At 40.8% G+C, this 61,287-nt stretch overlaps 8 protein-coding genes and 1 long non-coding RNA gene across 11 annotated transcripts; 7 read left to right on the plus strand and 2 right to left on the minus strand.

Annotated features, from left to right (window-relative positions):
- Positions 1-8,094: 8,094 nt before the first annotated feature.
- On the plus strand, positions 8,095-10,337 carry LOC117639635. Its single transcript, XM_034375490.1, has 4 exons — positions 8,095-8,552; positions 8,643-8,840; positions 8,941-9,277; positions 9,368-10,337. Exons 1-4 carry the CDS (start codon positions 8,238-8,240, stop codon positions 9,640-9,642), a joined length of 1,125 nt encoding a protein of 374 aa, XP_034231381.1. The 5' UTR covers positions 8,095-8,237; the 3' UTR covers positions 9,643-10,337.
- A 498-nt stretch (positions 10,338-10,835) lies between these two features.
- Positions 10,836-16,557, plus strand: LOC117639627 (serine/arginine repetitive matrix protein 1-like). Of its 2 annotated transcripts, XM_034375480.1 has the most exons (5): positions 10,836-11,149; positions 11,841-11,929; positions 13,252-13,536; positions 14,311-14,385; positions 14,627-16,557. In XM_034375480.1, the coding sequence occupies exons 2-5, from the start codon at positions 11,842-11,844 to the stop codon at positions 16,492-16,494; spliced, it is 2,316 nt and encodes a 771-aa protein (XP_034231371.1). In that variant the 5' UTR covers positions 10,836-11,149; position 11,841; the 3' UTR covers positions 16,495-16,557. The 2 variants fall into 2 exon arrangements, with proteins under 2 accessions (XP_034231371.1, XP_034231370.1); XM_034375479.1 differs by lacking the exon at positions 10,836-11,149 and having other exon boundaries at positions 11,330-11,929.
- Positions 16,558-23,089: 6,532 nt separating this feature from the next.
- LOC117639734 lies at positions 23,090-26,458 on the plus strand. The gene is made up of 12 exons (XM_034375610.1): positions 23,090-23,225; positions 24,038-24,556; positions 24,755-24,841; positions 24,917-24,976; positions 25,053-25,175; positions 25,251-25,355; positions 25,457-25,549; positions 25,628-25,816; positions 25,892-26,038; positions 26,119-26,169; positions 26,262-26,327; positions 26,427-26,458. Exons 2-12 carry the CDS (start codon positions 24,238-24,240, stop codon positions 26,456-26,458), a joined length of 1,272 nt encoding a protein of 423 aa, XP_034231501.1. The 5' UTR covers positions 23,090-23,225; positions 24,038-24,237.
- Positions 26,459-26,560: 102 nt separating this feature from the next.
- Positions 26,561-28,679, plus strand: LOC117639644. Its single transcript, XM_034375513.1, has 2 exons — positions 26,561-26,658; positions 26,736-28,679. Exon 2 carries the CDS (start codon positions 27,102-27,104, stop codon positions 27,594-27,596), a length of 495 nt encoding a protein of 164 aa, XP_034231404.1. The 5' UTR covers positions 26,561-26,658; positions 26,736-27,101; the 3' UTR covers positions 27,597-28,679.
- A 3,189-nt stretch (positions 28,680-31,868) lies between these two features.
- On the minus strand, positions 31,869-33,786 carry LOC117639641. 2 transcript variants are annotated; one of them, XM_034375510.1, is made up of 3 exons: positions 33,523-33,786; positions 33,252-33,407; positions 31,869-33,163 (listed from the first exon to the last, which is right to left on the minus strand). In XM_034375510.1, exons 1-3 carry the CDS (start codon positions 33,631-33,633, stop codon positions 32,765-32,767), a joined length of 666 nt encoding a protein of 221 aa, XP_034231401.1. In that variant the 5' UTR covers positions 33,634-33,786; the 3' UTR covers positions 31,869-32,764. The 2 variants fall into 2 exon arrangements, with proteins under 2 accessions (XP_034231401.1, XP_034231400.1); XM_034375509.1 differs by having other exon boundaries at positions 33,496-33,786.
- A 133-nt stretch (positions 33,787-33,919) lies between these two features.
- LOC117639630 lies at positions 33,920-37,661 on the plus strand. The gene is made up of 6 exons (XM_034375483.1): positions 33,920-34,641; positions 34,743-34,966; positions 35,062-35,655; positions 36,539-36,695; positions 36,792-36,946; positions 37,113-37,661. Exons 1-6 carry the CDS (start codon positions 34,480-34,482, stop codon positions 37,513-37,515), a joined length of 1,695 nt encoding a protein of 564 aa, XP_034231374.1. The 5' UTR covers positions 33,920-34,479; the 3' UTR covers positions 37,516-37,661.
- Positions 37,662-39,259: 1,598 nt separating this feature from the next.
- On the minus strand, positions 39,260-41,930 carry LOC117639736. Its single transcript, XM_034375611.1, has 5 exons — positions 41,775-41,930; positions 41,437-41,585; positions 40,109-40,578; positions 39,705-40,039; positions 39,260-39,608 (listed from the first exon to the last, which is right to left on the minus strand). The coding sequence occupies exons 1-5, from the start codon at positions 41,846-41,848 to the stop codon at positions 39,296-39,298; spliced, it is 1,341 nt and encodes a 446-aa protein (XP_034231502.1). The 5' UTR covers positions 41,849-41,930; the 3' UTR covers positions 39,260-39,295.
- Positions 41,931-43,933: 2,003 nt separating this feature from the next.
- LOC117639651 lies at positions 43,934-44,850 on the plus strand. The gene is made up of 3 exons (XR_004587380.1): positions 43,934-44,014; positions 44,574-44,676; positions 44,786-44,850. It is a non-coding gene; the product is annotated as an uncharacterized LOC117639651 (long non-coding RNA).
- A 7,354-nt stretch (positions 44,851-52,204) lies between these two features.
- LOC117639737 (protein ANTAGONIST OF LIKE HETEROCHROMATIN PROTEIN 1-like) lies at positions 52,205-53,724 on the plus strand. The gene is made up of 5 exons (XM_034375612.1): positions 52,205-52,325; positions 52,418-52,530; positions 52,606-53,157; positions 53,231-53,455; positions 53,542-53,724. The coding sequence occupies exons 1-5, from the start codon at positions 52,205-52,207 to the stop codon at positions 53,722-53,724; spliced, it is 1,194 nt and encodes a 397-aa protein (XP_034231503.1).
- Positions 53,725-61,287: the final 7,563 nt, after the last annotated feature.

Raw genomic sequence — 61,287 nt, forward strand, 5'->3', positions numbered from 1 at the left:
TTTTGGTTTGTCTAACTTTCAGGGGCAAAAAATGACTAAATTTTGGCCCAAATTGGCAATAGTTTATGTTTGTAGGCCGCTACAGCCACTCCAAGTCCACCCTGTCAGCATGGCGGGGTGCTTCCACCACAAGGCAAGCCCCATGAACAGAATTGGGACGCCGAGTGCAATTTGCCTACCTCCCAGGGGCATCAAATTGTGGATTTTTTCGAAAATCTATTAATAGTGATGTCTCTTGGGGCCTCTGGGCACTCAGATGGGCACACTTTCACACGGGTTGATACCCACAATACGTGATATGAGCGTAATGGACGTTGCTGACGCGAGGGACCGCAAACCACGCAAGGCCACAAGAAAAGCCATCAAAATGAAGGAATTTTCTGAATGTTTACGTTTTTTTGGTCCTGAGAGGTAGGCATGAGGTCCTCAACAGTCCTTTCCCTTTTTTTTGTACTTTTTACGTAGTGCGGGTACCGAACCGTGTGAAAGGGTGCCCATCTGAGTGTCCAGAGGCCCAAGAGACATCACTATTGATAGATTTTCGAAAAAATCCACAATTTGATGCCCCTAGAAGACAGGCAAAGTGCACCCGGCATACCAATTCTGTTCATGGGGCTTGCCTTGTGGTGGAGGCACCCCGCCATGCTGACAGGGTGGACTTAGAGTGGCTGAAGCGGCCTACAAACCGAAACTATTGCCAATTTGGGCCGAAATTTAGTCATTTTTCCCCCTGAAAGTTGGACAAACTAAAAAGGGGGGTTGGCCATATTTTTTTTCGTAATAAGCATTCAAAAACGAACAAATCTCCGTTTCGTTTTTGAAAATCGGTCAAAAAATGACCAAGTTATGATTTTTTAATAATAGCACTGTTAAAAATTTGAGGGCTCTGCGGAGGTCCTGAAATTCATTTTTTTCAAAAAACGGAAAAAAACACCTATTACATGTTTTCGATGTAGATTCAAATCCGGGCGGCTTTGGACGATCCGAGCAACTTCAATTTTTTTTGGACCACCCTAGGGCATGTGTCGGGCCCGAAATGGCATACGATCATATGTGGTCTAGCCCTTAATGGTAATGGAAGGTAGGCAACGCAACGCACGCACATGCGCACTCTGGCCTGCGGGTTGCCTATCCGAGCTTCACAGGCGCTCCTGGCGGGGGGTTTTTCCTTCGCACCCCAGGCGGGGAAGTCGATGTTGACCAGAACAGACGGCTGCGCAGCGCAGGCAAGAACCCACACCACCACCACCATTACCTCAAATACACGATTTTGGTGATTTTTAAAAATTTTGTTTTGCGTTTTCTCAGATCTTATGGGCGGGCCGACCAAACCCTTTTAGTGTTTTGTTCCTCTATGTTAGGAGATTATTTGGTAAAAGTTGGGTCGAAATCGAAGATGAGCTATTTTGGAAATAGCAATTTTTCGAAAAAAAGGTGACGAAAAATGAAAATTTTGGCATCAAAACTTCACCCAATCGTCTCGAAACCGTTTTCATCGTGTTCCCCAGCTCTTTTTACGTATAAAAAAACTATGGAAAAAAAAACCAAAACAAATCAGCCAGAAAAGAGGAAATTTAAAAAAAATATCATGATTTTGACTAAACCTAAAAAATTTTTTCCTGCCACAGCCAAATGGGGGGAGATTTTGCAAAACCCTTTTGGGAGGGGGTCTTTTATGATGACCCCCACCCCCAAAAAAAGGTTTCATCAAAATCGGAGAGATGAAATTCCAAGCGTTCGTTAGTTTGGCATGGAATCGCCCTTATGTCACCAAATCAATATGCACATGGACTTCGTAGTTTAGAACTGGTAGCTGGTGCCAGTCATGTAAGTCGTCTGTTTGTGGTGCTAGAAGCATACGTTGGTGAAATCCCTAACATGATTTGGTGTCCTTACAAGTAATGTTGCTGGGAAATAAAATTCATTTACAGACCCCTGGTGCACTATTCTTTCACAAGATTGTGGGTATTATTGGCTGAGCGATAGCGAAGCCAGTTACTCCAGTGGGGTTGGAAAACTTTTTCTGTCTGTCTGCCTGTCTGTCTGTCTGTGTGTGTACACTACTCCTCCTGAACGGCTCGGCCGATCTGGCTGAGATTTTGCAGGCTTATTAGGTATGTTCTTGTCTCGGCACACGCAAAATTTCACTTTCCTAGCTCAACTGGTTCAGTTTTTATAGCCCAAAAAAACCTTAAAAAAGGCGAAAAATCGGTTTTTTGCAGGTAGATCTTCCTGTCTTGATGAAAGGGGGGTCTGGGGGTGGAGCCCCCCTTCATGCAACAAGTAAGGAGTAACCGACGATGGACAAGCCAACACCTGCCGAAGGCAGGCTAGCGTCGCAGGCCAAGGTAGGTACGCCAGACGCGGATGGGAGGAACAGGCCGCAAGACATCGCGAAGCCTGTTACGACAAGACGCGGTCTGGCGTAAACCTACCTTGTTATTCTGTATTTTTATAGGTGCAGCAGAAAGGATGGCCGGGAAAAAATGGAGAATTTTCTAAATTTTTACGTTTTTCTGGTCCCGAGAGGTAAGCAAGAGGTGCTCAACAGTCCATCTTATTGTTTGTTCTTTTTACGTAGTGCGGGTACCGAACCGTGTGAAAGGGTGTCCATCTGAGTCTCCAGGGGCCCCAAGAGACATCACTATTGATAGATTTTCGAAAAAATCCACAATTTAATGCCCCTGGGAGGTAGGCAAATTGCACCCGGCATCCCAATTCTGTTTCATGGGGCTTGCCTGTGGTGGTGGGGGCACCCCGCCATGCTGACAGGGTGGACTTGGAGTGGCTGAAGCGGCCTACAATCCGAAAACATTGCCAATTTGGGCTGAAATTTAGTCATTTTTTGCCCCTGAAAGTTAGGCAAACAAAAAGAGGGTTGGGCATATTTGTTTTCGTATATAAGCATTCAAAAACGAACAAATCCCCGTTTCGTTTTTGAAATCGGTCAAAAAATGAACAAGTTACGATTTTTTCCTATTAATAGCACTGTTAAAAACTTTGAGGGCTCTGCGGAGGTCCTAAAAATCATTTTTTCGAAAAAGGAAAAAACACGTATTTCATATTTTTTTATGTAGAATCCAAATCCAGGCGGCGTTGGACGATCCGAGCAACTTCACTTTTTTTGGACCACCCTAGCCCTGCTAGCACCATAATGGCGGAAATCCCCCTCCCGCTCACGTAAACCATGATGCACCTGCAGCAGCCCTTGTGCGACCCGGACGGGATTGCACCACCGGATTATTTGTTTGGACGGTACTCCTGAAGTACCCTCCAAATCTGGTTACTCTAGCTCAACTCCTTCCTTGTACACAGAAGCCAACAACAACAACAACTACAACAACAACACACACAGACCAAAAGGCAAATGCATAGGCCCTCCCCCTATTTTTGAATAGAAGGGCGGGCCAAAAACACTATGAAAAAAAATCCAAAAAACATCAGCCAGAAAAGACGAAATTTAAGAAAATATCATGATTTTGACTAAAGCTTAAAACTTGATATCCTGCCACAGCCAAACGGGGTGAGATATCGCAAAACCCTTTGGCAGGGGGTCTTTTTATGATGACCTCTACCCCCAAAAAAAGTTTCATCAAAATCGGAGAGATGAAATTCCAAGCGTTCGTTGGTTTGGCATGGAATCGCCCGCGTACCCAAAGGACAATCTGTGGGTGTTAAAATGCAAACGAGTATCAAATCTGTTCAGCGTGACAAGAGGTTTCTTTTAAACCCTGGAGGGCTTTCTACGACGCACGGGTCGACAGCTGCGGACCCGCAAACTTGGTCGATCGCACTGCAGCATTTGCGTTTTTTCACTGTTTCGCGCGTACCTATAGGACAATCCGTGGGTGTTAAAATGCAAACGAGTATTAAATCTTGTTCTGCATGTTGAGCCCTTTTTTGTGCCTTGGATGGGCTTTCTACGACGCCCGGTTCCAGAGGTGCGGACCCGCAAAACTTGGTCGATTCCACTGCACCATTAGCGTTGTTTTAGTACTTCCGCGTACCTATGGGACAATCCGTGGGTGTTTAAAATGCAAACGAGTAATAAATCGTGTTCTGTATGTTGAGCCCTTTTTTTTTGAGCACTGGATGGGCTTTCTACGACGCACGGTTCGAGAGCTGCGGACCCGCAAACTTGGTCGATCGCACTGCAGCATTTGCGTTTTTTCACTGTTTCACGCGTACCTTTGGGACAATCCGTGGGTGTTAAAATGCAAACGAGTATCATGTCTTGATCTGCGTGTTGAGCCCTTTCTTTTAAGCCCTAGATGGGCTTTCTACGACTCACGGTTCTAGAGGTGCAGACCCGCAAAGTTGGTCGATCGCACTGCGGCACCATTTTTTTAGTGTTTTGGGCGTACCTTTGGAACAATCCGTGGGTGTTAAAATGCATACGAGTATAAAATATTGTTCTGCTTGACGAGCCCTTTGTTTGAGACTTGTCTGGGCTTCCTACGACGAACGGTTCAAAAGTTGTCTTTGGCGGGCACCTTCACACTTTGGTGGCTATGGTGGCCACCAATTTGGTGGCCACCTTCACGCACGTCGTTTCGAAGGTGTTTGAGTCGTCCGATCGGATTGCTTGGGGCACCATTCGACGCGTCTGATCAAAAACTTTCGAAACAGTCGCAGGCGCACAGTGGGCCACGAAGCCGGTTTAGGCGGACATAATTCTCCTAGGCCGTACCAATCGTTATTTTGGCGTGTAACTTCGTAGTCGGGGGGTTTTGAGGGACGAGGAATCCGTTTTAGACAATATCAGACCCCCAGTGTGAAATTTGACATCATCTGATAGAAAGGGACCTGTTACGCCAAGACATGGTCTGACACCTTTTCTACGTTTCATGAATTAAACAACGCAAAAACCTAAACAAGCATACTCGCGTTGAAGACAAACTCTGACATGCACAACTCTAATCATTACAAGCAACTACTATGCAGCGGCGCCTCCGTTGCGCCGGGAAGCGGTGCGCTGCGCGGGGCTGTTTTTCGCATTTTCGTCGATGTTTAGGAGACCCTACAACTCAAAGGTGCAAGTAGGTGCAGCTAAATCTTTTGGGTTGTTCCTGGCATGTTGGCTTCCGCAAGGACTGAAGGAGGCCGTTAAACAACGTAAACAAAAAAGTGCCGCCTCTGCAAAGATTTATTTTGACAATTTTGTCAAAGCGTAGTAAAAATAAAGCTGGACACCACAAAAATCGTCCAAAGTCAAATGTAAATGTATGTAAATTTTCGTAAAGAAACGCCCTTTTACGTGGTGTCAATAAAAAGTATGCTGGACAAAAATTAATAAGTGTTTTTTGCGTTTGAAATCATGCATATTTACTGCACCAAAGTAGCGCAAATCGTTTGGTGCGTGTTTGACCACCTGTATGTTGGCTAAAACGTGTCCTGTGTTGAAATTCCGTCCAATCCTGGTTCCTTGGAGTATTGGGAAGAGTATCACGAAAAAAAACTTGAAGATTCGAGAGTTGAAAAAATGGAATTATGTCCGCCTAAACAGGCTTCCTGGCCCACTGTGAGGCGTCGAAATCGGTTGGGTTGCCTTCTGTACAGGATCAAAAAAACAACTGAATTCGCCGGAAAAGTGCACTTTTGTGATACAATTTATCTTGTGTGGCATCGGGTCGGGTTTTTTGTCGTGCTAATTCACGCACCTGGTCGAAAACTTTTGATAACCCTCGCAGATGTCCGCATCCGGTGGGTTGCCGACCCTACAAGCAAAAAATGTCGAATGTCGTAAAACTCGTCTGTAAGATGGGCAACCCACCGGAAAAGAACGCCTGAATGGAAGTCGAAAGTAAGTGTCCAGGCCTGTCAAAGGCACCACAAGAAATCCGACCCGATGCCAAACAAGATGTTTTGTATCACAAAAGTGCACTTTTCCGGGCAATTTCAGTAGTTTTTGCTCCTGTACAGTAGCAAACAAACTGATTTAAACGCTCGAGGCACTTTTTAAGGTTTTGATCAGGCGCGTCGAATAGTGCCCCAAGCAATCCGATCGGACGATTTAAACTAGGCCTGTGCGATTAATCGAATAATTGACTATAATTGTCGATTAATTTAATTGTCAATGAATTCCAAAGACCCGATTCGATTAATGTGAATCGACACAGATTCAATAATTGATCATCGATTAATACCGATTTCTTACCCTTTTCGAGTTTATCAGAAGGATCCTGTTTGTCGCTGAAACATGGATTTTATGCATTTTTGCTATCTGTACAGCTTTTAAGTGCACAATTTTGTAATGTCTTTGTCACTTCCATCAAAAAATCTCTAAGTTTTTCAAATTGACACTAGAAAACAAATCAACTAATCGACTGAATCCAATTAATCGATCGACATTCCAATTTCGATTTTGAATCATCGAATTGAGTAAAATTTCGATTATTTCGGTAATTGATCAATTACGATTATTTTTAGTAATCGCACAGGCCTAATTAAAAACACCTTCGAAACGCAGGAAACACCTAAGATTTAGGGGCTTAAACGGGATTGTACGCCCTGGAAAAAAGGCAATGCGTTGGATCGTCATGTTATGTTCATCATCTAGTAAACCGCACATTCCGAAAAGATCGCCGTTTTGCATTTGGAAATCGGTCAAAGACTCCTGAAACAGCAACGATTTTAGTAAATCAGTCCATTTTCAATTTTCTTTAAGGTGAGGTGTGGGTGAAAAAATGGCCGAAAATCGCCAAAAAGGCGAAACCTGGTTTTTTATTGCATAATGTAGCTTAGACCTTCCTCTTTAAGGGGATGTTTCGTTTTTTCTGAAATTCCAAGCCGTTTGGAAATGACAGCCGTTTTTATGAACCATTGTAATTTTTCGCATCAAGCCAATTTCATGAAGACTAATATTATATACACGCAGCGTTTAAATAATAAAATTGGACTTTATGTACACGCAGCGTGCACATAACAGAAAAAAAATTATTGACACGCAGGATTTTTCCCCTTAGACGTCCACCGACGGTGGCCATGTGGGACAAAATGTTCCTGCGTGCAAATAATATTTTGGCTTTTATTTAAACGCTGCGTGTCTCCAAGGCACCAAAAAATTATCAGGAAGTACCTGACCTTACCCCTCCCGGACCTTACCCCCCTTATTTTCTAATTTCTTTTATGAAAAAGAAAATAATTTCTTTTATATTAAATATATTTTGAGGAAAACAGGAAAGTCCGGGACCTTACCCCTCCTGGACCTTACCCCCTTATTAATTATTGAAAAAGAAATTATTTATTTGGTAATTTAATTATTAAAGAATAAATAATCTGATAAATAAATAAATAAATAAATAAATAAATAAATAAATAATTTGTCCACATTAATAGATGTAACATTTATTTATTTTAATTATTGTTTTACACTTTTAAATTGAAGAGGCTAAGAAATCAAATGAGTACTTCCTGCTTTCACCTTTCACCTATCTTAATGGCTCGGGTGAACGAATCAAGGGCGGTTCACGCTATTACTTCGTTCGATCTCGTTCAAAGCCAAGAAGAAGGTAAAATTCACCTCCCGTTAACGTTTGAACTGGTAAGCTTTACTGCGTGCCGTATATTTTTCATACCGATGGCGGTAGATAGCCTCGCGGCGCCGTGCGCTGGTTGTTGCCTCGGAATCCGGACTTCTCCCATGAGCTTGTTGGCCCTCTCGGCTGGCGAAAACCCTGGCCAATGCAGACGAATCCTAACGCCAGTAAAGAAGAAGAAAGTCTCTCTCGTCACTTTGTTTGAGGTTGAGGTTAGGTCTGTGTCATTGTGTCTCCCATTATGGAGGGTGGACATGTGCAATCATTTCCTGGACGGATTCCGAATTCCCATGTGTTTCACTGTGGAGACGGTTTTTACTACAATGTTCGAGAACGGCGCCGCACCCGTGTTAGGCTTCAATGTAGGCATAAGGACGCTGGCTGCCCAGGAACAGCTTCTGTCTCGTTGGTAACCGGGTGGCTGCATCCTCTGCGACGGCACGCTCATCAGCCGGACCACTTGCTGGCCGAAGACGCAGAAGCGAGGCAGGCTCTGATACGCGAGGCAAGAGACAATCTCTTTGGAAAGAAAGTGCAATCAATTCTCAACGACTTTAAAGTTGGGTTAGTGAGCTTTACACTAGATTTGTTTTTCTCTTTCCGACCAAATGATTGACCTGTACCTTGTGGGACTCATTCATATGTGTTTATTTCAGGTGTCAGAACGTGCAATTGGCGTCTCGTTTTACGACTGTACGGATGAAGTCGGCCTTGTATCGTGCCAGAGCAGAGAACTACCCTAGGATCCCTCCAACCTTACTGTACCTGGGTGTTCTGTTGGGCACACCTAACATGCGCCCACTGTGCAGAACAGTCGATGGTACTGATTATATATTTAAAGGGGTTGTTGGTTGCCTCGCATCAAGAACAGTTGCTCTGATCTTTGCCTCGGGACGAATGTTACAATTTCTTCAGTCGAGGAGGAATCTTCACAGTGATGGCACGTTCAAGAAGCGTTCCAAGAAACCACAAATGGCACAGATTTTTAACATTGTGACAAAGTATGGTGAAAATGTAAGTTTACTCTCAGTGACATGTGAGGGTGTTTTTATTTGAAGGCATTATTAGAGAATTAACACATTTCTTTCTGTCACAAATCTACAGGTTGTTGCAATTGTCAGAGTTCTGATGCTTTCCAGGACCACAGAGGCATACCTTGAGGTCCTAGAGCATCTGAAGACTTTGGCTCCTAACATGGACCCTGATAGAATCCACTCTGATTTTGAGCGGGCAGAAATGAATGCTTGGAAGAGAGCATTTCCAAGGGCAAGGGTTGTCGGATGTATCTGGCACTATGCAGTGGTATGATCACATCTTTCACGTTTATATTTGGTGTTCACGTTAATACTTTTACTCATCAAATTTGATTAAGGCACTTAACATTGTTTTGTATGCTCCACAGGCTTGCAGCTGTTTTGCACATTCATTGGGCTTAAGGCACCTTGCTGATGAATTTGAAGCTGTGTTTGTCTTTATAAGGTGTCTGTGTGGTGCGCCTTTGCTCCCAGCAGACTTGATCTGGCATGGAGTAATTGAAATCTGGCGTGAGGTAGAGCAGACAGAATGGCGCGACGAATTGTTGCCTCTATTCCAATACTTTGAGAGGGAATGGAAGCCTCGTGTCAATGAGCTCTCAGTTTGGGACTGCCCGGAACGAACAAACAATTGTTCTGAATCAGATAACCACACTCTGGCTAATGTTATACCACAAAACCGGCCTAATGTGTTTCATCTCATTGGTGAGCTGCACTGGAGGTTCTTGAGGGTTTTCGTAGAACAGTCATGCTGTTGAATTCATTGTTAACTCTTGTTGTGTTTCTTCTTCTCAGGAGGTTTTGTGAAATTGGAGCATCTTGCCTGGAGCGACAAAGTAGCCATTGATTCTTGTCGTCAAGTGACTGGCTCAAGAAAGTGGAAAACAATCCACAATGACAGAGTGGTGATGCGGGCGTCTGAACTCCTGGAAAATCGCGAGATAACACCAGGACATTTTCTCCATGTGGCCTCTTATGCCATACATGCAGCTGTTCTACATGGATTGAAGATGAAACGACGGAATGATGAATCCGATTCAGATTCTGATGGAAACTCTGACTCAGACTGACTGAACTCTCCCCCTTTTCGAGCCGGTTCCAAGTGATCTCATCGATATAGCTGTGATATAGCATCCAAAACATTGAGTGGCACCTCAATCTTAGTCCAGCGCCTAGAACTGACTGCAGCTCTCTGGGACGGTGAGCTATGGAATGTTGTAGCTCTGTACTAATACGTTGTAGCCATGTACTAATACGAACAATTCAATATTGACATTACCACTTGGTTCTGGCGAAGAAAATGAACATTCCATAGCTCACTGTCAGTTAAGTGTTTGCTTTTGAATGTTTGTTTTCATTCGGAACCTAATTTGAGGTGCTTTTGAGTGTTTCTAGTTTTTATTCTAGTACTTGTATTAGCAGGAGCTTTAACATTGAAAGTGAATGACGAACTGCAAAGTGTCTGCTGTTACTTTTATTCCTGTAGCGATTCTAGTTCTGTTATCTTATTACCAGTTCTTAGAGGAGCTGTCTTTTTATTCCTGTAGTTTGAAGTTTCACCCGAATTGCTGTCAATCTTATTGTACTCTGTGCCCTACCTGTAGGTGCACTTTTCTTATACCTTGTTTTAATGGCAAGTGTTTCATTTGACGTTATAATTGAAAGTAATTTTGCTTGTTCATTAAAAGCATTTTTCACACAGCTGGTCGTGTTTTTTCTCTTTTCTGCCGAAAGTCACTTCTTTTAATGCAAAGAGAATTTGTAACTTCCAACAGATAAGTTCTCCCTTAACACCAAGTTCAACCACTTGCCAGCATTTTACACAATCGCTGAACTGAGAAAACTGTCATGAGTGTTTGAAATTACAATGATATTGTGAGCTGCAGTGTTGGAGACAGTAACTCGTATGAAATATGAACTATCACTACGCAACAATTTTGTCACTTAAATGTAGACTCCTATTACTTTAATTCTCTTCATACTATTTTTTTTCTCACTGAACAAACTCCAGCCAGATGTTTTCTATCGGACCAACCTCCACTGTAGTTGCATCTTTGCAACCTGGCCTTCTTGCTTTCTAGTTGCCAAAGAGCAATCTGGGGTTTATCCTTCGATGGCAGTTATCCAGGCAGAGAGAAATTTGGACCCTAGGCGTTGTCAGCCTCAACTTTATTTCTTTGAAGGGATCAAATAAATAGATAACATATTTTGTTCAGTCACATCTTTTGAACATGGATTGCAAATAGGACATGTTTGAATTTGAATGAGATGTGGAGTGGCGGGATCGAAGCTTCCTCGCATCGCCGCATGGTGGCGCCAGGAAGCCTTTCTGCGTGTGTGACCAAGAATTGTCTTTCACCTGAATGATGCAAAATTACTCTTTTTTTTAACTTATCGGCGTTCCAATACTAATAATTTTCACTTAGGTCTATGCTCCACCAGGAGAAAATGCAACGCGAATACGTGGTCACTGTTGGTCACATAGTGCTTGAACGGGACAGTTGGGAACATCCCCCGCTTCCGGCACGGCACCCACGGCACCGGCATCGGCACCGGTCATTTCCTTCCTTGACTTGAGTGAGTTCACTTCGTATGGAGGTAGGTTGTTGCATTCTTATTCTAAATTTACCCTCAAGTCAATGGCTTTGACGTAGTGTTCGTTTCAAACTCGATTTATCGGATTTTGTTATGATGAACACCAATTCTGTTTATATTGGCGGTCATGGGATATTTTCGCTGGCGAGAACAATTGTCGAGTGCAGCTCTTGCCCCTCTTGCCGTGACATGACGCCATGAATTTAAGGCCGTGCGCTACTTGAGTTGGATTGTGACGTGATCGTGGTAGTTAAGCCCGCAGTTTATCGTTCGTCTCTCGAAGTTTCGTAGCACGTCTTGCAATTAGCGATCTGTATAGTGCCTTTACACCGCACCTCCTCGTTTTACAGTGGTCACACTTTTCGGTACTTTTCTTGATGATCAATGGGAGCTGTCTGCGTGGCCTTTCCGGCGACCCTATCGCTTTTATAGTTTGTGCTTGTGAGATCGGGCTCCATATCTTGTTGCTCAGCGCACTTTCAAAAGCCAGGAGTCTGGGCATCATGACGCCGTTATGACGCCTAACCTCCCCTCAGGCCTTCGGCTGACACGACGGCGTGTTTGGGCGTGCTCTACCACGTGCTAGGAAATAGACTGAAATTGAGATGGTAGTAGTTCTCAAGGCGTTTTTATCCCTCAGGCATTTGTAAGTTAATCGTGTAATTGTTTACAGGATGGACTTAAACGAACTTCGACTGCTCCGTCTGGAGTTTCTTCGGAAGAAGGCTGAGGAGGAGGCCCAGGCAGCTCTGAATGTTCAAGGTATTTATTACAATGCTGTTTCCGAAAGCGGGTTGTGAGGGGAGTTATTGTTACCGGGGAAGCTAAGGGGAGGTTAGATTCCGCTCCGCGTCACACCGCTCTCTTTCTAGCCTTTGAGGATGGCTCTCAATTTTCTGAACTAAGGGTGTGAGGAATGCAAGTGTTGTTAGTTAGGCATTCATTTTGTCTCAGTGATGTTGGTACAAGGAAGAGATATATGATGTTATAGGTCAATTACTACTGAATCTAGAACTGTGTCAAATTTTGGGCTATATTAGGCTTTGCCTCCTAGCTTCCTTCCCTTATATGAACTTACACTGGGTGAGGACAGAGGGCTTGTAGTAAACTGTCAGGCTCTTTGTTTTTCCTTTAGTTTATTTATGGAACACATTATGTTAGAGAAAAGTCATTGACTTTGATATTACCAACTAATTAGGTTCCTTTTAATGACAGGTCATGGTTTTCACATGTTGCTGCCTCTCTAATAATGTTCATTGAGGAAGTGGCCTGGTAGTGGATTTCTCCTTATTAAGGAGAGGTTCTGGTGAAAACGCTATTTTCTCCTAAATAGGTCCCACTGTGAAAATTTGTTAAAAATTTGATGTCTTATCAAGTATTTATTAAAATTTTTCATTGGGGAGGCACATTCTATGCCCTGAACCCAGTCGCAGAGTCTTTTTCTCCCATTTAGGCTATAACTTTAAAAATCTTCTTGCACATACTATTTTGTCGCAAAAGGTTGGCTTAGACATTTTTCACCTCTTCGATTCATTTTTTAAAAATGCCGGCATGCACATCTCAAAATGTCAATTGCAATTTTATTCCTAAGCTTTCTAACCAAGCATTTCACTATAATTGATCAAAAATGTACAAAATAGACAAATTTTAGGGACTTTTCAGTTTAAAAAGCTAATAACTAATAATATAATGGAAGTTTTGAGCTCTGCATGCTGGAATCTTTTGAAAATGAGTCGAAGAAGTGAAAAATGTCAAGGTCAACCTTTCACGACAAAATAGTATGCGCAAGGAGATTTTTTAAGATACAGCCAAAATAGGCTCTAAAAGACTCTTCGACTGGGTTTACAGCCTGGCATGTGCCTTCAAAAGTCAAATTTTAGTCTCCTCAATGATAACTTTTATGTTCCAAACAAATTATGACTGTAGGATCCATTTGGAAAATTGCAAGATTTTCACCAGAACCTCCCCTTAAGGGGCATGCGCTACATTAGTGGTGCAAATCCACGTGCCTGCCACCTAGAGGTTTTTATTTTATCCAGGGGTTATAAATTCAAAGTTGACTTTGATTTGATCTGTATTTGCAGTTGTTGCTCATGTCCCTGATCCGCCTGCTGTGGTTGCTGATCCACCTGCTGTCATTGCTGATCCACCTGCTGTCATTGCTGATCCGCCTGCTGTGGTTGGTGATCCGCCTGCTGTCATTGCTGATCCGCCTGCTGTCATTGCTGATCCGCCTGCTGTGGTTGCTGATCTGCCTGCTGTGGTGCCCATTGCACCTGGTATGGGGTCCAATCCAACTGCTGATCCGGTCGTCAACCCACCGGCTGATCCATCTGCAGTTATTTCCAATCCACCAGCCCATGTTTCAGGTTTGTCAAAATCAATTGTTTACATTTGGTTTAAACATTCTCAAGGTGCTACTAAAATGAGCACCAATGATACTCTGGCTCAATTGATTGGTACAGTTGATTTGGGTAATGACAATAGTGATAGGTAAGAATACTAAAGAAGTCAAGGAGTAGGAACTTTCACCTAATATACGGTATTTAAGATTGAGCGTTATTAAGGAATGAAAAGAAATTTTTTAACCCTGTCGAACATAAGGAGCAGATCAAGAGCTAGAGAAGCAAGGAATGAAAGGTGACAGTGCTTAGGTTTAACAGTGTTAAGTACAGTTGCCCCCACAGAAAGCCAAATTGGCAGTCACTGCCGTTGCAACTTTACTTAACAATGTTCAACTTAAGCACTCTCACCTTTCATTCTTTGCTTCTCTAGCTCTTGATCTGCTCCTTATGTTTCACAGAGTTAAAAAACTCTTTTCATTCCTTGATAACGCTTAATTTTAAATACCGTACATCAGGTGCAAGTGTCCACTCGTAGACTTCTTTAGTATTCTTATCTGTCACTCTCTCAATGTCATGACACAAATCAACAGTCTCAATCAATTGAGCAAGAGTATCACTGCAATGAGCACTGTGGTAGCACCTTCAGGTTCCACGGCCATCCTAACATGTTGCTTATCACTTTTGGCAAATATTTTCTTTCCATTGATAAAAAGTCTGTTTTTATCTATCAAATGTTCAATCCAACCTTTGATTCTTTTGATTCTTGGTGTACTGACTTACCCCATCCTATCTTTACAGGTGATGCAGCTGGACAAATCTGTACTCTGCCAATTGCTACGCCATCTGTCAACATGCTTTGTGTGCGAGCTGAAGGTAAGTCAAAGTACTTGTCGAAATCTTTTGCAACATTTCTAAAATGTCTAGCATTGAAGTGTTAACTCGCAAACTTGCATTCTGTTATTTTGTTGACATTTTCCATTATTAACCTCCATCTATTTAATGTCAGCTTCGAACTTTTGTTTAATGTATTTATAGTCTATCTTTTTTGCTCCCCCAATGTCTTTTCAGGTTGGATCTTATCTTGTGTTCACATGTGAAACATTGTTTGTTCCAGATCTCTATGCATTCTTCCAAAATCTCACCCGGCCACATTCAAGCAGAGCGGTCCTTCAGGAGGTACCTCCAATGCAGCCCAGCATTCCACTTGAAAGCAGAGTGACGCAGTCCAACGCAGCCGTCGTAAAGGCAGTGACGCAGTCTAATGCATCTCCTGATAAGGCAGTGATGCAGCCCAGAGCATCTCCTGATGAGGCAGTGACGCAGCCCAAAGCATCTCCTGAAGAGGCAATCACTGAGCCCAGCGCACCACAAACCATGCAGCTCAGTGTGCCCTTTGAGGAGTCCAAGAAGGAAGATAAGGCCCCGGACGTTATTATTATGGATTCCCCACCCTTTAGATTGTCACCAACACCAGACAGGTCACCAAGTCCTGATTATAGCTGGATGTACGATGAGACTCCAGCTCCAGTCATTCAGTCAGTCAGCTCAAGGCCGCCCTCTCCAGAACATGTGGAATCGCTGTCAGCTGCGAAGAAAGCCTGCTCTGCCGCTGAAGAGCAGCTGAAGAGGCCCTCTTGGTCTGATTACACGTCGAGGGCACAGTCCACATCACTATCTCCTGGAACCTCAGCTTCCCATGAATGGAAATTTGACTCTCAAAGAAATGGACCTGCCACAGCTTCCAGAGTTAGGTTCAGATCTCCATCTCCAGAGAATTCCAGAGATTCCTGGACCTTCCATCCCAAGAAAAGGAGCTCCTCTTCAGCTGCTTCAAGACAACCATCCAGATCTCCCTCTCCTGGGAATTCCAGAGGATCCTGGAACTTCGATTCCAAGAAAAGGAGTTCTTCTTCAGCTGCTTCAAGACCACCATCCAGGTCTCCCTCTCCTGGGAATTCCAGAGGATCCTGGAACTTCGATTCCAAGAAAAGGAGTTCTTCTTCAGCTGCTTCAAGACCACCATCCAGGTCTCCCTCTCCTGGGAATTCGAGAGTGTCCTGGAACTTCCATTCCAGGAAAAGGACCTGCTCTGCAGCTGCTTCAAGACCACCATCCAGGTCTCCGTCTCCTGGGAATTCGAGAGAGTCCTGGAACTTCGATTCCAAGAAAAGGAGTCCCTCTTCAGCTGCTTCGAGACCACCATCCAGGTCTCCCTCTCCTGGGAATTCGAGAGAGTCCTGGAACTTCCATTCCAGGAAAAGGACCTGCTCTGCTGCTGCTTCAAGACCACGATCCAGGTCTCCCTCTCCTGGGAATTCGAGAGAGTCCTGGAACTTCCATTCCAGGAAAAGGACCTGCTCTGCAGCTGCTTCAAGACCACCATCCAGGTCTCCCTCTCCTGGAACTTCTAGAGGCTCCTGTAACAGACCTAAAGCTTCACCACCAAAGTACTTGGACTCGAGGAAAAGGCTTTCCTGTGGTGCAGCTTCAACAGGCCGATCCAGGTCCAGATCCCCACTCTCGACCTTGAGAGGAGGCTCCTCATCTTGGCAGTCACAAGACCCTGAGTTCTCCTTTCTGAATATGCGACCCAGCACTTCTAGGGCGAGATCTCCGAATTGTAGCACTTCCAGGCATCACTCTCCTTCCCCAGAAGGCCAGGACGAAGATCCTGATTTTGCTCCTCGTAAGAGCTCCAAAGCTTCAAAGCCCACCAAGGTTCCTGCCAGGAAGAGAGGTCGACCACCCAAAAACAAGAAAGATAAAGATTCAACATCAAAAGAAGATAGAGGAATAAACTGCCCCATCTGCAAAGAGACCTCTATGGGAAAATTTTCTAACACCAAGTGTGGACATTTATTCCACCCCCAATGCCTGGTTACATGGGCTAATTCAGAGAATCAGAGAAATCTGGAGTTAAAAAAATGTCCAGTGTGTAAATCACAATTTAAAATGAATGAGGTAAACCCTGCATATTTTTAGAGTTTTTGTTTCTTCCCTGCCAACTGAAGTTAATCTTGGTGTCTTTATTTTTGTATCTTTTATTTGATCTCCTGTGTTTTGTTTCGTTTTGTTCGATTTTATATTGTGGTTATTGTTTTTAACCAAATGTATGTGCCACTGAATGGTGCTTTAATGTTAATCTAGTGCCTCTCAGTGACGGTGACCTCTGGAATGTTATAGCTCTGCCTGGCCCATGTACTTAAGTAAACAACTCGACATAAGCATAACAACATGGTTCTGGCAAAAGTTATGAACTTTACAAAAGCTCACCGTCAGTTAAGTGTTTCATTTTGAATGTTTGTTTTAATTCGGGACCTGATTTGAGGTGCCAATGACCTCCATGGGAAAATTTTCTAACACCAAGTGTGGACATTTATTCCACCACCAATGCCTGGTTACATGGGCTGATTCAGAGAATCAGAGAAGTCTGGAGTTAAAAAAATGTCCAGTGTGTGGATCACAATTTAAAATGAAAGATGTAAACCCTGCATATTTATAGTTTTTGTTTCTTCCCTGCCAACTTTTGTTAATCTTGGTGTCTTTATTTTTGTATCTTTTATTTGATCTCTTGTGTTTTGTTTCGTTTTGTTCGATTTTATATTGTGGTCATTGTTAACCAATTGTATGACTGTGAGCTATGGAATGTTATAGCTCTGCCTGGCCCATGTAGTAAAGTAAGCAACTCGACATAAGCATAACAACATGGTTCTTGCTAAAGTTACGAACTTTCCAAAAGCTCACTGTCAGTTAGTGTTTGATTTTGAATGTTTGTTTTAATTCGGAACCTGATCTGAGGTGCTATTGAGTGTTTCTAGTTTTTATTCTAGTACTTGTATTAGGAGGACTTTAAACATTGAAAGTGAATGACAGACTGCAAAGTGCCTGCCTTTACTTTTATTCCTGTAGTGATTATAGTTCTGTTTTAATGGTAAGTGTTTCATTTGACGTTGTAATTGAGAGTAATTTTGCTTGTTCATTAAAAGCATTTTTCACACAGCTGGTCGAGTTTCTTTCTCTTTTCTGCTGAAAATCACTTCTTTTAATGCAAGGAGAATTTGTAACTTACAACAGATACGTTCTCCCTTAACACCAAGTTCAACCACTTGCCAGCATTTTACACAATCGCTGAACTGAGAAAACTGTCCTGAGTGTTTGAAATCACAATGATATTGTGAGCTGCAACGTTGGAGACAGTAACTCGTATGAAATATGAACTATCACTACGCAACAATTGTGTCACTTAAATGTAGACTCCTATTACTTTAGTTCTCTTCATGCTATTTTTTTTTTTTCACTGAACAAACTTCAAATGTTTTCTATCTGACCCACCTCAACTGTAGTTGCATCTTTGCAACCCGGCCTTCTTGCTTTCTAGTTGCCAAAGAGCAATCTGGGGTTTATCCTTCGATGGCAGTTATTCAGGCAGAGAGAAATTTGGACCCTAGGCGTTGTCAGCCTCAACTTTATTTCTTTATAGAGATCAAATAAATAGATAACATATTTTGTTCAGTCACATCTTTTGAACATAGATTGCAAATGAGACATGTTTGAGCTAATATAAGTTCTGGTGAGACGTGCTTTCACAACTTTCATGATGAGTTTAATCACTACGTGAAAGGAAACCTGAAGTGGGCAACTTTGGTGCACTGATGACTTTAAAAATTGACAATATAGAAAAAAAGCAGGTTTAGGTCTATATATTTTGGTTAGAGTTCAGGAAACTGGAACAGCATTAACTGCACTGATGATGATACAAAGAATAATAACCATTGCCCCTCCTCAGCTGGTAGATTTAACTATATGTATAATTGTTGCTTTAAAGAAACATAACTGTAAACCTTACTATGATTGTAAAAAGTATTGCTCGTGAAAAATGTTGCTCGTGAAAAATATTGCTCGTAAAAATATTGCTGGGCATTAAAGAAAACCACAGATTACTGAAATATGACTTACTTTATTGTTGAATGAAAATACACACGCAAATAAACGTGAAAACAATGCACATGCACCAAAAGAGCATTAAAATGACACATTTGATAAAATCATGTTTTCCAGTCACAGGTATAAAACTAGATCATTTGACGTTAAGTTACAAAACTTGTTTGCTTTTTGGAGATGGATGACAATGAATGAATACCAAAGCTCATGAACATATTTACAGATGAATTTGGAAGTTTTAGTAACAACATAGGCATGCATGCTCTCATCAAAAGACTTTGTTTCAAAACATTTTAAAACAAAGCAAGCATGGAACTTCTCACTTAACAATATTCGGTGGCTCTGAGCGAAAGAAGGATAAAGGTCATTGTTATCAACAGCCACAAAAGACAGTTTATGGTAACGAATGCCATGTAACTCTATCCAGGGAACAATGTCACAGAAATCTTTAAATTCATTAGGCAAACAATGTCGGTAGAGGTAAGATCCATCCGTATGAGGTTTGCACATGATCAGAAGGGCCAGATTCTAACTGGAGCACCAAACCTTTACTGCTTTCAAATCAAAAACACAATCCAAGCTTCCTTAAGAGCTATTGTATGACAGACAAAGACTCGTGAACTAGAACTGGGGATCATCTTGAAAGTTGGGTCCCAGCAAGTCATGAACGAGAAAAGCAAACAACAGGCCAAATTTAAAAGTTCAGAACGGTCATCGAAATTTTGGATTCCTTTATGTCTTCAAGTAAGAGAACAGGACCCTTGTTCTCAAAACCATTAATTACATAGTTTAAAGAGTCGATTCTGGAATTCAAAACTGGGAGAGAAAGTGTCTTCTTAACACATACATAATGATGAAGGATTAATGACATATCAGTTTTACATACACCTAGCAGTAAATCGTGTAGGACGTCCACTGAAAAATTCTCATACACATGAAATGAATTTAGAGAGTTCCAAACTGAATTCTCATTGATCCCTGACATGGTCAAACCCAACTCAACATCATTTTCATATTCACAGGGTTTCCTTAGGGCTGTCAAATCAATTGAGTCTCTGACACTATTCACTCGTTGCAACACTCCATCATACAAAATGTAGAGTTGGGTAGGTTGAGGCCAGGGACCAACAGAAATGGCGTATGGTTGGACAGACGTGCCTTGGACTCGAATGCATCAATTTCCTCCTGAATATCTTGAACACACTGCAAAAGAGCAAGTTGATTAAAAACATGCATTTGACAAAGATTCATAAAGTAAGTAAGCGGAAATGTTAATCAGTGACGTATTTATCCACTACACGAAGACTTACCTCAACATGAAAGAGAAAGGACCTTAACATTTCCTGCTTTCCAGCTCTGTATTTCCTTTTCACAGGTACTGAGGTAAGGTCTACCTCCTCAAACAAATCCCCAAGTAGATTAATGATTTCAGCATCAGCCAAGTCTAAAAATGAAATGGGACAAAGTAAGTACATAGAACTAAAAGATATAAAAAAATAAAAATAATATTGAAAAGAAACTTACCATGATTTGGAACGCCAGCTACTCTCCGCTAGACACGGCCAGCTCATGAAGAGACAGCTTTTCTTGTGCGGATACAGAGCATCAAAATCAGATTCAAGCTGCAAGGGATTAAATTAAAAGTAAGTTACAAGGTATCAGAGAGAGCACACTATGTAAAACTGAAATGCAAATTTCACGTACCAGAATATAGCCACTGCAGACTTCCCTCCACATCAGCAGACAAATCTGTGAACAAACACCATAAACAATTATAAGAAATGGTCCTTGATTTAAGAGCAAAGTTTATGAATAGAAACACAAATACAGAAGTTAACACTATTTTCAAAAGCATGAAATCTTTGAAAATTATTAACAAAACAAAAAACAAAATTATCAATCTCATATGCTTTAGCTTTGCAAAAGGCTACTTCAAATGTGAAGAAATGTTAGACACACAACTAATTACCTGGAACAGAAGTGTTTCTAGACTCTGTGTTTGATGATCCGGTGGTGACATAATCCTCTCTTAATACTTTTAAATAATTTGAGAACTTATGGTAGAGTCTTCCCTTAGCATTATGGCGTTTCAGAACCATTCCATCCACTTTTACTGATCAATAGGGGATATAATACTGAGCCTGGACAGGAAAAGAAAACGGCCATAAATGTTATTCAGCAGCCCACAATGAATCAATTAAAAAACCAAAAACAAGCCACCTCACCTTCCTTTCTCGAGGAAAAGTTTCCACAATAGAGCTTGCGAAGCTCTTCACTATCTGTAACATTGCAGGAACAAGAAAGGCAAGGCATGTTCAATCAATAAATTTAAAAAAAAACACTCAATTAGCGAAAGCAAAAACAATTGGGCTTACTTGCACCGCCAAGCACAACGGCACACTGGTGTGAATGTTTGGGTCCTCTACACTGGAGTCGCCACTGTCCGTGCTGGCTTGAATGTCAGGCAAAAAACTGCAAGATTCTACATCGTTCAAGTACAATACATCACTGATGATCTGACAAAGGGACGTAAGTCCTCAAATTTTCAAAAAACCCTTCTTTAGTTTCTGTCACATAACTTTTTGATCCGCATCCATACGTTTTGTTGTTTTTTTTTTTTTTAAATACGTTGGAACTTATAGCATGGTGCTAAACAATGTATGTCCACATGTTTTCTGACAAGAATGCATATGTCCACCATTTTCTGACCCAAAGGACGTAAGTCCACGTATGTCCATGCATTTTCTGACAAATTTGCGTATGTCCACTGATTTTCTGAGAAAATAACGTAAGTCCGGACATACGTTATTTTGTCAGAAAACCAGTGGACATACGCAATATTGCCAGAAAGTAGATGGACTTACGTTCAAACAACAGATGCGTTTAAAATTAGAATATTGGACAGTGAGATAGGCTTACAAAGCCTGCAGATGAAGATGTGTTTAAATATCGTGCAGTCAGATGGTCTAACATTCAGATCCCAGTACACTCTATTGTAACATTGATACCAAATCCCACCATTTAGTAGGAGTGGAGTACTTACTCATACCTCGGATAAGATGCAGCTGTTGTTTTTGTTTTTTGAGACTGCCTCTTTCCAATCAGAACTAGAGTTGTTTCTGTCATGCACTGAGTGGCATTGATTTGGTTGAAAAGACACCACCAACTTAAAGAGAAACTTAAGCAGCATAAATTGGCTGGTAGTCACAAGTTTGTGGGTATGATGTGACTGTACACAGAAAGATTTCTTTAAGAACCACACTGAGCACAACTTCAAAATACGCGACATTGTCGAAATGTCGGTGCAAATGATGAAACTCTGATCCGCTTGAAATGAAGTTTGTCTAAATGTCAACGCAACTTGCAGACAACTTTACACCCTCCAGTCTCGAGTGCAAATACTTGTTGCTTGTTCACACTACGGGGGAGAGGGGAAGGGGGTTGGCGGAGAGCAGACGGCATCAGGCGGGTGGCGTCCGAAAGTGCCACCAATGGTGCGGTCTCAGCCCGCTTTTCAGGGAGGACGTGAACGGAAAGTAATACCGCCTCGCCGAAAGCCCCGACTTCAAGCTTTCTGGAGGTGCCTTCACCTGTGCGGCCCGGTCAGTGCCCTTCAAGCCGCTGGGCCTGCAATGTGAGGGAGGCGTTCGAGATGCAGCCCTGGCCTTGAGTTCGAGAAGGCACCGTCACCGTCGTCACCCGTACAGCTGATCAGCTGGGTGGTTGTGTTGTTGGAACGTATTTTTGTCGTTCTTGCCCCTGTTTGAGTTTTCTGTCGATCCATGTTCGTTGTGACTTTATTTTCTCGCGGTGACATAATGGTAGCTGCAACAAATTATTCGTCTCGATTCGTCCAACGTTCCCCAAGACTTGGAAATGAAAGTGAGTCCTGTGTTCTGTAAAATCTTGCACCAGCAGCTTGAGCTTCATTGGTCTATTCACACAGGCTTTCTTGCGCACACCTTTATTTTTCTCCCTCTGGCTGTCATTCTTGTCATTTTGACTACTCTACAATAAGCCTTAGAGTGTTTGTCCTAACCCTGCGTTCTTGCCCCAGGCTTACCCTGTTGCTGTTGAAGGTCCATACTTAAGTGGAGAACTCTATCCATTACCTTTGTTTGTACAGGAATATTAGAAGGCGAATTGTGGTGGCTGTGTCTGAGGAAACGGAGTCCAGGAGTAATGCCAAAGACAGTGAATAGCCAGTCTTCAGCCAGGCAATGGAATTGAGGATTATCGGGTATCTGGTAAGTCTTGAATGAAGATAGTAGCCTTGGAATGTGAGATAAATATATTTGAAAACATTGCCTGCAGTTGGCCGAGTTCAGTAACTCAGTCATTTCACCTAGCAAGGATAGCAACATTAGTAAACTTCTGTCAGCTTCTGTTGTAATTACTCACTACAACTATTCTTGGGTTAACAAGACAAACCATGACTAGTGAATAATTAATCTAAATGTTAACAAGTACTGCAGCACAATAATAATAGTTATAAAAGATTCTTATTTAACTCTAAACAATGTGACAAATTTTACATGTGACAGCTGTGCAAGTGCTCCTCTTGTTTCATTTTCAAAGTGCCCAGAATGTGCTTAATTCTTATTGTATTTACATTTCAGGATCTTGCGTTGGTTGTGCTGGGGTCATCTTGCCATTCCCGAGTTCCCTGTGGAACCCAGTCAACATGTCATCGGTATCACCACAGATGCCATGGCTCAAGCTATCTCACCATTGGTTTTTTTCTACTCGTGCTACAAAACTCCATAGTTTAGGTAAGTGAATGTATGACTCAAACAACCACCGCAAATCTGTGATAATTCGTTAAAGTGTTGTGAGTGGATTTACACCTACAACTCCAGCTTTCTTGGTGTTAGAGCATCGGAAGATCATTAGATAAAAGTGTTGGAGGAATTTGTTTTCCAAGCATGAAGCAGAGGATTATCTTTGGCTTTTAAAAATAATTCCATATGTTGGCTCTAGATAAAGGCATGCATCAGGTCAATTTACTGTTAGCAGTAATTGAGCCTTGTGTTTGATAAGATGGCTGTGGGTTAATATCAGAGAATCATTAAGTCATTAAGAAAGGACCATTGTGCATGGGATAGGACTCCATTTGAGCTTCTTATCACCTCAGATAGAACAGACAGGACAAAAATAGATTTTTGAAATGTAAAGAATATCTTATTTCTGCAATGTGGTGATGAGAAGCTCAGAGTCCTAACCCATGCACAAAAGTGCTATCTAAAATATTGCATAACTCTGATTTTATGTAAAACAAAAAAAAAAACTGCCATAGCTTCAGACACTGCACTCAAGTGATACATTCGCAACAGATTTTAATAAGCATATGTTCGCATTGTAATAACGCTTATTCACGCCACCAATCTATAACTTCCAATCACCTGATGCTTCAGCACGAAGAAACCTGGGATATTTGGTTATGGGAAACTCCACTCTCATCACGTTTATGAATCACTCGGTGAAACAACAGTTGTTTAGGAGACCAAATTATATTAGTATAAAACTAAAACAAATCCAAAGGCACATTTTAATGGGCTACACTTCACTCTGTATAATTGTGCAGGTATTAATAATTTATTATATGAAGAACTTAACAACCTATTCCTTATTTTCCTTCCTTGGCGGTGAATTCCATCCTGGATTCCAATAGTCTGAAATGATGCAATGAGCAAATTGGTACTGATGGCTGCTCGAAAAGTGGGAAGTATTTGAAAGCATGACCGAGTTCATCCTTACTTTCTGGAGTCTCGGGATCAGGCCAGAATGGCTTTGGAACTCTCTTTCTCTGCTTGCGCTGCTCTTCCACATGCGACTGCACCTCCGTCTGTCTTCTCTCAGCCGAAAACAACATCTTCAGGCTTGAAGCCTCCTGTTCATTGGCCAACGGCAAAATCCATTCCAACTCGCTTCAAAGCCTCTCTGATGAAGATGCAGGACTGGTGGCGGCAAGAGGATTTTCCATCTGCCAAGCAGGTCCTGTTGTCCAACAGATCTTCATCAGATTTGACTGCTGCTGCGGCTTTGATTTCCCTGCCAACATCCATGGATGACAAGTGCCACGCCTGGGTGGAATCCATTTCAGGTAAAGTTTTTATTCATGAAACCTTGCCTTTGTCCACATGAATTTATGTTGTACGATGCTATCTTAAAGGTCTTGCGCTTTAAATTAAATGACATTGCTGTTCCAAACCTAGACTATGACTTAGATCAGTTTTTAGCTCATTCATCTAGAAGGTTTGATTAATTATTTGGTGACCTGCCCCTAACTTCTGTGTTGCAGGTTTGAATCAGCCTTCACTAGGTTCTGCTAAAGCCTCAGGTAGAAAAATGGGACTTGTGGATTACTCCCCTTCATCCAATAGTACCTGTAAGTTAAGTTTTTAATCGGACAAGCTACAAAGTATTATTCTATTTATATTCTTGGAAATGTTTTCTTTTGCAGGCAGTTCAAGTATTTTTAAAATCACTGACACTGGCAAGAACCAGCCATCTGCAAAGCAAGGTAAGTACAAGGCACTATAGTAAAAAGCTTTTTACTTTTCAGGTTTCATGTTGCTAAATTGTCAATCTGCTTTCAGCTCTGTTGCCCAAAGTGGTCTCGTCAGCTGCTGCATGCATTCAGAGTGACTGTGAAAATGGAATCAGCAAGACCATTGGAGAGTCTGCACCACCACTTTCATCGGAAAACTCCCCTTTAAAATGTAAGTGTTTAGAAGAAGTTTTAAAATAATGCTGGAAATGGGGTCTAGTTAATTACATGTATTCTCTTTTTGCAGCTGTGGTCAGGTCTTTAAGTTTTGATGAGGGGAAGGAATGTAACAGAAAGAGTACAAAGTTGGCTTTTGTGGATACATCCTCTAAAATCCTACCAGCTCCTCAAGGTAAATTTAAGTGTATCTTTTTCTCATTCACATAACCTTTTCTATCCTTTTATTTCTTTTTAAATTTATCAAGTACAATTCATTTATAACCCTTTGTTTAGCTCCACGTGTTGGTCTACCCCGACCCAAAGCCAATACCAAAGGATCCAAGGTGTCAACTGATTCCTCGGAAAACTCTCTACCTCATCCAAAATGTGACTATGAACAAAGACATTCTTTTGTGGAATAATTCATTTATTGGAATAGCAACTCATACCTTACTGTTCTTGCAGCTGTGAAAAGAAATACCTGTGACTTGGAGGGGACATTCTTACCACCTAAAAGATTCCGAGTGTCAGCTAATCCCTCAGGAAACTCTCCACCTCATTGTTTAGCTCCACGTGTTGGTCTACCCCTACCCAAAGCCGGTACCAAAAGATCCAAGGTGTCAACCAATTCCTGGGAAAACTCTCCACCTCATTGTGAGTTAACAAAAACAGTCTTTTGTGGAATGATTATTTATTGTAATAGATACTCATACCTTACTTTTTTTGCAGCTGTGGAAAGAAATGCCTGTGACTCTCAGGGGACTTCCTCACCTCCTAAAAGGATACCTACACCAGCTAAACCCTCAGAAAACTCTCCACCTCATGTGATTAGAAATAGCTGTGATTCACAAGGGACTGTCTTACCCTCAACTCGAGGTAAATCTTTCAAGTCACTAGCATTTTTTTTATTTTGGTTTTTTGCAGCCTTTACACTAAATTATTTTTTCCTTTCACAGCTGTGTTGGTGAATATGGGACAACTTAGACCCTTGCCTCAATCAGAAACAGGTATTTAGTGCTTTGACATGAGAGACCATGGAATCGGAGTGGTAATGAGGCTTATGAGACGGTTGCTTCCATTTTTGTTATTTCTTTTACAGGTGCAAGTAGGTTCAACAAGCCTTTGCCCTCAACCAAAACCTCAACAAGCAATTCTGCATCATCTCGTATGTACTTTACATCTTAATTTTGAAAATGTGGGCCCTTCTATCTAGGGCTGAAAGTCCATTCTTACTCTATTTGTTTTGGATTTTCCCCCTTCTTAGAAACAGAACGTCCAAAGTCACCTATGGACTAACACCAACTTTTGATGATAGTTCAGATGATTTATTTAGTGGTTCTGATGATGATAATCCCTCATGGATTGTGGGGAACTTTTGGGCCAAACACTGACTTCACAAAATTTCAATGGAGATGACACAGATGATAATGAAAGCAGTTCAGGAAATGAAGGCACCTCAGAAGTACCTAGTCATAGAGGTTCTGCAGTTGATGCTAGTGAGTTCTGAATTCTTATGCACCATCAAGGAATTGTGTGTTTTGGGCTTATATTTATGCAAACCTTCTGTCTGCAGGTTTTGAAGAAATGCCTGATGAGCCATCTTCACCCCCACCGAAGATAACTAAGAAACAGCTAAGAGCTGCTCGCAAAGCCAAGCGAAATAGTGGTCAAGCTTATGTGTCTGGTGAAGGTGTATCAGTCAGTGCAAGGCAACGAAAAGCTGTTCACAAGTGTGGCATGAGGGCGAAGCGGCTCGTGGTGCCTCTCAAATTGCCTCCTGTATTTTAAATCACATCATGGAAGAAGTTGGAGTTGACATTGAAGAACTGTGAACACACTTTTTCCCCGTCCCTGGGCACACCTGCCTTGAATGTGATTCTAAGCATTCTGTGATTGAGCGTAGGAAACAACAGGCTGGAATGATAAGTATTCCCGAGGAATGGGGGATGAAGTTGTTGACAGCGTTGGAGACTCATTCAAAGTTGTTGAAATGGGAAATAAGATCTATGACTTTGCCCTTATTCTGGAGAAGAATGGGCCCCTCATCATGCGTGAGAAGTTGGATAACGGGCAGAAGATGTATTGGACCAAGACACATTGGTTTCAGTACAAAGCATCAAGACCAGGCATTGTAAATTTGAAAACTAATTTCTCTGAAGATGCTCAGTTTGAAACCTACAGTATGGTGAGAGGAATGTCTAAAAAAAGCAGACAATTGCCAGAGAATTGGTGGCTAGAAACACTTCAAAAGGTACCACCTGGAAATGGCATCTCCCAAGAGAAGAAGAACAATTTGATTTCACTTTTGCCATTCATTGATGAAACTTACCACGACTTTTATCGATCCCTTAAAGTGGATGGTGCAATTATTGAAGACACCGATCCAGATTTGCCTTCAGAAAATGAGGAAGAAGATCATGAGGATGAGGATTAGCCGACTTCTGTGAAATAGATTTCTACTGTTGAAAGTAATGAGAATTAGTCTTTAAGTTTGTCTTGTGATATGCTGACTTTTTGGGTTTGCCTGGCTTGCTGGGAATTGTACGAAAGACTCTGGTTTTGTCACATCTTGCTTTCCCTTTTTTATAAGTAACGTTAGTTTTACCTATGGGAATATATTCCTTGGAAGAGATGCTAATGGATTATGTAAATGGACAAGTTATGAATTTGCTTTCAAATTGCTGAACACTGCTTGTCTGTAAGCCAAATAGATTCCTACTGTAATTTTGTTGTGGCTTAATATTTTTCTTCTTAGCTGTATGGTTGGTTTCCTGAATTAGAAATTGCTGAACACTGCTTGTCTGTAAACCGAATAGATTTCTACTGTAACTACGTTGTGGCTTTAGATATCTTATCTTATCTTAGTTTGTATGATTGGTTTTCTTAAGTATAAATGCAGACTGTTCCTTGCTCTCAGAAAATTATGTTGAAAGTAATGGGAATTAGTCTTTAAGTTTTGTCTTGTGATATGCTGCCTTGTGGTCAGCCTGGCTTGCCAGGAATTGTACACGTTCCTTTCGATTATTTATAAATTTAGTCTTTTGCTTGGAAGAGATGCTAATGGTTTATGTAAATGGATAAGTTATGAATTTTTTGATGATATCTGATTTTTTTTTCAATGTGGTTAAACTAATTTTTCAAACCTGCCTTTCTATAGACACAATATTTATTTAGTCTCTAAAATGAACTTCCTTTTTATCTTGTTGATGTTGGCTGTCTCATTAATTTCTTCAAATGTGTTAATTCTTTTGTGATTCTTCATTCTTTATTTGTGAAGGAAATAGTTAGTGTATGCCAATGTATTTGTTAGCTTTTGCTTTTGTCCAAAGTTTACTAGTTAGGCTTACATTGATTAAAACATCAGTGTATTTTTGTAATTATGAACTTTTTATTAAATGTACACAACAACTCTATTACTGACAATGTTATTTTTCCAATCCTAAACCCATAATTTGTTAAGTTTTTTCCATCTCTAATGAATTTCAAGTTGCGGTATTAATCATGAGGAACTTAAACAACGAAACTAAGCAATGATCAGTATGGGAGAACTTGCTCTTTAAAAAGTTTTTAAACAACATTGTTCACAAGTTTTAACTTTTTTCAATTTTGAAATTGAATTATGAAAAACAGAACACATTTGTCGCCATCATTTGTCCCAATTGTCTTCCAGATTAGAGAGAGGAATAACCAGGGCCATGGGCACGAACTCCATCCATACTCAGGTCCCTTGATTGGAAACAAAGTTGTGATGGTCCAGTCTTCTGATGGGTGGCAATGAGATACACCACTCGGAACAACAGAGCTTACAGCCTAAAGAGAGACAAAAAAATAAAACAGCTAAGTTAAAATTTTGCTAAGTTCACCAAGTTTGAAACTCAAGAAAAGTAAGTTAATAGGCCTATTGTTCAATATGTAAGTTAGAGAATTACAATTCATAAAAAGGTGCTTGGGATTTAAAAAGAAATATATCTAACTCAAACAAGATGAAGCAGCCACAAAAGCAAACTGAAGCCGGAGTAGAACAACCGAATGAAAGCAGTGACCAAACTTACTCATTGACGCTGCTGTAGCCTGAAAGTGTTGTTATTTCATAAAGCAGGGCTGCAGTAATGGCGATTCAGCCATTTCACCTTCATATTGAACTAAGTAGCCCCTTTAGACAAGGATCAATGCACTTGACTGCAACACATAAACAACAAGGGACTCCAGTCACACATGGTTCATAAGGACTTTGAAAATTCTGAGTGAAACTTCTTAGTAATTAAAAAAAAGTAAAGAAATTTTACAGACTATCAGCACCAATATAAGAGAGAGAAAACAAAATTTTTGAAGAAAAAGCTAAACAGAAATATTGGGCTCGGCACTTAAATTCTTTATCTACCATTTTACATGCGTGTGAGGTCTGTGAAGCAGATTCCATTGTTAGTGACAGTATCAAAATGATAAACATATCAAAATGCACTTCCTAATATTCCCAAACACAGAGCCAACATTTACTTGGTAACAATAATGATTGGACTGTAATTCTTACCTTCCAGTCTTGATCCATGCTGTTGCCGCCCAACTACAACCAGTTGTTGGATGAGTAGTAGCTCTTCTGAGCATGGCTTCGCTGCAAAAAATCCTCCTTAGTGATCACAGAATCCTCCTCTGATACCTGCACAAAAAAACAAAGCAGCACTTCAAGCAAGAGCAATAAAATAAAAATAACACTATCAGAAAAGCTCCCTATGGCATCAAGACGGGGTTAGGTAACCAAAATATGAGACAAAATCAAGGCAACCAATGGGAAAGAAAACTTGACGTAGTGCATAGGAGACGCAACACGCATGTGAAGGTGGAGAGAGAATCAAGCAGTGCACTGCACACGACTGAAGTAATTCACAAAGAAAGCAGGATCGCAAAATGGCGAAACTCACTTACGACGGACGGGACGGGACGGCCGGCCAGGGCCAGACAAAAACAACAACAAGGGCTGCATCTCGAACGCCTCCCTCACATTGCAGGCCCAGCGGCTTGAAGGGCACTGACCGGGCCGCACAGGTGAAGGCACCTCCAGAAAGCTTGAAGTCGGGGCTTTCGGCGAGGCGGTATTACTTTCCGTTCACGTCCTCCCTGAAAAGCGGGCTGTGACCGCACCATTGGTGGCACTTTCGGACGCCACCCGCCTGATGCCGTCTGCTCTCCGCCAACCCCCTTCCCCTCTCCCCCGTAGTGTGAACAAGCAACAAGTATTTGCACTCGAGACTGGAGGGTGAATAGTAAAGTTGTCTGCAAGTTGCGTTGACATTTAGACAAACTTCATTTCAAGCGGATCAGAGTTTCATCATTTGCACCGACATTTCGACAATGCCTAATTCTTGACCCGCGGGTCACTCCACTGCGGCACTGTGGCCAGGGCAGTGTATTTCTCTACTCCTTTTAAAAACCCAAACTGCTTGAACATAAATTCTTAAGGTCATGGAGAAAGGTGTACTGGTAAAAAAGGGGCACACCTTCTTTAAGTGCATACATGTATTAAGTGAACCATGAACCAGTGAAATGAGGTCTGCCTGGTTTAAAAACATTCAATGTAACTAGACTTCTGGTGTCATGGTCATTTGATGACTCTTGTAGCATTAATGACGGCAGCCAGGAGCACCAGCAAGAGACATGGTGAGTCACATGTTATTCAATAAATTTTCTGATCTATTGTATATGAAATACACTGTAAGGAAGCAATGAAAGTAAACTCAATAAAATCAGACAAGTTAGTGATGAAATTGAAGGATTTATTTGCATAGATACGAAACACACATTGAGAAATAGCAGAATGCTATAACAAGATAGGTGTACGCCAGACGGTGTCAAGTTGTTACAGGCTTTGCAATGCTTGCACAATAAAGGAGTTAAAACACATGTACTTTAAAACAGTTTCAAAAACTGTGTATGCTGTTCAAAGTAAGGTACTCAAACAGGGTCATTCCATGCCAAGCCAACCAGAGCCTACGTCTTAATGTCACAGAATTAAATTATATTTGATGGATCACAGTCAATAAGTGATTACATTGATGCCTTTAAATGGTTTTGGCGAATTTCCAATACTTTAGGAGATACAGCCATATTCCACTTTGAAGTGTCGTTCCCAATGATAATCATTCTGCATTTTTACTTCAGTCTATAAAGTCTGAGTTGTCAGCAATTTCTTTTAACAGTGTGTATGTCTTATAATAGTCCGGGTATTGGCACTTAAGTAAAATACCGTTTCTACAATTTGAAAAATGGCCAGGAATGGAATATGGCAATATCTCCGACATTATTGGAAATTCACCACAACCATTTAGGGCATCAATATTAATACTTAGTGATGGTGATCCACTAACTTTGGTCCAAATCAGTGACACCAAGGCTTTGGCTCGGATTGACCTGCCATGGAACGACCCAATATTAAAAACGGTCTGAATCACATTATCAACATAATACCCTAAAACAATGTCACATTGTGAAAGGATTTACAATTCAGAAAAGAAGAGGAGAGAAATAACAGTACATGAGTCACACGCTCAATGATATCAAAGAAACAATAATCATAAAAAAAATAGGCCAGTCCCTTCGGTATTTATTTTATAAGTAAATACACTGGACAGGCCAAAAAATGCAAAATTGCACAATGTTACAGATACCACAGTTAACCACCATGTTTTTGGATACTGATTCACAAACTTAGTCTGTTCATCAGAACAAGGTACATAAATATTTAAAAGAGATTTACACGGGAAGAGAAGAAGTCAAATAAAAACAGGATAACAGTTTAGAAATATGTACGGTATGTGAAAAAGCAAAAGAAACAATCCAACACTGGTAAAACTAAAGCATAGTTTTATCCTCTGTTTTCAAGCGTAATCAGTTTACGCTTTAAATCAATCGTAACAGGCTCATGCGCCAAGATTCCTCCTACCTGAATGCATGGGGAATTTCCAGAGTATGCTTCATTTCAAGCGTAACTTAAGGCTTGACTCAAGCATAGAGTTACGCTTTAGTTTTACCAGTGAAAAAGATGAGACATGTGAGACTGAGGTTCTTTTTAAGAAACAGTCAGTTAATTATCCATAAACCATCACAAAATTCATTCTCACATCAACAAGACAAGATATACCAAACAAAGTTAGAGCAATGGCACCCAGGAGAAGGCCTAGCGCCTTCATGCATAGCAAGCTGCCAAATCATGTTACCAGGAAGCTTCATCTATGTACTCATGAATAAAATCCTTGACCCGTTGATTTCATTACACATGTACTACACCTCAGCAATAAGGGTTACAACCCAAGGCCATAGTTTCTTGTCGTCACAGAGTCAGTTGCTTTGCATATTGCCCACTCAGCAAGAGGTGGGAATAAGGATAAAGTATTATTTACACATTTATCTCATGTGTCACGGTCCTCAAATTCTGTCAAACTCACCAGGTACTTTCAAGGCTTACAAAAACTAAATGAGACCTAAAAATACGTTTGAATGGAAGGAAGAGGTGTTTGTAAGAATGAAACCAGTTAAGTGCATAATCAAAATAAAATGTGAGAAGCACGCACAACTATTCAAGTCTTAAAGCAATTTTCAATAATTGCTTCAATGATGGAGACATTCATTTGTATCCTGCTGCCAAGCAGTAATCATTAACACAAGTGTAGAGTGGTGCTGAGACAACTTTCGACCAATTAGCTTGTTACAATTTCTGCTGTGAGAGGTTTTGTAGTGCCGGCATATTTTAAGGTATCGGTCATGCAAACCCCCGAACTGACTTAAACATTCCTCACATACGAGAATACGAGGACCATTACAAGCAATGCTGAAATTAGCACACCTACTGTACTTTGACCCCCGGGAAATGCCTGCAAAACTCTCTAGGAAATGAAGTATAGCCTTCGCTTTCCTTGAATCACACCAACCAACAAAAAAATTTTTAGGAGGAGTGATGTGCTTACCATACCATTCAGCCCCTCTTTTATTGATGCTGTTTTTCAGTGACTGCAAACAGAACAAACATTCATGAATTAAAAAAGGGAGTGTAAAACCAAAGGCATAAAATGCACGGATCACAAACTCCCAATAGTACCGAAGATTTTATAAATTTTGACAGCTGTAGTGCTTGTCCAGTCTCAAGGGATGAAAGGCAATGCGAAGTATATTTGTGTTCCGGAATGGTCCATTCAAGATTTTGTTTTATTGCAGTTTGTGTTCCTGAAAACTTGTCCTTGGCAGCAGCGGCAAACTGCAACAGACAAACAAAACTCCAATATATAGAAAAATGCTAACTTAAGTTTGGATAAAAATAGTTGCAGATTGTAAACAACAGTTACATTGACATTCCATGAATTAGTTTTTACATTGAAAATGGCGTCATTGATTTGCTTGCTTTCTAAAGGAAATATCAATTCATCTTCATGTTCGAGCTTTACTTCTTCTTTCACAACAATTTCACAGGTCACTGGGCTCATCTAAAAAAAGAAAAAAAGGAAACTTTTAAGCACATTTTTTTTAAGAAAAAAAGGAAAGAAAATGTAGGTTTTAAGTCAACATCTTTCTTCTTTTCAATGACAATATGAGAACAGTTTGTGCCAGCTGTGCCAAGAATTATGTACATAACCTAAACCCTCTCTTAAAAGCACGCAGTATCGCAAAAGTGAACAAATGCTATATGTGTTTTGTTTTCTTTTGGTTGTAATCAAATTTGTTCAAGGAATTTATTTATAATTTTATAAGACACTGTTCATCATAAACCGTACTTCTGGTTGTGCCTAGTTGTGCCCAGCAAGGATTTGGTGGCATTTAACGAAATTAACATTGACGGCATGAAATGGCAACTTTGAATTATTGTAAGGCAGCAATGCACTTACTCGTATAGTCATAGCGACATAGCGACTTTGTATTATTAAAGTACTTACATAACTCATGGTATATCTTACGACCGATCACGGGCCTAGGGCCCTTGTAGGCCCTTCTGCTACACAAACAAGCAAACAAACAGGTGAGCCATTGCCAACGCAACGCAAAAGTGCGTGAGCAGTTCTGCCACATAAGGAAACGTCCTGCTATGGAAACACCAGCCGACGCTACCGATTTAAAATGAAAGCAATACCAATGTGCCCCTTGAACGGGACAATGCTAACGTTGTGAACACAAATTTTTTATTTTCATTTAGGGAAACTTTTTTTATGGAAAGTAGCGACCGCAGGACGCCAGCGGTTGGCCCGATTTGTCATACTACTGTTCCACAGTATTTCGCATATTGGCGGCGAGCGGAGCAGCAGAAGTTTTGTAAACACTAGTAGACACGGAGCAAAATGGATGACATCCAAGACTTTGATTTGTCGCATCTTGAAGATTCCTTGTTTCATATTCATGAAATTGTCTTTAAAGATGAGCGTGAGCTTTTCACGTTGGAGTCATATGTTGACTATGTGATGAGAACTAACTCTCAGGCACGTTTTGATGGGGTCTTCAGGGTAAGCATTACAAGAATTGAACCGGCACCGAGGTTTCCACACTTTAAATAAGTTATCATATTCAACTAATTCTTGTCATGATTTTGTTTCTCATTTAAAAGGGTAGACTAGAAGGCACAAATCCTGAGCTGAGAGAAACGTTGAGGGATAGCCTCGACACAGATGCTATGGGGAAGCACTTGGCGGCACAGTTCCTCATAGCACCTGATGGACCAAAGTCCTTTGTTATGGAACACAAAAACATCAAATTGAATGTGAAACAGACACAATTCAGTAAAGCTGTTTTAAAGTCAGAGGCGTTTGAAGCGCAGAAACCCAACTGCTGGTAAGTTCTTCATTCACTAAATCTATTCCGCAACCTATATTCAATACGTTGAAATGCAATTTATTATTAACCTTTCTACTGTCTCCATTGCCCAGTACCAGAGCACTTAAGAACGGTGGCCCAAAAGAAGCTGTCAAACACTTCTATGAATCACTGCAGTCAAAGGCAATAGCTGTACCAAAATGGCAAGAACCCACTTCTGAACAGAGTCTTGGTATCAAGAGAGCAAGGTTTGAATCTCGTCAAAGCTTACTCAAGAGTCAAGACCCTTTCACCAAGTGTGCTCTCATAGAAAATAGCATGAAGTCCAAGGCCTATGAAGTGAAACGTCCTTCTGAAGAAACTAGTGATAGAGTTGCTTGCCCTTGCCACATATGCCACCTGCACGAGCACTCTGAAAAAATAATCTGTGAACCACATAACTTGAAGGAAGATGGAGAGGGTGAAAATTGTTCATTGTATTATTCTTGCATTGAAGAATCTGAGAGAAACTTTCTTTATGTGACGCCAAACTTTGCCCTCGCCCATCTGTGTCACCTAAACATGCTAACTGATCTGGACTCTTATTATCCTGGCATTTCATTTCCCTTTATTTACTTAGGAGGTCTTCATAGCTTTTTCCCTATCCATGTGGAGGATATGTCCTTGTGGAGCATAAATTATCTCCATGCAGGGCATCCAAAACTATGGTGAGTTGTGCTGATAACCCGCAAACCAATGAATTCATGACCTGCATTGACATACTTTCATTTTCACAAGAAATAGTATCAAAAATTAAGGTTACTGTGAAGTAAAAATAGTGGCTATTTGACGTTTTTTAAATACTTGTGTCAGATGTCTCAATTTATGGGTCACAGTTCCTTTCTATTGCCTAAAATCACACACTAAGAGTTAGGCCCCAACTCCCATTAGTTTCTGAGTTAATGAGGTTTACGTAAACTTTCAGTCGCTTCTCCCAAGTTCTCCTCACGACAAAGGATTAGCTATCCAGTCTTCACATTCTGGCAATTGCATCCATTTGCCCTTTTTCAATATCTGCTTTAGTTTCCCTGAAAAGCCATAAAGAAGACTAAAATGGGGCAGAATCTCTCAAAGCTGAAGAAAAATAAAAATAGGCCTGGTAAAATAGCTTTTACAGCCTCTTCCGGACTGATGTTTTCAAATCTGACAAGGCTATCTTTTCCCTATGCCAAAATAGATACATTTGCCAGAATCTGAAGACTTGGTAGGTAATCCTTTGTCGTGAGGAGAATTCGTGGGGAAACAACTAAAAGTTAATGTTAACCTCCATAACTCAGAAACTAATTGGAGTTGGCGCCCCCAACTTTGGGAAATAATTCATCTAATAGTGGTTGCATTTGGACCGCAAAATGAACTTCCTGTGACAAATATTTCTAGGACATGCTAGTCTCACTTTACAGTATCCTTAACACCGTAACCTACAGCACTTTTCAAGTGCCTTTATCACAACAGTATACATGTATAAACCTAATCCATACTTATGTTAACCAAAACATTTGTTATCTCATTGTATCATGTTTTCTGACTTTATCTATCTGGCCTTATTTTCAGGATTATAGTTGCTCCTTGTGATGTGTCAAAATTGAGTCACCTGCTTACCTTTTATGGATTACATAATCTACATCGAGTCTGCATGTTCAAGCTGTCCCATAAGAGCACAGTAATTTTCCCTCAGTTTCTGTTACACCATAAAATCAACTTCAAAATAGTACGATTCTTAATCTTTTCTAAATTAAGTAGCTATATTAATTGTTTCATGATATATCAATAATGTAATTTGTTTTCTGTTTGCTTTTCCGTTCAGATTATACAAGAACCAGGGGACTTCATTTTTTTGGCACCAAATGCTGCTCACACAGGTGGAAACATGGGTGCCAATTTATCTGAGGCTTGCAAAATCGGTACTCCCAATTGGCTGCCGTATGGGTCTGTTGCCTCCATTCAAGATTGCAATTGCATGTAAGTACAATGACTTATGTTGGAGTCAAGAGTAATTTTTTATTTGTATGGTTAATCAAGATTTTTCCTTCTTTTTATTCCTTAATACGTCAGGGTCCTTATACTTTGGTTTACAATCTTTTGAATTTAAACTATTGATAAAAGATTCCTTTCAATTTATTTTTAGGGAAGAAAAAATCCACATGGACATAACATCACTCATTAGGATTCATCGCAAAGACTTACTTGAGTATCATCTCAACAAATCAATGCATATTAAGTACAAGGATGGACATTTTGAAAAATCAATTATACTTATGTCCACTGATGAAAAAATAAAAAAAGAGCCGTCCCATGCTTCTGTTGAACAATCAGGATCAAGATCAGCATTGTCACCTACTTTGGAGAAAAAAGCAGTCAAACCCACTTGTAGAGGACCTGTAACTTGCCCAGTAGTGAATTGCTTCAGAGAATATAAAGCACCCACTAAAAGGGTTCTGCTGGCTCACATATGTCGTGAGCATCCTAAAATAGCGGGCAAGAAATCAATTCTTGATGCAGTGGACGCATTGTTCGAAAAATGTAGTTAGTCATGGTCTCACAACAACTGAAGTCTTTTAACTTCTTACTTTCATGTTTCCCTATAAAGTGTTGCATTGTGACTTGTGTGAAAATTTGTTTTCTTTTGTGCTGAAACCTTTTATGTTTTAATCAGTTGCTTAACAGTCATATTCCCACTGAGTAATTCTAAGTACTGTTAAATATTTTTGCAATGTGTTTCTTTAAATAAAACATAAGTTGAGAATTAGGTCTTTTATTTTGGTGACAGTCAAGAGTCAATATCACATACATCATGTTAGGTTGCTGTTCGTTCGATAGTTATGCTACTTTTCTCCCTCAGACAGAGTCACTTTATGGTTCATATTATCTGATAACTAGGGCAACTATTCAATACCATTTATCACATTAGAAGAATAAACAATGAACCTGTTCTTCATTTCCAAAGTTAACTTGTTTATTGGCTGGAGTTTGAGTGACACACAGGTAGAGAAGAACAATAGGTCAAAACAGTATGTTACTACTAGTGTCTTATATTTTTCATTCAAATTTAAAGAAAATACAAGAAACATAAAGGTGCTACCACAGTGCACTAGTGACACTCTTGCTCAATTGATTGAGACTGTTGATTTGTGTCATGACATTGAGAGAGTGACAGATAAGAATACTAAAGAAGTCGACGAGTAGGAACTTTTACCTGATGTACGGTATTTAAGATTTAGCGTTATCAAGGAATGAAAAAAGTTGTTTTTAAATCTGTGAAACATAAGGAGCAGATCAAGAGCTAGAGAAGCAAAGAATGAAAGGTGAGAGTGCTTAAGTTGAACATTGTCAAGTACAGTTCACTGGTCATTTGACTAAGTGGCGTAAGTCCACCAGGAGTTGGAGTCTTTTTTTGTAAAAATGTTTCGGTGCAGCCACTAATCAGGAATGTCTTCAGAATCATTGCAGAGTTTGTTCTATATGTACATCTAGTCACTGTGCTTGGTATAGGTATGGTCCCAATGATAAGTCATCAAATTTACCTTTAACCAAATGCCTTTGAAAGAAAATTTAGTTTCACTGTAATTATCTAAAAGGCATTTGTTATGAGGTAAATTTGATGACTTATCATTGGGACCGTACCTATACCAAGCACAATGGCCAGATGTACATATAGAACAAAATCTGCAATGATTCTGAAGGCGTTCCTGATTAGTAGCTGCACCAAAAAATGTTTACAAAGAAAGAATCTGACTTCTGGTGGACTTACGCCACTTTGTCAAATGACCAGTGAGTTGTTACGGCAGTGACTGCCAATTTGGCTTTCTGCGGTGGCAACTGTACTTAACACTGTTGAACCTAAGCACTCTCACCTCTCGTTCTTTGCTTCTCTAGCTCTTGATCTGCTCCTAATGTTCAACAGAGTTAAAAAATTTCTTTTCATTCCTTAATAACGCTCAATCTTAAATACAGTATATTAGGTGTTACTCGTTGACTTCTTTAGTATTCTTACCTACCACTCTTGTCATTACACAAATCAACAATACCAATCAATTGAGCAAGAGTATCATTGGTGCAATGAGCTCATTGAAGTAGCACCTTAAATCTTCATATTCATTATAACATACAAACCACACACAAAAGGAAACTTTTGTCATAGTACCACTATTCACAAGTTGAACAAAATACTGGCTTATTGTGACATTAATAGAAAAGGCAAAAGAATTTGCACATAAAAAAAAACTGAAGAATGATTCATAAAACGTAATTATTCATTGTACACACACAATGACACTTTTTAAGAGCTGATGCTCAACAAAATAGGAACTGTTACTCATCATCTTCGGAACTTGAGTCTCCATTCTCATGATATGTATTCATGACCATCATTACGTCTTGGGAGCACCAATCTTTCAATTTAGCTTCACTAGCCAACCGATCAGGTTCCTTCATAGCATATATTCTTTTGGGCTTTTCCTCCTCACTGAATAATTTGTCCCAACGACAAGGACTGACTGGCAACAAATCTTCGACAGTAGTAGGGACAACACGTCCTCTTAAGACTATACACCCTACCCTCATAAGCCGTGCACAGTGTTTTCTGAAAGTGTTCATTACTGCATCAGTATCCTCTGCTTGCTCCCTGAAAAAGTAACAAAGAGAACAACGAGTAATTTTTACAAAAAATAATTTGAAAATCAGCAATATGTTTTAAGTTTCAACAGCCAACTGAACTCACTTTATGGTCATGACCGTGCATGCAGGAACTACTTTCCATGCATTGGAATGAAGTCTTTGCAGTAATCTATTAAGACGCTCTGCTTCCAACAAAGCTTGATCATAATTTATTTCATACACATTCTTATCAAATGTCCCATAACCAGTCCAGTCTGAGCCCAGAAAGTCAACATGACTGTTCAGAAAATGGACTTTCTTTTGTGCTTTCCTGTCCACCGATTTATTGGAATTTAATCTGTATGGTGCTCCACAGAGGACACACAACTCCGGAAAAACTTCATCCTTTGATTTTTTCTTGGAGAGTGGCTTTGCGATCTGATGGTCACTAGTACAACACTGAAACAAATTTGCATTAAAACCATGCAAAGTCAAAAAGAATGCATACAATACAAGACATCATTTTACCAGTGGGTTAATCCAATTAACTTTGGAAAAGTCTGGCCTCTTCTTTTCTCCATAATCCCAGAGAAGCTCTGTTCCAGCCAGCAGCACACCCTTGGTCTCAGCGCGCACTTGGTGTCTGCGGGATCCATGGGAAATTTCTCTTACAATCAAAGTTGACGATGCAGAAGATGACCAGTTACAGAACGAAAGAGGTCCGCCCAAGTACAGGTCACTCTCTTTCAGACGACTTCTGTCATAAAGGTGTCTTGATTCACAGTCAGGAGGAATTATGACTTTCCAGCCAATCAAAACCTGATCACAAGGCTTCATTGACACTTTGATAGGCAGGTTCTCCTTAACACGAAGCCTATGACCCAGTGTCGGTTCTTCCTTCACTTCAAAAATTTCAAGTATGAGGCTCAGTCTTTTCCACATATTTCTTATTTCTGACATCATAAGGGTCATAGTTTCATCACTTAATGCACAGACACCTACAAAGAGAAACGTACTGAAGGGATTGCATACACTGTTAAAAAATGGTTGTATAGAAACAATCAGATGAGTGAAAATTTAGCCGTTCCAAAACAAAGAATTTTATCATGAACCAAAGCGAAAGAAATGTCGTTAATTCTTGTAAGCGACAATTTGTCGTTGAAGAACAAAATTCTTGTTACCACCCTTAACGATACTATTTGTATGGAAAAAAAATCTTTTGCAATTATCTGCTCAATTAAAGCATGTTATGAATAATCATCTATTGGTCTTCTTTAGTCATAGCAACATTACTATTATTTAAAAAAGAATTAGGCAAAATAAATTTAGCGACAAAAGTACTCCATGAATACTTGTCCCAGACATTACAAAATCTTTTTCGACTTACAAGACTTGACCGACAGCATTTGTTGTTGGTCAACGACTTGTATTTGAAAGTAGACTGCTAATGTGTTATTACAAGTTAGTCGTTGTGAAATTATCCTTTAGTTCCAGTACGAGTTTGGTTTAACAAGCTATTTGTTCCACAACAAGTCTTGTCGCTAAAAAAATTAGCGATAAATGTGTCGCTAAGTTACGACAAAATTTTTGCCAGTGTATATGGTTGTGAATGACAAGCAATGCTTTACACATGCACTGCTGGGTCAGTGGTCACTTTATTTGCCAAAAATTTGGAAAGCCGTTTTGAATGCCGAAAATTGGAAAGCTGGGCACGGAAATACTCCCAAGCTAGCCAAAACTTGCTAAGCATTTGAAGATTTCAGGTTAAAGCTTGCAAAATTTTGGCATTCAAAACGGCTTACCAAATTTGTAGCAAGTAACCTTACCACTGGCTTAGCAGTGTGAATCACACATACCAGGTTCATCAGGTTTTTCAATGGAAGAGCATCTTCTCATCGGAGCACCCATATACTTGTAGCCGCACCTGACGTCATGGTCCCACAGAAGCCTCATTTGATGTGGTGATGGATGCAAGACAGAAGCATTATCTCCAGGATCACTTATCCTGCAAAATGACGAAAGAAAATTAAATGCTGTACCATCAGCTACACTTATACCCACGAATTCAAACTGTTAAAACTCTTAACCTACCAAAATTTAAACGATGAATGTTATTGGAGTTATTCCAAATATTGATAACGAAAACTAAACACTTCGATTGTCACATAGTCTAACCTGATGAGCGGCATCTTACCTAATTCTGTGTCTCTTCTGAGAAGTGCCTTGGTGAAGATCATCCGCAGAGTAACCCATTCTCTTGTGTGCCATGTCTGGCCCGGTAGAAAAAGTATTCTAGGTTATTGGTGAATATTTAATTAAAAAAATAACAGAACTTCAGTGGCCAGAATTTAACCTATACTCGTCCCAGCATAACCTTTCTAAATCACTCCGCCAGTAGCCAGAGAACAGAAAATAGTCCTGCAGGTAATGCGGTTTATTAAAACTAATACTCAACCCTAGACCGTTGCCATCATAATTAATCGTATAAATAAACAACATTGAAAAATTACGAACAATTTCGGACTTAATCATTACGCATTCCGGGTTTTGCATTTCCGCGGGCAGACGACGTGCCGGTCCGAGCCCTTCAAAACAACGGTCTCTCGGAACCTCTTTTCGCACTTACATTGAGTGACTGGAAGAGATTCCATAAAAGGAGCTTGCATAGGTCTAAGCCCCACACTATTTTGTATGCCCAGCTCGCGTTCATTTTGTGGAATTCTGGCTTATTCTTTTAAAATTTTGGTTTAAATGCACCAGGTTCGCTTCTCCTCTGGACCGTGCTCCAAACTTTCTGCATTAGGTTTGAGCAACTGGAAGATATTCAATAATAACAACTTATTTCAGTCAAAGGCCCACACATTTTTGTCTGCCCCGTTCACCTTCTTTTTTTGAAATTTTGTCTCATTCTTTAGAAGTTTTGGTCTGTGTGAGAGAGGTCGGCTTCTCCTCTGGACCGAGCTCCAAACTTTCTGCATTAGGTTTGAGCAACTGGAAGAGATTCGATAATAACAACTTATTTCAGTCAAATGCCCACACATTTTTGTCTGCCCCGTTCGCCCTCATTTTGAGAATCAATCTTTAGTTTGGGAGAAACATCGAATAATCTGTGCCAATGTGGGGATAAAACGGCCAAGGGACTACTTTCGGAAAGGTTACGCTGGGAAGAGTATTCTTGGTTCCTCGGCTCCTTGAAATTGCCTACATTCAGGGGACAACATACAGCGCTGCGGCACGGACATAATGCGAACTACTGATATGGCGGGAGATTTTGAACTTGGAACATATCAAACAAGGTTTGGGAAGTGAATTTTGATCCTTATGACCTAAATTTCAATGAAGATGCTTCCCATGATTAAATATTGTGGCCGAAAGTTGATCCCAGGCACATGATTGACTACTTTTTGGTGTTCCCAAGAGCTCGGGTTGGGGTGGTCCGACTAAAGCTTTCTCGACATCTTTTATTTTAGACCTAATGTTTTTTCTTGAATTATTGATTGACTATTTTTGTGTTTTGTGATCACTGATCATGTTAACCTAATGTTTCATTAGAACTTCTATGTTACTTCTTCTTGAACAATTGAGTGAAAACTTATTTATGCAGCTCCTTTTTTCTTTGACTTTTTGTACTCAAATGAAGTGAAAAATTAATGTTCCTCACCTTTGTTTAAAATTTGTATTAATTAAATCTTAATATATACTAACAAATTGTTCACTTGCTTGCCCTTATTATCACAGTTAAGAGAGAATTATGGCTGTAGTGTCGATTTCTTTATAAACTGTGATAAGGACGAGCAAGTGAACGATTGGTTAGTATTTATTAAGATTTAATTAATACAAATTTTAAACAAAGGTGAGGAACATTAATTTTTCACTTCATTTGAGTACAAAAAGTCAAAGAAAAAAGGAGCTGCATAAATAAGTTTTCACTCAATTGTTCAAGAAGAAGTAACATTGAAGTTCTAATGAAACATTAGGTTAACATGATCAGTGATCACAAAACACAAAAATAGTCAATCAATAATTCAAGAAAAAACATTAGGTCTAAAATAAAAGATGTCGAGAAAGCTTTAGTCGGACCACCCCAACCCGAGCTCTTGGGAACACCAAAAAGTAGTCAATCATGTGCCTGGGATCAACTTTCGGCCACAATATTTAATCATGGGAAGCATCTTCATTGAAATTTAGGTCATAAGGATCAAAATTCACTTCCCAAACCTTGTTTGATATGTTCCAAGTTCAAAATCTCCCGCCATATCGGTAGTTCGCATTATGTCCGTGAGGTAGCGCCACGGGTCGCCGATGTTAGCAGCAGGCCAGAGGAAGCTAGAATAGAACGAAACCAACAGGCGAGTGGGGAGTGGAGGCCCGTGGCGGGCACTATCTGCAGGGCCGAACTCTTTACCAAATTTAATCTTTGTTCAGCTCTAAAGGGTAAAAACTGGGGGCTTTCATTAAAGCTAGAGGCATATACTATCAAATGGATAGGTTCTTGGAAAACATCAGGGCAGGAAATATTTGCATTCTCATTGCAAAGTCGTCAGATACCCTTTCTGACCATGGTCGGTGGATCGACGTCACCGCCTGCTAACGGCCTGAGGACGTCCAACTTTGTAAGGAGAATGCAAATATTTCCTGCCCTGATGTTTTCCAAGAACTGTGGTGTACCGAGCCAGTAAGGTCGCCGTTAGGTTGGCACTGCCCAGCAGCGCCCCTAGCGGCGACCACTAGAAGCTCGGCCACACCGCGCTCCCCCGCCGGACGACAGCGGTCGCCACTTGGATCTACAGCATCAACCGGTGTACTTCTTTTTCCCAAACTCCCTTGAGTCCCGTGTGTGAACGAGCTGATAGACAGCCAACCAGAATTAACACAAGACACGACAGAACCTATCCATTTGATAGTATATGCCTCTAGCTTTAATAAAAGCCCCTAGTTTTTACCCTTTAGAGCTGAACAAAGATAAAAAATGGTATACTATGTGGCCCTGCAGATGGGGCCCGCCGCGGATCCTCGCCAGACACGGCAGTCGACCCCCGCCGCCGCTTCCTTTTATGTCATTTCCACGTTTAAAACCGGCTAATCCGAGATAAAAGGTGTTCGGTTTACTCAAAAACGTCTTACTGAGTGCGCCTCAATTTTTGCTTATATATCCTTTAATTCTGAGTATTTTCGTTTCTTCAAACTCCTACCGACCATGGTCAGAACGCCAGACCGAGCGTCCGTTCCCGAGCCGAAGGCATTTATAATTCTCCTGAAACCAACAACACAAGTGTATACACAGTACGAGTACTGCGCGTAAAGGAAGGACATTCTGCTATGCTATACTCGTCCCAGCGTAACCTTTCTAAATCACTCCGCCAGCAGCCAGAGAACAGAAAATAGTCCCGCAGGTAATGCGGTTTTTTAAAACTAATACTCAACCCTAGACCGTTGCCATCATAATTAATCGTATAAATAAACAACATTGAAAAAATACGAACAATTTCAGACTTTATCATTAAGCATTCCGGGTTTGGCATTTCCGCGGGCAGACGACGTGCCGGTCCGAGCCGCTTCAAAACAACGGTCTCTCGGAACCTCTTTTCGCACTTACATTGAGTGACTGAAAGAGATTCCATTAAAGGAGCTTGCATAGGTCTAAGCCCCACACTATTTTGTATGCCCAGCTCGCGTTCATTTTGTGGAATTCTGGCTTATTCTTTTAAGATTTTGGTTTAAATGCACCAGGTTGGCTTCTCCTCTGAACCGTGGTCCAAACTTAGGTTTGAGATTCAATAATAACAACTTATTTCAGTCAAAGGTCCACACATTTTTGTCTGCCCCGTTCACCTTCTTTTTTTGAAATTTTGTCTCATTCTTTAGAAGTTTTCGTCTGTGTGAGAGAGGTGGGCTTCTCCTCTGGACCGAGCTCCAAACTTTCTGCATTAGGTTTGAGCAACTGGAAGAGATTCGATAATAACAACTTATTTCAGTCAAAGGCCCACACATTTTTGTCTGCCCCGTTCGCCCTCATTTTGAGAATCAATCTTTATTTTGGGAGAAACATCGAATAATCTGCGCCAATGTGGGGATAAAACGGCCAAGAAACTACTTTCGGAAAGGTTACGCTGGGACGGAGTATATACTCGTCCCAGCGTAACCTTTCCAAATCACTCCGCCAGTAGCCAGAGAACAGAAAATAGTCCCGCAAGTAATAGGATTTTTAAAAACTAATAATCAATTCTAGACCGTTGCGATCGTAATAAATCGTATGAGTAAACAACGTTGAAAAAATACGAACAATCTTAGACTTAATCACTAAGCATTCCGGGTTCTGCATTTCCGCGGGCAGACGACGCGCCGGTCCGAGCCCCTCAAAACACCGGTCTCTCGGACCCTCTTTTTGCACTAAGATTGAGTGACAAAGAGATATCATAATGACAGCTTGCATTACTCTAAACCTAAGACGTTTTTGTATGCCCAGCTGGCCCTTGTCTTTCGAAATTGTGCCTTATCATTCAGAAATTTTGATTTGAGTGCATAAGGCTGGCTTCTCCTCTAGACCGAGCTCCCAACTTTTTAGATTATCTTTGAGTAACTGAAAGAGATTCAGTAATACCAGCCTGTATCAGTGTAAGCCCTACACATTTTTGTCTGCCGGAATCACCTTTATTTTGCTATATTTTGCCTTCTTTTTTAGATATCCCGAATTGTGTGTGCGAGGACGGCTTCTCCTCCCGACCGAGCTCATGACTTTTTAGATTATCTTTGAGCAACTGAAAGAGATTCAATAATAATTGCTTATATCAATGAAAGCCCCGCACATTTTTGTCTGCCGGAATCGTCTTTATTTCAAGAATCAATACTTATTTTCTGAGGAATGTGAAATAAACTGCGCCAATTTGGGGAAAAGACGGGCGAGGGACTACTTTCGGAAAGGTTACGCTGGGACGAGTATAGCACAGCAGCAGCATAAATTCATTATTTGCAGTACGGAAGAAAATTCATTATTTGCAGAATGGGTCGCAAAATTAAGGCGGATACCGGGTGGAGAACTGCATGTAAATTTTGACAACTTTTCAGGTATCCCAAAACAAGCTGCTAAAAATTTAATTTTAGAAAGATTTTGGCTTGAAGCAGCAGAACAGTACCTTATCGGTGGAAAAGAATTTGCTCATAAGGGCCTTCGACATAGACAATCAACTTTCGATAATTTTTTGATGGAATGTTAAAAAATAAACAACATTTACATTTTCATCACAATTTTATTCCATATAACGTTGAGAAGACACAGGAGACAACAGAAGCCTCAATTCAACACCGGATACAAGCTTCTCTCCGCCTAGATAACTGCCATCGAAGGATGAACCCCAGATTGCTGTTTGGCAACTAGAAAGCAAGAAGGCCAGGTTGCAAAGATGCAACTACAGTGGAGGTTGGTCAGATAGAAAACATCTGGCTGGAGTTTGTTCAGTGAAAAGAAAATAGCATGAAGAGAATTAAAGTGGTAGGAGTCTAGGAGCTGAGAATAGCACTGGAGTGCAGCATGCTATGAAGAAGAAAGAGAAAGGATGTGTTCAAGGTGGGGCAGAAAAGGAAAGAGAAGACAACCCCAATCTTGGAAATTCCACTTGTTGGTGGAAAACTCGAAAGAAACCAATTAGAGATAGAACCAAAAAGATACAAGAGACTTGACTAACATCAAGAGACTCCGTCAGAAAACGTATTTTTGTTGAGAAGGTGGAAGAAATAGATAAAGATAAGACCTTCTTTGAGAAAGAAGAAGCTAAAGATGATAATAAGAAACACGAACTCAGTAAAGTGAACCATGAGACCATCTCTAAGAAGTGGACTAATCACAAGAGATCCAACCATGGAGAAGTCAATGCTCTAGCAAACATTGATCATAAGGATTCCACCAATGACAGGTATGGAATGGGTCGAAAGTTTTGTGCAGCGGAAAACTCTTTACTGAAATTGCACGATCAATATCATCACTGCTGTACTTTCTTTTCCAGGCTGGAAACGAGTAAGAGAAGAGTCTCTGCTCAACATAATTCAAGCTATGACAGGTAAATTGTGCAATCCAGGAAGGACTCATTACACTGCATCCAGGAAAGAAAAACAAATTAACAACTCCTTGTATCCCTTTCTTCCAGAGTTCCAATGAAGGAAGTTACATCCAAACAAGAGAAAAAAAGGCTGAAGAAATTAGAAGAGGCACACAGTTGTGATCGGTGCGAAGGTGTAAGTAACTAAATGCTCATTATATCATGGTTCTCATTAAGGACTGATTTTGCAATGTTTCAATAATACCTTTCTTTTTTTCCTTTTTTAGTTCTTCAATGCTGTGGGACTCAGAATAATGAATGCCTATGGGAAGCACAGGGGCTAAAAGAGCCCACCAACTCCACCAGGCAAGTATTTATGCTGACATGAGATGTATTACTGTGACTCAAGTTAAAACAGTGTATTAAACTACCTTTGATTTTCCAGGATACTGGAACCCCGCCTGGATTAGTCCTGAAAAGGAAAACTAACAATTTCCTTATTCAGTGGTTCTCACCACTTTCTTTCCATTCTAAATCTCAATTAAAATTTGTATCACATTCAATTAAGCTAAGTAACTTCAAAAATTTGTGCATTAAGCTTCAATTGTGTTTAATTTTATTTATGTTAATTTTATGCCCTCTTAGACTAAGAGCACTACTCTAAGTATGAATTCATTCAATGAACTCATAAGAGATGTAGGATTTTCTAATGCTTCAAGTGTTTTAAATGAACCTTTATGATTTTTAATTTTCTTCTAGGTTTGAATAAAAATATGACATATTCAATAAGATTCTGTCCTCCAAAATGTCCACCCTATTCATTTCAAATTTAGGAAGGGAGAAGAATCAGTCAAAAGTTCCAAACACCAGCAAAGTGCCATTTTAATAAATATTTTGAAACATTAACACAGCAATACATACAGAACACAGATACCGCTGAAGTGGAACAGAGATTGAAGATTTATGACGGGATGTCAATCTTGAAGCTTCCACGGGAGAAATCGAATGAACTGTTGGTCCCTCTGGCAGCCACCGATGACATGGTCAGCACAAAAGCAGCAATGACACCAAATGCAGCCCACTCTTCTCTTTCAGCTATCCTGCAGGCAATTTCATTTCAAAACATTAAGGGGAGGTTCTGGTGAAAATCTTGCCATTTTCCAAATGGATTCTACAGTCATAATTTGTTCGGAATATAAAATTTTTCATTGAGGAGACTAAAATTTGACTTTTGAAGGCACATGCCAGGCTGTAAACCCAGTCGAAGAGTCTTTTTGAGCCTATTTTGGCTGTATCTTAAAAAATCTCCTTGCGCATACTATTTTGTCGTAAAAGGTTGACCTATTTTACACTTCTTCGACTCATTTTCAAAAGATTCCGGCATGCAGAGCTCAAAACTTCCATTATATTATTAGTTATTAGCTTTTTAAGCTGAAAAGTCCCTAAAATTTGTCTATTTTGTGCATTTTTGATCAATTATAGTGAAATGCTTGGTTAGAGAACTTGCAAATAAAAATGCAATTGACATTTTGAGATGTGCATGTCGGCATTTTAAAAAAATGAATCGAAGAAGTGAAAAATGTCTAAGCCAACCTTTTACGACAAAATAGTATGCGCAAGAAGATTTTTGAAGTTATACCCTAAATGGGAGAAAAAGGCTCTGCGACTGGGTTCAGGGCATAGAATGTGCCTCCCCAATGAAAATTTTTAATAAATACTAGATAAGACATCAAATTTTTAACAAATTTTCACAGTGGGACCTATTTTGGAGAAAATTGCATTTTCACCAGAACCTCCCCTTAAAAGGGAGTCCATGAAAATTACAGGAGAGACAGGAAAACACACACCAAAAGTAGAATAAGATAAAGTAGTTACCTCTGAAGTGGGAGATAGCTTGCAAGTTAATGACGGGATGTCAATCTTGAAGCTTTCACGGGAGAAAGCGAATGAACTGTTGGTCCCTCTGACAGCCACCGATGACATGGTCAGCACAAAAGCAGCAATGACGCCAAATGCAGCTCACTCTTCTCTTTCAGATATCCTGCAGACAATTTCATTTTAAAACATTAAAAGGGAGTCCATGAAAATGACAAGAGAGACAGGATAACATACACCAAAAGCAGACAAAGATAAACTAGTTACCTCTGAAGTGGGAAGTTAATGACGGGATTTCAATCTTGGAGCTTGCACAAAAAGCGAATGAACTGTTGATGTTGGTCTCTTTGACAGCATTTACATTCCAGCTCAAAGATTGTGGAAGGGTCTCCTCTGGTGGTGAATAGCCTTCCGCTCTTGCTACAATGTTAACCTGAAATAAAAAAAATTAAGTTTTTTTGGCGTACTGAAGTGGAACTGTCACATATGAGCTATCTGTTTGAGCAAAGTTAGTGGAGCGCCAAATGCAGGACTGTCACAGACACAGACAAATGATGTTTCGTGTTAAACGTCACAGCTGAATGATTGGGCCATAGGAAACCAGCACAATGCTTGCGAATGCATAGAAACAGTCACTATGAGATTGGTAAAATTTTAACCCTATGATATCATATGTTTATAAGATGTAATAATCAGACCGTCGTTACGATAATAGCCCCCTCCGGCCAAAATCCCCAGCTAACCTTGCTGCACTTGGGCATTGTTGGAAGTTCCATGGACAGAACTCGGTTAATAAACTCGAGTTAAGAAAGTTCCGTGCACTATCTAGCACTCTCCGTTTCGCCGTCTCCACTGGACAAAATGCCAAAGTACAGCAGCGGCACTTTAAGGGGAGGTTCTGGTGAAAATCTTGCCATTTTCCAAATGGATCCTACAGTCATAATTTGTTCGGAATATAAAATCTTTCTTCGAGGACACTAAAATTTGACTTTTGAAGGCACAGGCCAGGCTCTGAACCCAGTCGAAGAGTCTTTTTGAGCCCATTTTGGCTGTATCTTAAAAAATCTCCTTGCGCATACTATTTTGTCGTATAAGGTTGACCTTGACATTTTTCACTTCTTCGACTCATTTTCAAAAGATTCCGGCATGCATAGCTCAAAACTTCCATTATATTATTAATTATAAGCTTTTTAAGCTGAAAAGTCCCTAAAATTTGTCTATTTTGTGCATTTTTGATCAATTTTAGTGAAATGCTTGGTTAGAAAGCTTGCGAATAAAAATGCAATTGTCATTTTGAGATGGGCATGCCGGCATTTTTAAAAAATGAATCGAAGAAGTGAAAAATGTCTAAGCCAACCTTCTACGACAAAATAGTATGCGCAAGAAGATTTTTAAAGTTATAGCCTAAATGGGAGAAAAAGGCTCTGCGACTGGATTTAGGGCATAGAATGTGCCTCCCCAATGAAAAATTTTAATAAATACTTGATAAGACATCAAATTTTTAACAAATTTTCACAGTGGGACCTATTTAGGAGAAAATAGCATTTTCACCAGAACCTCCCCTTAAATCGCCAACACAGATATAATGAAGAAAACATTGTAGTGCACAGACAAGCAACACAGCAACAGGACTGCCATGTTGTGTCGTCTGCTACAGTAGCATTTGTTTTGCGGTAGTGCCAACCTATACTCTTCCCAGCGTAACCTTTCCGAAAGTAGTCCCTTGGCCGTTTTATCCCCACATTGGCACAGATTATTCGATGTTTCTCCCAAAGTAAAGATTGATTCTCAAAATGAGGGCGAACGGGGCAGACAAAAATGTGTGGGCCTTTGACTGAAATAAGTTGTTATTATCGAATCTCTTCCAGTTGCTCAAACCTAATGCAGAAAGTTTGGAGCTCGGTCCAGAGGAGAAGCCGACCTCTCTCACACAGACCAAAACTTCTAAAGAATGAGACAAAATTTCAAAAAAAGAAGGTGAACGGGGCAGACAAAAATGTGTGGGCCTTTGACTGAAATAAGTTGTTATTATTGAATATCTTCCAGTTGCTCAAACCTAATGCAGAAAGTTTGGAGCACGGTCCAGAGGAGAAGCCAACCTGGTGCATTTAAACCAAAATTTTAAAAGAATAAGCCAGAATTCCACAAAATGAACGCGAGCTGGGCATACAAAATAGTGTGGGGCTTAGACCTATGCAAGCTCCTTTTATGGAATCTCTTCCAGTCACTCAATGTAAGTGCGAAAAGAGGTTCCCAGAGACCGTTGTTTTGAAGGGCTCGGACCGGCACGTCGTCTGCCCGCGGAAATGCAAAACCCGGAATGCGTAATGATTAAGTCCGAAATTGTTCGTAATTTTTCAATGTTGTTTATTTATACGATTAATTATGATGGCAACGGTCTAGGGTTGAGTATTAGTTTTAATAAACCGCATTACCTGCAGGACTATTTTCTGTTCTCTGGCTACTGGCGGAGTGATTTAGAAAGGTTATGCTGGGACGAGTATATACATTTTTTTCTTTACTTGTAAGGGAAGGTGGGAAGGGCAGGCTCACAACACCTTTCGTGTAGTGGACAGTGGACAGTGGACGGTTGGTGCTGGGCTACAAGGCGCTGACTGGCCACGGTGTTGCCAGACTTACTTTTGTTTACGCTTTGCTGGTAAACAACTAGCTAGAGTCCGTCGTGAGTGTTCCGTTATTTTCCGTTTTCTTCGCCATGGAACTCATTGATCAACTAGAACAAATTGTTGAACGAATTGATAATATTCCGGGAGATATTGATGAAATGGATCTGGCCCTCTTGGCCTTTCTGTTTCTGTTTGATGACGAGGAAAACGGTAGGCGTACAGGTTATTGACAGTCATTGACTTGCTTCAACGCACATTTTTATCTTTGGAATCTTTATTTTTTATTATTATTAACTATTTAGAGGAACAAGAAGAATTTGTGTGGACAAAGATTACTGTAAACCTCGACGAATACCGTTACATGGCGGATGTGTCATTCAGGCTGCACTTCAGGATGTCGCGAGTGGTGTTTGAAGTAAGACTCTTTCATGAGATTTTGGCTTTGTTTTGTAATGGATTATCTTTATTTAATCCTTTATTCTTTTTTCAGGAGCTTGCGTTACAAGTGGGTCCACATCTGCGCTCAAACAAGAGTGTGGGGCATATTCTCATGATGTCATTGTGGATCCTGGCCACTCCTGACTCCTTTCGGAGTGTCGCTTTACGGTTTGGTGTGTCTCCTGGAGTACTTCATTATATATACAGAAAAGTATTACAGGTTCTTTGCGATCTCGCCCCAAGCTATGTTCAGTGGCCAACTGCGAGAGAAAGAACAGAAATTGAGGAAAGATTCAGAATAGCGTGTCATCTACCTGGAGTTGTTGGTGCTGTTGATGGCACGCACATTTACACAATTCGACCAGGAGAGAATCCAACAAGGTTGGTTAATCGATTCGGCACCTTCTCTATTGCACTGCAAGGTGTATGTGATGACACACTGCTGTTCAGAGATATTTACGTTGGCGAATCTGGAAAACAGCATGACTCCAGGGTATTTCGTAGGAGCCCACTTTCAGCTCTTCTGTTAGAGGATGCAAACAACACATATCTCTCACCAGATCAATATATACTTGGGGATGGTGCTTATATCCTAACTGATCAGGTACGTCCTTCTATTTACTGCGTCTCATGAGTCATTGTTGTTTGAGGTGTATTTTATTTCATCTTCGGTGCAGGTACTAAAGCCTTTCCGAAATGACGGGAACTTAAGTGATGTTCAGCGCTGGTTCAATGTATGTTTAGCAAGTGGAAGGGTTGTAATTGAGCAGGCATTTGGTCTCCTCAAAGGCAAATGGCGTCGACTAAAGTACCTGCATGTCCACTCAGAGGAGGACATTGTGAATCATGTTGTTGCATGTGTCATGTTACATAATTTTCTCCTCTGTCAAGGAGAGCCAATCGTGAGTAGCTCAAAGTGCCTGTGATTACAAAAGGACATGTTGTGTCTGTGGAGGACATTACAGTGAAAAATTCTTTCAATAAACAGGATGAAGGTTTGATCAACAACATCCATCCTCGAGTTGAGCAGCAGGTGCAAGATCCTCTGGACCCTGAAGAGGAGCATATTAATGTAGACATTGAGCCAGATCACCCTCTTCTTCATGCTGCTATGGCTCGAGGTGTGGAACTGAGGCATCATATGGCCCAGCTTGTCTTCAATGAAAATTGAATTTACATTCTTCACATTCATAATGTAATGTCATGCCAGTGGAGTGTGAAATTTTTGTGAGACACATCGCTCCTTTGGTCTTATTTTTGTAGGAATAAATAACAACAATATGAAATTGAAGCATGATTGTATTTTATGAGATAACCTTAACTACACACTGTTAAAAAAATTCTGAAAATTCAGACCGAAAGTGTCAGACTTGTCCGTCTGAATTTCGTTTTCAGACTAGAGTCCTAATATTTGGACCGCAGGTCTAAAAATACGGACCTTTGTAGTCTGAAAAAAAATTTCAGACGCGGCGGTCTGAAAATTCAGACTTAACAAGGTTTAATAATTTGCCCTGCGAGTCTGAAAGTAGAATTCAGCGTCCGGTCTTAATTTTCTGCCCGACTCGTCTGACTCCCGCCCCCTCTCTCTATACGCTGCTTTAATCGGACTGCCCCGAAGGTAGCACCTTGAGCCCCAGAGTAGCCCTTTTTATAGCGCTCTGGGAGCACCTTGACCAGCTAAGCTAGTAGGCCCGAAAGCGATCTAGTTTGTCTCGGACTTGTTCGGCTGAGTCCGTTCGGCACCGAGCAGGGCCGAGCACCGAGCCGAGCCCAGTGCAGCGGCCGCAGGACTGTCCCCGCCGCCGGTGCATTCTCGGAAAGTCCGGCGAGGCAGGGCCGGCTGGAGGCGCCCTCTGATTGGCTCGGCAAGGAGGGGAGCGCTAATCCGTCGGCAACTCGGAATGTTTTGGCCGACCCGGCGCCCTGCACGCAAAACGTCAGTCTCCAGCAGTCTTCCAAGGTGCACACATCGCCTGTATTTTGCGTCAGGTCCACTCGCTCGGCGCGCTGAAGTCATGTCGACGGAAAGAAGTGCATTTTAGTTCGAAGTGTTTTCTGCTGATGACCCTTCTTGACGCTGTGGTGACTCTGCGCTCGCTGTACGCATCTCCCGAAACTGAAGGGGCGGGCGGTGAGAGGGCGAGAGGTGTTCTAAATTATTCGCCTCTCCCCGTTCACACTCGTCCCCAAAGTGCCTTCATCGGATATTAGTTCAAACTTCTGGTTGGACGAATCTGATACGTTCACTTCGTGTGCACCGGTGCGTGTTGGATCGTGTGCTTGCCACAGTGAGTTAATTGTTACAACCAAGGTTTGAGTTGATTTTGCGATGATAAGCAAAGAAATTTATGGTTATGATGACTCAAGTGACCAAAGTGACTTTCTAAGTTTTTTTCTAAATATTTGTCCACATATCTCAATTCCTGGATAAAAGTTCCTTTCCATTGCATTAACTCATGCACTAAGAGTTGTACACCACCTTATTTTAGTTTCTGAGTTATGGATGTTTACGTTAACTTTTAGTCGTTTCTCTCAAATTTTCCTCACGACAAAGGATTAGCTACCCAGTCTTCATATTATTGTAATTGTATCTATTTTTGCAAAGGAAATAGATAGCTTTTTTAAAAAATATCTCCCTTAGTTTTCCTGAAACACCATAAACCAAAAATCTTTTAAATTTGAAGAAAAATAAAAGTGGGCCTGACAAGTTAGCTTTTTAAAAGCTAATACAGCCTCTTCTGGACTTGTATTTTCAAATTTGACAACGCTTTCTTTTTCATATGCAAAAATAGATATAATTGCCAGAATCTGAAGGCTGGGTAGCTAATCCTTTGTCGTGAGAAGAATTTGGAGGAAACGACTAAAAGTTTACGTAAACCTCCATAACTCAGAAACTAATTAGAGTTGGAGTCCCCAACTTTGAGAATAAATTTATCTAGTAGTGGTGGAATTTTGACCTCAAAATGAACTTCCTGTGACAAATATTTCTAGGACATGCAAGTTTCACTTGACAGTATCCTTAAGGTTACAAAATTGACTTTTACTAGCCACAGCAATTTTCATCCTTCTCAAAGCATTGGTTGGATCAACTTTCATATATTACCTTGCCCGCACTGCGCACAAAGAGGGAGGCGAGGGGTATGGGAGTGAACTGCTGAAAGCAAATTCAGACCAGGAAGCCCTTTTTTAAGAAATAAGACATCTCAATTTTAAGCTCACCAAATTCCTAAATTTCAGAGTCCAGCGGTCTTAATACCAATTCAGACTAGAGGTCTTAATCCATATTCAGACTTGTGGTCTGAATTCACAGGTCTGAATTTTCAGACCGCATGTTTCTGAAAAAGTTGGTCTGAAAATTAGGAGTGCCTTTTGCGAAATTTTCTTCAGTTCATTTAGTCTGAATTTTCAGAATTTTTTTTTAACAGTGCAAGAAACAAATCTATCAATCAAAAAATGGCTGTGTGCCCAAAAGAAATAAAGGAACCAAAAGTAGATACAGAACCAGTCCATTTCAAGTTGATTAAACAACGTAGAAAGAATGCAACCTAAACTAGAACAGAATTATCAATAGCACTGAGCACTGAAGTATTTAAACCTTGGTAGGCATACCTGAGGTGGCTCGTTACATACATGCATAACAACTCAAAAATATATACCAAAATTATTAATAATGGTTCATGCAGCAACATAGAATCTCTTACAACTAAGTCACAGCAGGTAAAGAACTGTGTATTTTAAAAAATCAACTTGCAGATATGTCAGAAACAAAATACTGCATTTTACTAAGATCACATAAAGGAACCCAAAACCCAATAACCATCCACTTAAAGTTACACAAAGCACTCAACTCAAAATAGAAACAATAACACTGCGATCCAAACAGAGAGGAACACAGTTTTAACTTAGTTTGTACAGAACAGCATAACCCCTTTTGGGAAAGTAAGGGTCACACAATAAAATAATGAGGACCTCGAAACAACAAAGTCACAGCACATAACATAATGTCATCATAAAATTATGAAACAAAGACCTGTACAGTAACGAATACAGTCCTAATTAATTCCTGAAGTCCTAAAAAGTTCATGTTACTCTACTCCTTTGTTTTTTTTGTTTGTTTTTTGGTTTGTCACTGCCAATTGAATATGACTTGATCAGTCCACAACAGGGCTTGCCCTATGGACTTTTATTTTGCTTGAAATAAATAAAATAAAATTAATGAAGACCCCAAACTCAGAAACAACACACCATTTCATGCTAACTTAAAAAATACCTTGCACAGCGCAATAAAATAAAAACAACCTGCATGCATTAAGAGAAACAAATTTATGAATAAGAACATCATTGAACTTGAGCAGTTAACTTAAACTTAACTTAACTTATAGAGACACAACCTCAAGTCACAGCACACACATTTAAAAACCTGTCACAGCAACGCTCCCATCACTAAAACTACTGGCAAAGCACACACAATTAAGCTGAAATTATGCCACTGGCTAGTACCCATACACTCCATCAAAAACAACTCAACAAATTGCTTGCACAGCACAAGTAGGAAAAATGTAACCCTCACTATGAGAAACAAATTCATAAAATCTATAAACATCACTCAACTGAAGAAGTTAACTTGAACTTAACTTAAGTTGAACAGCCTTACGTCACAGCGCCCACAATTGACAAGGAACCTTACCGTCACATAGCTAAACTCTAAAGAGATGTAATGATCCATCTCCACATAAAACTAGTTACATTGCTTGACCAAGTACTGCCAAACAAATTGAGAAATTGGTCCTATTGAGATCCTTAAAATACTGAATAGAAACAATGGAATGGAAACTGGAAAGCACAATAGAATGAGGAATGAAACACCTATACGCAGCAAAATAGAGCATCCATTTCAGCTTTGGCTGCTAAATTTGCTGAGTATAGCCTGCATACACTGCAGCTTCACCTCCTCCTGCTTCTCTCTCAAAGCCTTCCTCTTCTGAGCAGGAGTCTGCCTCCGCTCCTCTGCTTCAGCCCTTGGTGTTGTAGCAGTTTCTGCATTCCTTACAATGGTGTTGGATGCTCCCAGGCTCCTAGTCATCTTTGCCTTATTAGCCATCTCTCCACCTGTTGCTAATGTCATGGCGTCCCAGTAAATCCAATCTCTGCCCTCACCACCAGCACCAGACCCTTTCTGGTTGTCTGACTTCTCGTTGTACTGCATCTTTAAGCGCTGCCACTTGCCTCGGCATTGGGTCCACGTGTAGTCCTTAAATTCATTGAGTTCATTCTTGATCGACATCCAGATTTGTTGCGGCCTGTGTGCTTTTTCTAACTCCTCTCTTTTCTCCGCATAAGCGTTAATTAGCTTCACCACAGCAGCATGAGGCCACAGCTGTTCTGAAAATTAGTAATGCCAATTAATAGAGAGCTCTACAAATAAAGAAACACATGACATGAGACAAAAAAGTAATGTACACTTACTGTCAACAGTTTCATCTACATCATCCTGGTGGAATCTGGCCATGGCGTAATAGTGTGGCCATGTCTCCGTCCTCCTCTCGGACATGTTATCCCGTAGCTGCACATAATACTGCTTCAACCCTTTCAATTTTGCCCTCAATTCCTCTACAGTTACGAACTGCTGCTCCTGTGCCATAGCTTGCAGAATCTCCTTGTAAGGTGTCCTGCTTTTCCCATTGTTGGATAGAATAAGGAGGTGCCTCAGGAAGTGAGGCACCCACTGTTCCTCGCTCCTGCGACTGCTTCGTGGCTTATGGCTTGTCACTTGCCCACTGTGAAGGGAGATGCAGAATTTACTCCCATTGTGAGTTAAGCCACTAAGGCCTCTGGCTGCACTGGCCTCCTGAGGGGTCCGAAACTGAAAGGGAAACACATTGATTAAAATTTGATATGTAACACTAGCATTAGCACTATGTTTCATAAGGCAAGAACATCTTACCTGAACAACTGCACTGTTATCCTCATGATGAATCACCAAATTTGTAACTGGCATGCCAGCAATAGATGTCAGGTTTAACTGGTGCATCTTCAGGCTGAACCAATTCTCAAGATCATCCTGTCACATAAGATAATATTTTTTTTTAGACAAGTGAAGAAGAAAAATGCAAATTAGCAGCAGTGCAAGCAAGGCCTTCTACTTACTCTTTTCATGTTTGGAGGCAGTCCTCGCACGAGGACAGAGCATGTGTCCTCAACATGCACTGCCTCTGCCTCAGCAGTGAAATCTAGTGTGAAGCCCAATAGGACTGATCCTGACAGTTGCAGGGCCTTTCTGCCTTCATACGCATTCCTAAACTGGAAAAAGAGCACCAGGGTCACTTTCCTAATAGTTTAATTCAAAAATAAAGTAAATGAGAATGTCATGTAGACTTACTGTGACAACTGCCTTCCTCTCAGCAGCAGAAATCTCCACATTCGAAACAGGGACTCCTGGCATATTGGTAAACCCTTTCTTGTGCATCTGTAAATTAAGGAAGTTTTCCAGCACCTCCTGTAAAATAATACGAGGTATGAGTGGACTGATTTCAAATGTAAAATCATTACATAAGTACACAGTAAGAACTAATAACCTCTGAAATCAACGATGGCAGGTTTGTGATGTTGACCATCATGCCATCGACGATGATCGCCCTCTTCGGCATAGCATTTCCCACACTTGCACATTTAGCTGCTGCGAAAAGAAAGGTTTGAAAACAGGAGTGAGAATACTGAGGGTGATGTACAAGCACAATATAGGAAACACTTCTCACCCGTGAGTGGACTGGGTTCTGGAACGTTTGTGACATCCTTAAGCACATTCGTTGGGGTGGTTGATGGCAAGCGCACTATCACAACAAAAATTATATTATCGTCATTGGATAAATACTTCTTAAAACAGGACAAAATCAAGAAACCGTAAGCAATATTGAACAAAGAACCACAAATAAACTTACAAGAGACAGGGAGTTGAGGTTGGGGGTCCTTATTCAAAGCACCCACTTTCCTCAGATAACTGCATAATCCGTAGTGGGAACCAACTTTCCCTTTGATTTTGTCGTTTTCGAACTGGTTGAATATTCTAGTCATGAAGGGCACTCGCCGAGACTGATCTGCGAGCACAAATTGAACCATTGAACGGCGTTGGCGTTAGTGGCATTCCCCCTGTCCCCATCAAAAAAGACCTAGTACGCAACACTCACCTTTCTGGATGATATCCAACTGTTCTTTTTCTATACTCATTTTAAATTCCACGCCCTTGATTTTCAAAACGCAAGAAATAAGCACCATTTTCACTGAAGAAGTCACAATTTCTCTACCAAGCCTACCCGCCGATGGACTAGCTGCTGGCTTGGCTTGGCTGGAGCGATGAATAGATGAATAGCAAGCAAGCTGGAGCCTGCCTGCACAGGCGGCACCGAGTGTTCGCCAGATGTTGGCACAGGCTGATCCCGAGACGCGTTTCTCTTGCCCTGTCTCTCTCGCTCCTATGCCGTACGCCCCACGAGTGCGAGAGAGACGGCGACGAACGAAAACGGTACATGCAGGCGTGGGTGGGGTGGGGGTAGGAAGGCGCCAGAGTGTCGCGGAATGCGCGCTGCGGCGGCGGCGCGATGGCGGCAGCGGCGGCGCGGGAACTAGCAGACGACTAGCAGACGACAAGCAGACGACAGCAGACGGCGCATGAAGCGGCAACATGGCATGAGCCAGCGCCTTGTAACCCGAGCACCAACCGTCCACTGTCCACTGTCCACTACACGAAACTGGATGTAAGGCAAAGCTCGGGCTTGCGCATCTCTTACAGGAGGGTCGCTACTGTACGCCTGTCACTGAATGACAGCTTGCAGCTTTGAAACAACGAAGAATACTCGCCACAATTAATATCGTCATGCCCAAGTCCGGAGATATGAAGATGATCGTGCCAGGGGGAAAGGTTAGTTGCTCATTTCTATCCAGAACTGCAATTGGCAATAGGTTTTGAAGTGCCAGTTCCGTCGTCCTCGCGCTATTAGAGGTTATTGTTCCCTTTGTTTGTACTGTTATGATATTTCCCTATTTTTGTTTTACAAACTGGCTGAATTATTTCTTGACTCGTCACGTTGAATTAAAGTGAATTCTGGTGGCACTAGTCCTTTCAGTACAAGGTATGACAAGGAAGATGAAACTTTATGGTTTATCACTTTATGAGAAGAATTGACCTTCATTTTTGAAAAATGAGTGCTGTTCAGATGTTTGAGAGTTAGACCAGGAACTAATTTCACACTATCATCACGTTGAAACTTTTCAAGCCACTCAATTCCTGAACTGGTCAGGAGAAAAGTAGACCTTTAAAAGAGAAAACGAAAATAGTAGATAATATTGTCACTAAGGAGCTGCCCATAACCTCGAACTTTCTTAACTGTATTACCTCGCACAGCCTCGCCCCTAGATAAGGGTCCCAGCCGGTACGCCCAATCACCTGCAGCCAAATATTTCTGAGGTGAGCGTCCTTCGGGTAGTTAAACATTTAATAGGTTCTGCTTTAGCCTTTCGAGCCGTGACCGGCATTGCGGCAGCCCGATGCGGTACAGTTTGATGGCATACTGGAAACGAGCAGAGCTTCGTTAGTACAATTGTAATTCTCAGTGGCTCGAAGTAAGAACCACATATGGAAGACTGTGAACGCACCTGCTCGAGAACGATACAGAAGATGGCTCAAAGCGTCTTAAGCGTCCCTACGAACTGGCTTGAATGAAACTCCATTGACACAAGA

Source organism: Thrips palmi, unplaced genomic scaffold (assembly GCF_012932325.1).
Source record: "Thrips palmi isolate BJ-2018 unplaced genomic scaffold, TpBJ-2018v1 HiC_scaffold_11, whole genome shotgun sequence".
NCBI classification, from domain to species: domain Eukaryota; kingdom Metazoa; phylum Arthropoda; class Insecta; order Thysanoptera; family Thripidae; genus Thrips; species Thrips palmi.

Coding starts and splice junctions, on each gene's coding strand:
- LOC117639635 (XM_034375490.1), top strand. CDS start 8,238: ATGAAGTCGGCCTTGTATCGTGCCAGAGCAGAGAACTACCCTAGGATC. Junction 8,553..8,642: donor TGACAAAGTATGGTGAAAAT/GTAAGTTTACTC, acceptor ACAAATCTACAG/GTTGTTGCAATTGTCAGAGT. Junction 8,841..8,940: donor GTATCTGGCACTATGCAGTG/GTATGATCACAT, acceptor TATGCTCCACAG/GCTTGCAGCTGTTTTGCACA.
- LOC117639627 (XM_034375480.1), top strand. CDS start 11,842: ATGGACTTAAACGAACTTCGACTGCTCCGTCTGGAGTTTCTTCGGAAG. Junction 11,930..13,251: donor GGCAGCTCTGAATGTTCAAG/GTATTTATTACA, acceptor CTGTATTTGCAG/TTGTTGCTCATGTCCCTGAT. Junction 14,386..14,626: donor GCTTTGTGTGCGAGCTGAAG/GTAAGTCAAAGT, acceptor TGTTTGTTCCAG/ATCTCTATGCATTCTTCCAA.
- LOC117639734 (XM_034375610.1), top strand. CDS start 24,238: ATGGCTTTGGAACTCTCTTTCTCTGCTTGCGCTGCTCTTCCACATGCG. Junction 25,356..25,456: donor AATCCTACCAGCTCCTCAAG/GTAAATTTAAGT, acceptor CCCTTTGTTTAG/CTCCACGTGTTGGTCTACCC. Junction 26,039..26,118: donor TGTCTTACCCTCAACTCGAG/GTAAATCTTTCA, acceptor TTCCTTTCACAG/CTGTGTTGGTGAATATGGGA.
- LOC117639644 (XM_034375513.1), top strand. CDS start 27,102: ATGGGGGATGAAGTTGTTGACAGCGTTGGAGACTCATTCAAAGTTGTT.
- LOC117639641 (XM_034375509.1), bottom strand. CDS start 33,633: ATGAGCCCAGTGACCTGTGAAATTGTTGTGAAAGAAGAAGTAAAGCTC. Junction 33,408..33,495: donor CTAATTCATGGAATGTCAAT/GTAACTGTTGTT, acceptor TGTCTGTTGCAG/TTTGCCGCTGCTGCCAAGGA. Junction 33,164..33,251: donor CAAAATTTATAAAATCTTCG/GTACTATTGGGA, acceptor TTCTGTTTGCAG/TCACTGAAAAACAGCATCAA.
- LOC117639630 (XM_034375483.1), top strand. CDS start 34,480: ATGGATGACATCCAAGACTTTGATTTGTCGCATCTTGAAGATTCCTTG. Junction 34,967..35,061: donor GCGCAGAAACCCAACTGCTG/GTAAGTTCTTCA, acceptor TCCATTGCCCAG/TACCAGAGCACTTAAGAACG. Junction 36,696..36,791: donor ATAAAATCAACTTCAAAATA/GTACGATTCTTA, acceptor TTTTCCGTTCAG/ATTATACAAGAACCAGGGGA.
- LOC117639736 (XM_034375611.1), bottom strand. CDS start 41,848: ATGGCACACAAGAGAATGGGTTACTCTGCGGATGATCTTCACCAAGGC. Junction 41,586..41,774: donor CAGAAGAGACACAGAATTAG/GTAAGATGCCGC, acceptor GTCATTTTGCAG/GATAAGTGATCCTGGAGATA. Junction 40,579..41,436: donor TGAAAAACCTGATGAACCTG/GTATGTGTGATT, acceptor TTCTCTTTGTAG/GTGTCTGTGCATTAAGTGAT.
- LOC117639737 (XM_034375612.1), top strand. CDS start 52,205: ATGGAACTCATTGATCAACTAGAACAAATTGTTGAACGAATTGATAAT. Junction 52,326..52,417: donor GTTTGATGACGAGGAAAACG/GTAGGCGTACAG, acceptor TTAACTATTTAG/AGGAACAAGAAGAATTTGTG. Junction 53,456..53,541: donor TCTGTCAAGGAGAGCCAATC/GTGAGTAGCTCA, acceptor TTCAATAAACAG/GATGAAGGTTTGATCAACAA.